The sequence below is a fragment of the Diabrotica virgifera genome, chromosome 6, assembly GCF_917563875.1.
Source record: "Diabrotica virgifera virgifera chromosome 6, PGI_DIABVI_V3a".
Taxonomy (NCBI): Eukaryota; Metazoa; Arthropoda; class Insecta; order Coleoptera; family Chrysomelidae; genus Diabrotica; species Diabrotica virgifera.
In genome coordinates this window covers 209,100,862-209,172,950 of record NC_065448.1, presented here as the reverse complement: position 1 = coordinate 209,172,950, position 72,089 = coordinate 209,100,862, and the positions used below count along the sequence as shown (strand labels likewise).

At 33.1% G+C, this 72,089-nt stretch overlaps 3 protein-coding genes and 1 long non-coding RNA gene across 6 annotated transcripts; 3 read left to right on the top strand and 1 right to left on the bottom strand.

Moving 5' to 3' along the window:
- Positions 1 to 12,517: 12,517 nt before the first annotated feature.
- On the top strand, positions 12,518 to 16,121 carry LOC126887188 (zinc finger MYM-type protein 1-like). Its single transcript, XM_050654579.1, has 2 exons — positions 12,518 to 12,738; positions 13,202 to 16,121. The coding sequence occupies exons 1-2, from the start codon at positions 12,717 to 12,719 to the stop codon at positions 14,728 to 14,730; spliced, it is 1,551 nt and encodes a 516-aa protein (XP_050510536.1). The 5' UTR covers positions 12,518 to 12,716; the 3' UTR covers positions 14,731 to 16,121.
- Positions 16,122 to 18,942: 2,821 nt separating this feature from the next.
- LOC126887187 (uncharacterized) lies at positions 18,943 to 21,129 on the top strand. Its single transcript, XR_007698975.1, has 3 exons — positions 18,943 to 19,662; positions 19,748 to 19,894; positions 20,859 to 21,129. It is a non-coding gene; the product is annotated as an uncharacterized LOC126887187 (long non-coding RNA).
- Positions 21,130 to 23,036: 1,907 nt separating this feature from the next.
- On the top strand, positions 23,037 to 35,110 carry LOC126887186 (trafficking protein particle complex subunit 3). The gene is made up of 3 exons (XM_050654578.1): positions 23,037 to 23,226; positions 23,282 to 23,692; positions 34,845 to 35,110. The coding sequence occupies exons 1-3, from the start codon at positions 23,188 to 23,190 to the stop codon at positions 34,929 to 34,931; spliced, it is 537 nt and encodes a 178-aa protein (XP_050510535.1). The 5' UTR covers positions 23,037 to 23,187; the 3' UTR covers positions 34,932 to 35,110.
- Positions 35,111 to 35,116: 6 nt separating this feature from the next.
- On the bottom strand, positions 35,117 to 64,144 carry LOC126887185 (another transcription unit protein-like). Of its 3 annotated transcripts, none has more exons than XM_050654576.1 (10): positions 64,127 to 64,144; positions 62,966 to 63,753; positions 56,939 to 57,590; positions 55,337 to 55,512; positions 55,101 to 55,282; positions 54,844 to 55,049; positions 49,673 to 49,835; positions 45,207 to 45,422; positions 38,658 to 38,841; positions 35,117 to 35,356 (listed from the first exon to the last, which is right to left on the bottom strand). In XM_050654576.1, the coding sequence occupies exons 2-10, from the start codon at positions 63,732 to 63,734 to the stop codon at positions 35,190 to 35,192; spliced, it is 2,715 nt and encodes a 904-aa protein (XP_050510533.1). In that variant the 5' UTR covers positions 63,735 to 63,753; positions 64,127 to 64,144; the 3' UTR covers positions 35,117 to 35,189. The 3 variants fall into 3 exon arrangements, with proteins under 3 accessions (XP_050510533.1, XP_050510534.1, XP_050510532.1); XM_050654577.1 differs by lacking the exon at positions 64,127 to 64,144 and having other exon boundaries at positions 56,939 to 56,984; positions 57,081 to 57,590; positions 62,966 to 63,838; XM_050654575.1 differs by lacking the exon at positions 64,127 to 64,144 and having other exon boundaries at positions 62,966 to 63,838.
- Positions 64,145 to 72,089: the final 7,945 nt, after the last annotated feature.

Here is a 72,089-nt window from a genome sequence, read left to right as displayed (position 1 = left end):
CTTATTACCAACCATAGACGGATGATACAACCGAGAAGTCTAATCGCCGACCAAACACGGCCTGGACCGACTATCCCAACCACTTTAGAACGCACTCTCTTATTGGGTGACAGAGGTCATGTGACCAGTGCAATGAAGTGCATCATTCTCCTTAACAGCGTTGCCACATTTAGTAGATATCTACTGTTTTGGTATATTTTTGATATTATTTAAAAAATTCTAGTAGGCAATGTTTTTTATTAGATGTTTGGTATATTTCAATATTTTGTTATCACTAAAATAAAATTTGCTTTTTAATAGTATTCACCCCATTTCTAAATTAATTTTCAGACATTTTGTTACAATTTCCCAATGTCATTACCGAAAATAAGATTCAGGACGTAGATGATGATAATAGATGGACAGAGAATAGACAAGGCGGAAACGGCGGGTTCGTTGGGAAAATATTCCCATGAGATATTTTTGCATAATCACATTCGTGAGACATCCCAGAATAAGGTTCAAGAAGTCGCCCACGAGAAAAGTGGGCCAATTTTTTTTTAACAATTTTTTTTAATCAAATTGCAAAAATTAAATACGTTGGCCCGGACTAATTTTTTTTAGATTTTTTGGACCATTCTGGACAAAAAAGGTCTCTTATAATTTTTCTCTTAAGTTGATCTTTTTCGAGTTAGAAGCAAGTTAAAATTTGAAAAACGCGAAAATGGCCATGTTTAAGGCTTAATAAGTCTGTCAAAAATTATTATTTTGAAAGTCAGAAAGTGACTAAATCAAAGTTTAAAGTCACCGTTACATGATCCCGAAGAAATCTGTTTCATTAATTTACTACTAAGCTGTTATTTTTAATTAATAACAATGAGTGGTTGTATCGTATTGACGCTGCTGTAAATGTGAGTGCGAGGACTGCTGGAATAGCTTCTCTCTCGCACTCAACATTTACAGCCCCGCACACGTGAATGGCGCTTATTATTATTACTTAAAAATAACAGCTTAGTAATAAAATAATGACAAAAATTTCTTCAGGATCTTGTAGGGGGGCTTCAAACTTTGATTTAGTCATATATTGACTTTCATAATAATAACTTTTAACCGAGTTATTAAGCCTTGAAAATCGTCATTTTTCGTTTTTTTCAATTTTAAATTGCTTATAAGTCGAAAACGATCAACTTTAGAGAAAAATTATTAGAGACCTTTTTTGTCCAGAATGGTCCAAAAAATTAAAGAAAAAATTGCTCGGGCCAAAAATATTGATTCTTGCAATTTGATTAAAAAAAAATTGTTAAAAAAAATTGGCCCACTTTTCACTTGGGCGACTTCTTGAACCTTATTCTGGGATGTCTCACGAATGTGATTATGCAAAAAAAATTTATGGGAATATTTTTCCCTTCGAACCCGCCGTTTTCGCCTTGTCTAGAAATGAAACTGGTAAATACCAGATCTAAATAAGGAGATCTTCATATAATTGGTTTGGAGAATTTTCAAAATGATTGTAAGTTTCATAATCAGTTTTTTAAATTTTAAGTAAGTTGGTACCTCTACCTTTATCACAATTCATATATGGGTAAATGTCAACTTTAAAGTGAACTTTACTTAATGTTTACTTTAAGTTGATTATGAAATCGGGCGATTTTGACAGGTAACCGTTAACACAGATTTTACTGTATTTACAGGGCCTAAAAAGAATCTACTGATTTCTATTGATTTTTTGAAAGCAAAACTACTATCCGCTGCAAGATAATTCGGATGGAATTCAGACAAAATATGTACAAAAAGTACATATTTTGTCGGAGTTTCAGCCAAATTATCTTGCAACGGATATAGTACTGAAAGAGTAAGAACTGGCCTGGCAACCCTGTCTAGCAAAGCTGATACAAAGATTAGAGCTTATCAAATCTACTGATAAAACAATGGACAATGGAGAAACCAGCTAATAAAAAACAAATAAACAGGTTGTTAAATAAATCGAAAATTTCCAGCAAAATAAAATATAAAATAATAAGAAAAAAGTAAGGTTATAAAGTAAATTATTTTTTTGCTCCTGAAGTTGCCGTAAACGTGTCACATATCTATAGAACTATACGTAAAGGCCCTGTGGTCGTGAGAGACAACTAACTAGTCGGCCAGAAAACCCATGGGCGTAAATTAGTTTAGCATTATAACTTTTTAAGTAGTTGCGATTGTTGAAAAAACTTGACTGTGATATGTAGTTGTCACAATAGTAATAACTTAGTTGCCCATATAACTAAAGATATTACTTAACGTTGTAACATCGTAATGTCAGTCGGGTTAGGGGTCGTTGGCCGAAACAACTGAAAATGCACTCGGGCAACGTTATATACAGTGCATTTGTTTGTACTGACAACCAATGCGTCGAAAAATTGCTACTTGGGCTCGAGTTATGTGTTGGTAACTGTCACGACTTTCTTTTGTTTATATAGATGTAAAATATTTAAATGGCCATTAAAAAATAACGGTTAGCGCTGGAAAAGTGAAAATTTAGGGTTGTATGTATCTTTACGTTCCACATCATATGAAATTAAAAAAAAAAGACTTTCTCTGAAAAAATAGAAATAAATATAAGGGTGGCAAGCCCCCTTAAGACGCACGGGTATGAAATATAGATAACAGCCTACTACCGGTCCGGTCGAGTACACTTGCAAACATTCATAAAAATCGGTCAAGTCGTTTCGGAGGAGTATAGCAACAAACACTGTAAAAAGAGCATTTTATACATATAGCTGTAAAAATTTTGGTGGCTACTAAAATGACAATATAAAACCGTATAAACCTTCCCTGAACTTCCACAAATAATTCAACATCAAAATTAGCCAAATCGGTCCACACATTCTCGAGTTTTAGCGAGACTAACGCACAGCAATAGATTTTTATATATAAGATGCAAAATTTTAGATGGCTATTAAAAAATAACGGTCGAAGATAGAAAAGTGAAGATTTAGGGTTGTATTTACCTTTGCCTTCCACATCACATAAAATTAAGAAAAAACAGTTTGACCAAAAAAATAAAAAAATATTTTAGGGGGGCAGCCCCCGTTACGACGTACGGATATGCAAAATACATAACAACCTATTCTCGGTCCGGTCAAATACACGTGGAAAATTTCATAAAAATCTATTCAGTCGTTCTCGAGTTATGTGTTGGTAACTGTCACGACTTTCTTTTGTTTATATAGATGTAAAATATTTAAATGGCCATTAAAAAATAACGGTTAGTGCTGGAAAAGTGAAAATTTAGGGTTGTATGTATCTTTACGTTCCACATCATATGAAATTAAAAAAAAAAGAGTTTCTCTGAAAAAATAGAAATAAATATAATGGTGGCAAGCCCCCTTAAGACGCACGGGTATGAATTATAGATAACAACCTACTACCGGTCCGGTCGAGTACACTTGCAAACTTTCATAAAAATCGGTCAAGTCGTTTCGGAGGAGTATGGCAACAAACACTGTAAAAAGAGCATTTTATACATATAGCTGTAAAAATTTTGGTGGCTACTAAAATGACAATATAAAATCGTATAAACCTTCCCTGAACTTCCACAAATAATTCAACATCAAAATTAGCCAAATCGGTCCACACATTCTCGAGTTTTAGCGAGACTAACGCACAGCAATAGATTTTTATATATAAGATGCAAAACTTTAGATGGCTATTAAAAAATAACGGTCGAAGATAGAAAAGTGAAAATTTAGGGTTGTATTTACCTTTGCCTTCCACATCACATAAAATTAAGAAAAAACAGTTTGACCAAAAAAATAAAAAAATATTTTAGGGCGGCAGCCCCCGTTACGACGTACGGATATGAAAAATACATAACAACCTATTCTCGGTCCGGTCAAATACACGTGGAAAATTTCATAAAAATCTATTCAGTCGTTCTCGAGTTATGTGTTGGTAACTGTCACGACTTTCTTTTGTTTATATAGATGTAAAATATTTAAATGGCCATTAAAAAATAACGGTTAGTGCTGGAAAAGTGAAAATTTAGGGTAGTATGTATCTTTACGTTCCACATCATATGAAATAAAAAAAAAGAGTTTCTCTGAAAAAATAGAAATAAATATAAGGGTGGCAAGCCCCCTTAAGACGCACGGGTATGAAATATAGATAACAACCTACTACCGGTCCGGTCGAGTACACTTGCAAACTTTCATAAAAATCGGTCAAGTCGTTTCGGAGGAGTATGGCAACAAACACTGTAAAAAGAGCATTTTATACATATAGCTGTAAAAATTTTGGTGACTACTAAAATGACAATATAAAACCGTATAAACCTTCCCTGAACTTCCACAAATAATTCAACATCAAAATTAGCCAAATCGGTCCACACATTCTCGAGTTTTAGCGAGACTAACGCACAGCAATAGATTTTTATATATAAGAAGATGCAAAACATTAGATGGCTATTAAAAAATAACGGTCGAAGATAGAAAAGTGAAAATTTAGGGTTGTATTTACCTTTGCCTTCCACATCACATAAAATTAAGAAAAAACAGTTTGACCAAAAAAATAAAAAAATATTTTAGGGGGGCAGCCCCCGTTACGACGTACGGATATGAAAAATACATAACAACCTATTCTCGGTCCGGTCAAATACACGTGGAACATTTCATAAAAATATATTCAGTCGTTCTCGAGTTATGTGTTGGTAACTGTCACGACTTTCTTTTGTTTATATAGATGTAAAATATTTAAATGGCCATTAAAAAATAACGGTTAGCGCTGGAAAAGTGAAAATTTAGGGTTGTATGTATCTTTACGTTCCACATCATATGAAATTAAAAAAAAAGAGTTTCTCTGAAAAAATAGAAATAAATATAAGGGTGGCAAGCCCCCTTAAGACGCACGGGTATGAAATATAGATAACAACCTACTACCGGTCCGGTCGAGTACACTTGCAAACTTTCATAAAAATCGGTCAAGTCGTTTCGGAGGAGTATGGCAACAAACACTGTAAAAAGAGCATTTTATACATATAGCTGTAAAAATTTTTTTGGCTACTAAAATGACAATATAAAACCGTATAAACCTTCCCTGAACTTCCACAAATAATTCAACATCAAAATTAGCCAAATCGGTCCACACATTCTCGAGTTTTAGCGAGACTAACGCACAGCAATAGATTTTTATATATAAGATGCAAAACTTTAGATGGCTATTAAAAAATAACGGTCGAAGATAGAAAAGTGAAAATTTAGGGTTGTATTTACCTTTGCCTTCCACATCACATAAAATTAAGAAAAAACAGTTTGACCAAAAAAATTAAAAAATATTTTAGGGGGGCAGCCCCCGTTACGACGTACGGATATGAAAAATACACAACAACCTATTCTCGGTCCGGTCAAATATACGTCTGACGTCACAGACCGTAGCCTCGCTGCAGGGTACCGTTTTTCTAGCCTCCAAGAAAATCAACATTATGAACTCATTTATCTTAAAAAATATACATTTTTAAACAGTTTTATGATTGTTACGTTTTTATATACCTTGTAATCTATTGAATTTAACTATATTTAAAAATTAGTGAACATCCCTATTGATGATGATTTTGGGTAGTGAGGTTGACGTTTCTTTAAGGGCTTATCACTAACATATCATCGGCCACTGAAATAGCAAATTTTATTTACAAAACACAATCCTGTTAAAGAAAATTTCTATAAATTGCCCAAAGAATATAAAAAGTATCGAAAACCTCCAATTTTTACCCTCCGTAACTCTGGAACCGTTGATTTTATAACAATTATGTATACGACCTTTTTTATTTTAAATTTCACGTAAAACATTTTTGTATAGAACATTGTTTACGCTAAAGCATGGTTTTAGAAATATTGACGAAAAACGTAAAAATACTACTAATTTACCGAATTTTCCCCCATCTCCCCCTCCCCCAAACCGGACGCTCAAAATGGTGTAACTTTTTACTGAACAATGTGTGGACCATATAGAACAATTTAGTGTTGAAGGAAAACTTTTACTTTGGATGTCTGGGTTAGGCCTTTTTTAGATGAATTATACTATACTACCTCCGTTACTCTTGAAGCGTTCATTTTAGAAGAATTATGCATAGGACCTTTTTTATTTCAAATTTAATGTAGAACATTTTTGTATAGAAGGTTGTTCATGCTAAACCACATAGTTTTAGAAATATTGACGAAAAACGTAAGAAACTACGAATTTACCGATTTCTCCCCCCCTCTCCCCCCCCCCCAAACCCGACGCTCAAAATGGTGTGACTTTTTTCTGAACATTATGTGGACCACATAGAACAATTTGGTGTTGGAGGATAACTTTCACTTTGGATGTCTGGGTTTGGGTCTAGTTATACCATACTATTTATCATACGAAATAATAATCATCTACATTCTCCTTTCAATATTCTTTAACATTTTAAAGCGGTTATTAAATGGAACATCTCGTCATCAATTCATCCCTATCTAAAAATACCCCTTTATCCTTCCATTGTGTCAGTGATGACACAATTTATGTTCATTTGCGTATTATTGGTGCAAATACATATCTGCATATACATACGATGCCTGATATCTAGTGCGGAACGTTTTCTTGAAACTGTGGCGAAGTGCAGACAATAGAAAATACAATTTGAATTCTGTTTGAAAAGAACATGTAATATATTGTTGTGTATGAAATAGAACTAAAATGATAAGGAGTGCATAGGAAAATGCGCCAGTGAGACGGTTTCGTGCTAAATTATGTATGTAGACGTCTCTAACAAATGTAATTATATTGGTATTTTTATTTGTTTGTAAGTATTTCCTATTTTAAAACATTTTTATTTATTATATACTTGGCTTGGTTGTTGTCAGGGTCTCCGCAAATTTTGTAATCCATTTTAAAAATAGTTCTAGGCTACCTAGGTACCTGAAATTTTCAGAATAGCTTAGAACTAGCTAAAAATGTAATATTTAACTGCTATTCCCAAGTAGCAATTTGTCGACGCGACAACGTTGTCTACCGCGTGGCAACGTTTTCTTACAACGTTGTTATTGCCTAAAAGACGACCCTATTCTGCACTGATTTGGTGGACGATTTTTGAGTTGTCTTGACGTTGCCTAGGCAACCTCCTGTTTAAGCAACATCGTTTCGTAACCGTTGCATAAGACAACTGAAGCGACTATAAAAAGCACCTGCGCGTGCAATGGTTGCTCAAGGAGTCAGACTAGTTATGTTTTTTTACCTATATTTTTAACATCTGTATGGTGAATGCGAAAACCAAAAAGTAAACTGTTTTGACATCGTATTGGGTATTTAAATTTATATGATATAAATACATAAAGGACTTATTACTTGATGTGAAATTTATAAACGCATCTCAGATTACTGTCAAATATGGATATTTCACCTTTAAAAAACACACGCGCTGCTTTTTTTATGACATTTTTGACAAAAAATATGCAAATTTAAAAAATCAAATTTTAATATAAAAGTCAAAATTTATGTTAAAGATGTTCTGTATAAATTTAATGTATTGATGGTGCTTTTAAAGTTATCAGAAAATGCCTGTATTTTTTATATTCTGTGTTTTCATTTTCTTTACATCCCAAAAATCTCAAGTAAAACCAAAATGGCGCATTAAACAATATTACCAATATTACTAAAAAATACCTAATTACCAACCTTAGACGGATAAGACAACTTAGAAGTCCAATCGCCAACCAAACCCGACCGCGCCGACTATCAAAACCATTTTAGAACGCACCCTCTTATTGGGTGACAGAGGTCATGTGACCAGTGTCAAAAGTGTGTCATTCTCATTAACAGCGTTGCCACATTTAGTAGATTTCTACTTTTTTGGTGGATTTTTGATATTTTTTAAAAAATTCTAGTAGGCAATATTTTTTAGTAGATTTTTGGTATATTTCAACAGAATTTGATCCATTTTTTTCGAATCATGAGGAAACTATAGTAAGTCTTTTTGAAAAATTTAAACGCAGAATGAAAGACTGCATTATTTAGAAAAACCAAAACGTTTCTTTTGAACGAGATATTTGGAATTAAAAGTCACTAAATTTTTTCTTTTTTTCACCCCTGTAACGTATTAAAATAAACATTATAGAAGTTTTCAGGGACTTTCGGTCCTCGGTAATAACGTAATCTTTCTTTGTGCGTTTAAATTTTTCAAAAATACTTATTAGTTTTAAGGATTCGCAAAAAACGAAAACATTTAAAATACATTGAACATTTTAACAGACGACATTTTGCGCCTATCCCCTCAAGGCCGCGTCTCGCCATCAAATAATTTGATCAAACAGTTTGAGCAAACTCCGGAAGTACGTCAAAGTGACGTCACAATTGAAGTTTTTTTGAAATCCTAAAAATCTGTGCTCTCACTATCAGTCTCAGTGGCGTCTCGTGATTTTTACAATAGGGGAGGCTATACCTAACTCTAAAATATCTAGACAAATTTGCACTAGCAAAAAAATGCGCCAAAAAATGTAATTTAAGGCCCCATCTTTTGACCATTTTTTATTTACATTTCATAATATCATCCTAATTCATAATTTCATGATATCATCATTTTAAAAATAGTTAGTCTAATAGTAAAAGTTTAATACCAAAGTTTGTGTCGTTTATTTGTTAACAATTCCATCTATTTGTAAATAGATACCTATGCATATCAAAATAAATACAGATTTGAAGTTTTGCAGTCCATACATGATGAAGCTTCAAATTTTTTAAGATACTCAACTGAATTTTTTTAATTCTAAACGCGGCCTACTACGAATTCAAAAACACGATAAATTACCGATATTTTGCTTTGAGTTAGAGATATCGGAAAAAGTTATTTGAGCAAGTTGTTCCAAATATTATTATAACCCCACATACCAAATTTCATAACAAAATTCACACTTTTAGATTTTTCATTATTTTTAGTCAGGACCCTAAAATTCGTTGTCCCGAGACGCTCCCAACCACCCAACGGAGCTGAGAAGCTATTCTGCCTCCCTTGGTATATCTCCGGGCAGCGTGTGATGGCGCCGTAGATGCCACTGTTAGGAGACCGGGTCTCCGTAAACGCCTGCTGCGCTGCACGGAGCATTAGCAACGGAGAATGCTGGGCTTATCGGCTCCGTTCGTGCATCTCGGGATAACCCAGGGTCCTGCCTACAATAATATGTAATAAAACTGAGACGCGATCATGCGTTCTAATGCTAATGCTCCGTACGTATGGATAATTAGTGATAATATGGAATTTACACGTTGTATAATAGTGAGAGTAATTGTTGTTTTCGCGATTCATGATAAACAAAACATTATAGAGTGTGTAAAAAATTTATGGGGAGGCTGAGCCTCCCTTGCCTCCTCTGACGAGCCGCCACTGATCAGTCTAGTTTGATCAAATTTTTTGTATTGAATTGTCTAACTTGTTTGTACTTTATTTAAAATTAAAATTTTTCATTATTATCCACAATGAACACTCAGGATGTGACGTCACTAACTGTCACTTTCAGTTTGCTCAAATTATTTGATGGTGGGACGCGGCCTTTAAGTTAGCTGTTGTTTTTATTATAAAAAATCCCAAATATATCCCAAAAATACTTAAGTATATTTTAGTTTTTAATTTAGTAGATTTTAGCTAAAACATGATAATTACCAGTTGGTGGTTTGGAATAATTAGGTTTCCAATTTTGTGGAATTGCTCTTGGGACATTTAGGACGGATGTGCATATCACTGTATTACTGTATATTTACATGGCCTAAAAAGAATCTACTGATTTTGTAAAAACAAAACTACTGAAAGAGTTAAAACTGACCTGGCAACCCTGTCTACCAAAGCAGATACAAAGGTGGTTATCAAATCTCAAATCTACTGATAAAACAATGGAATGGAAACCAGCTATTAAAAAAACAAATAAACCGGTTGTTAAATAAATCGAAAATTTCTATCAAAATAAAATATATAATAATTAGTTTAGCATTATAACATTTTTAAGTCGTTGCCATTGTTGAAAAAAACTGAAGTGTGATATGTAGTTGTCAAAATGGTAATAAATTAGTTGCCCGTATAACTACAGGTTGTAACATCGTAATGTCAGTCGGGGTAGCGGACTTTGACCGAAACAACTGAAAATGCTCTCGGGCAACGTTGTAGACAGTGCATTTGTTTGTACTGACAACCAATCCGTCGAAAAATTGCTACTTGGGTTGTACAGGGTGATTGATTAGTGGGGTAAAGCTCCGTAGATCCGTTATAGTAATAGATAGCGATAAAAGTTAATAACAAAAATTATAGCAAACTTTGAACTTCACACTACGAAATTAGTTAGAATGTTACAGGATGTTCGATAACATTGTGACAGATCAAAGTTATGTTTTTTTGAAATGGAACACCCTGTAGTTTATTTTATATTCAAAATCTTCTTAACTTCGCCATTACAAAAATATAAAAGTTTAGTATGTTGTACAGGGTATTTACAAAGTTATAACCAATTTTATATGAAAATCATAACAAGTTTAACTCCCTGTATAAATAAAAATAAGCACAATGGCAATGGTTTATTAATGCCATTTTTTTTATTTATTGTCAAAATTTTCATAAATAATCGATATTGCTAATTTTCTTTATATTGAATACAGGGTGAGTCAAAACGCAACTACATTATTTTTTCAGTAATTTTAAATGAAACACCCTGTATTTTATCACTATCGAAAAGAACCATTACCGTATTTTAATTTTTATATAACATTCCCTATGTTTAAATTTATTAGTTTTCGAGATATTTTCATTTTTCAGAGCAAATTATTAATTACGGGTCTAAATCTATCCAAATTTTAGGCAAGCCATGACTGAATTGTCTAAAACTGACAATTTATGATTACTGATTATCAATCTTTAATCAAAGTTGGTTACAATTTTTGTTATTAACTTTTATTGCTATCTATTACTACCCAGATAGCATGTAAACTTGTGGCAAGTTTGATTCTTCTTTGATTTTAAATTGCTGCGTCAAATATGACGAGGCAAATTTGTGTCAAGTTTGTTTCAATATTGTTATGACAAAGATGATGATTCAAGTTTGTAGCAACTTTGCTGCAAGCGTACAGTTGCAAAGCCATGTCACGCGTGCCATCTATTACACTTTACGGTCGGTTCGGTTCGGTTTCGTTCGTTACCCTGACTGATGTCACTTCCACGAAAACGAGAGTGTTGCCACCTGTGGTAAATTTCCATTTCTGCGAGAATTTTCAACATAAAAGGGAAAAAGTTAACTTATAAGGGAATCTTTGCTCCAGTCCAAATTGTAAAATATTTATAAAAATCAAAATATTTAAAAATAGTTCAACATATTTTCACAGATTTTTTAAATAGAAGCATAGGAGGGAATTTTATCATAAAAGTGGGAATTTTTAAGGTACGTTGAGGGAAAAAGCTTACTCGACAGCTGGCAACACGGGAAAAGTAACCTGCCATCCTGCCAAACGGTGATAATTTGTATCCTATCCTATGTTGATATTTTTCTTTGATTTGTTTACAACATTTACCGTACAATTAATAGGGCTTTTCATTCACAGTCATTTGTTTCGAGCTTCTGTCATGTGTCATCTAATATTAATATATCTAAGTCATACGTTATTGGTATATACAATCAGTGCCGTATTTCCCATTACGCAAATTACGCCTAGGCGTAAGGCGGCAAAACTGGGGAGGCGGCAAAATTTTAAACAATTATCAGGAAAACTCTTAAACTGAAATTATATACGGGGCCATCACCCAAAATCTATTTTACGTATAATACAGCTAAAAATGAATGAATGTTTGGTAGGTTTCCAATGAAATCTAAAGTCTCCGCCCCGCCGTAACATGGTCGGGCAGAAGTACAATTGTTGGGAATGATTATTTTATCTGACTGTAACAAAAGGATACCGCTTATCTGCCGCGCGATTGCCGCAAAGAAGCCGCTTTAGATAAGAGCCGCGCTACTGATAGTAGTCAAAGGAAGTCGTAAGTGAACGTCTCGATTTTTCTAGTAAACTACTTAACTACTGGAAATTCCTAGAACATTCAGGAAACCCTGCCGGTAGGTATATAAAGCGAACAGTTACAGCTGTGTGCTGTGTGCTATCACCAGACAGTTGAAGATATGAGTGAGAGAGTGACTAGCAGACAGATTGGCTAGACAGAGTGGTTTTAGTAGTGAGATAGTGTTAAGTAAGTGTTATTAGTTATTATTTGTAAAGAAGTAGAAGAGTGAAGAGTATTGAGTATTAGAAATCTGTAAATATTAGTAGGTAAATAGTGCAAGTATTGTTATACTTATAAGTGGACTTGTTGAAATAAAGAAGTAGTTTAAAGTTTTAAAGTGAGTTGTTGGTTTATTGAAGAACGAAGAACCCACGGAAAATACGACGGGTAAAAGTCGTAACAATATTCAATATTGTTCATCCCAGTCAGTTAGTTTAAACTGTTTAAAGTGTCGAGTCCAGTGTCGCAAAATTTTCAACACTATGAGTGACGGCGAAAACGATTAAGTGGAGCGCAATACAAGACGCTTGCTGAGGAAAAGCGGAGAAAACTTCATGCAGTTTTAGACAAAACAAAAAAATTAAACAACTATTTTTTAATTAAACCTACAACTAAGTACAACTTCCAAAGCCTAAAAACACATGATTCGGATTCGGAATCGGAGACTGTTACTGCTGTGTCTGCTGTACCTATACCACCAGATAATGCGGAAGCGATGGACACGGAGCCAAGTGAGAGTGAGTATCGATTATGTCATTATGTGAATAAATGTGTTTTTTAACTACATTGCTACTCTTTGACTCTTTGGGCATCCCTTTGGCTCTTTGGCATATTTTAAATTTTCATTTAAATGGAATGCCCTGATTCTGATTGCCCTGTATATTTTGGGCTGAAATGAAACATCATTTTCTCAATTTTCGACACTTATATGGTATCTTCGTTTCTTCGCAAGTAACTGTTAATAATTGTTAGTCCTATCAAAAAAAATCATTGGGGGTAACTTTAAAACGGTAAACACAAATTTTAAAATTACCATCTCGTTTATGATATGGGGGAAAATAAAAAAATTACAATTTTGAAATGACTTCATAAATCCTTAATTAGTAGAGTTACAAAAAAATGTTTGATGTAAAATTTTATTTACGAAAGTTTTACAATATTTTTAGTTTAGAGGCATATTCGCATATTTTATTGTTCTAGGGTCAGAATCTAAAATAGAAGCATCTGCATGTGCATCAGCTTCAGTAAATCCACAATGTTTACAAGCAGTTATCAGTAACGACCCTGCCGAATGGAAGGCCAACGATGCTACTATCGATTATTTGTTGTCCTTACCAAATGAAATATGCCAAAATACAGATGAGGATTTTTCACTAACAAAAACTGTTATTGGCAATAAGACACGGTATCTTACTAAGAACGTTTTCCGTCGGAAACTTGCCAATGAGGAAGAACAACCTCGTAGATACTTAATATATTCACCATCAAAGAAATCCCTGTTTTGCATTCCATGTCGTCTTTTCGGAGGAACCTCAAAAATGGCCACTGATGGCGTAAATGATTGGAGTAATGTAAATAAAATTTTGAATTTACATGAAAACTCCCACGAACACGCCAAATCCCAAGTAACCTTATTGCGGCGTCAACAAAAGCAAAACCAAATTGATTCATTGCTGTGTCAGCAAATAAGACTCGAAGAAGATTACTGGCGAAAAGTGTTAAAGCGGGTGGTTGCAGTGACTAAAAAATTGGCTTCCAGAGGTTTACCGTTTAGAGGAACAGTTGAAAAATTCGGCAATCCAAACAACGGAAACTTCATGATGTGTCTGGAGCTCATAGCGGAATTTGATCCGTTTTTAGCCACGCATGTATCTCAGCACGGAAATCCGGGAAGTGGTAAAACGTCATACCTCTCATCTACAATATGTGAAGAATTTATCGACTTAATGTCGACTGAGGTTCTGAATCACATTATGTCCGAAATTGGAAAGTCAAAATACTATTCAATTATAATTGACTCAACACCCGACATGGCACATATTGATCAATTATCCGTAATCATCAGATATGTTACAGAAAATGGAAAACCAGTAGAGCGCTTCGTTGGCTTTTTGCCAAATGTGGGACATAAATCTGAAGATATGGAAAATGCTGTAATTTCTAAATTGGAGAAGCACAATTTGGAATTAAAACATTGTCGAGGTCAGTCCTACGACAACGCTAGTAATATGTCCGGCTGTTACAGTGGTTTACAAGCAAGGATTTTGAAACGCAACCCGCTCGCTGATTACCTACCATGTGCCGCCCATTCATTGAATTTGGTTGGCGTCTGCGCTGCCGAATGTGCCGGAGAGGCTGTAAGGTTTTTTGAAACGGTGCAGAGCCTATATACTTTTTTCTCGGCGTCTACTCGTCGTTGGGAAATTCTACTTTCCAATTTAAAACCCGGCGCTAAAGTTCCAAAACGGGTCGACGGAACAAGATGGTCTGCACGCCATGATGCTTTAATGAGCTTACGCGGGAGCTGGAGCAATTATTTAAATGCTTTGACAACAATTGAAGAAGCGGTTTCAGAAAAACCAACGGTTCGAACGGAGGCAGCTGGGATTAAACGTCGCTTAAACCGTTTCGAATGTGCCTTCATGTCGGTTTTTTGGGAAGTGATATTGAGCGTTTCCATAAAACCAACAAAACTCTTCAGGGCGTCGATATCGATACTGGCGACGTAACTAGACTCTTTTTATCATTGATAAATTTTGTCAAATCTTTGCGAAATACTGCCATGTTTGAAACGTACATTGACAAAGCCAAAAATATTATGGATGAAAGATACGATGATGACCATCAAAGAAATCGGAGACGTAAACTTTTCCCAGATGAAAATAGGGATGGTGATACAATTCTGACAGGAAGGGAACAGCTAAAAGTGGACACATATTTTTCTATACTTGATAGGGTTTCAATGGAACTGAACAAAAGATATGAAGCATATGACAGTGTTTTCAAAAAATTTGGATTCTTTTACGTAATAAAAGAAAGTTCGCAAGAACAGTTAATCAAAAGTGCCAGGTACCTACAGGAATGTTATAAGGACGATCTGGAGGATGCGTTTCCAACAGAATGTTTGCATTTCTCGGAACTGTTAAAAGAAACAGACATAAAATACGAAAAATGCACTTTATCAAATATGCTCTCGCACATTCGACAATACAATTTGGAAGCAGTTTTCCCCAACGTTGAAATCGCCCTACGTATATTTGTTGCTATGGCTGTCACAGTTTGTTCGGCGGAGCGCTCATTTTCTACCCTCAAACGATTAAAGACGTATTTAAGATCAACAATGGAACAAGAGCGATTAAATGCATTGACAATTTTGACGATAGAATCTGATTTGACAACAAGCTTAGATTTTGATAATATTATAAACTCGTTTGAGGCTATGAAATCCCGGCGAAAACTAATATAATATTATTATAGTTCATATAGTTGTGAAAATAAATATTTAAATTTAAAATTCTGGTTTTATTGCTGTTTTTACCTAGCTAACCTAAGGGCGGCATTTTTTAACTGGCGTAGGGCGGAAAATTGGTAAATCCGGCACTGTATACAATGATACAAACCAAAGACGTATGACGTAGATATATTAATATTATGTGACACATGACAGAAGCTCGAAACAAATGACAATCGATGAAAAGCCCTATTATCCGAGACTATTACTTGAATTACTAAGCTGAAGCTTGTTTTCTTCAGTTTTTCATAGACCCACCTGCTTGTGGTGATTAGGTAAGTTTTTTTTATGTCTTTAGTAGCTTCTAACTGTATTTACATACATGCTATCCAAAATAAACATATTATAATTATTATTTATAAATAACTTTTAGGTTTTATTGTAAAATTGTTACTTTAACATGTTTGTATCTCTTTTAATAGCATATATTAATTCTGTTCACACATCAAGACTTTATAACAATTTCTTTTATTTGTTTCAGAGCTGAGACAAAACTGAGCATCGGAATCTGAAGCTAGCGGGTTTAATGTAAGTTCCAATAAATAATTTTAGACAATAGATTGTATTTTAGTTGAGTGATTACTGAATAAATAGTTATATAAAATGGTATTGTATTTTTTATTCACATTGTTTTATTCAAATTGTGGCTAGTATGTCAAAACAAACCTTAAGTAAGTTTGTATCAAGTTTGAAAAAACAAACTTCATGCAACAAAACAAAAACAAACCTTCAGCAAGTTTATTATATCAAGTTTGTATTAAGTTTGAAAAAACAAACTTCATGCAAGTTTGTCACACACCAACTAGCAAGTTTGATTTAAACTTGCTGCAAGCTTGCAAAATTGCCATGGCAAACCTGCAGCAAGCTTTCATGTTTGATGTATCAAACTTGTTGCAAGTTTGAAACAAGTTTATATTGCTATCTGGGTATAACGGATCTACGGAGCTTTACCCCACTAATCAATCACCCTGTATGGATAAATCGATTTTTTTTATTTCAAACTATTTTAAAAATGTGACTAATGCAATTATATTTTAAAGTACGTTAATAAATCGATATCTACGAATTGATGGTGGGTCAGTGGCATTAGACTGCAGATCGAGAGTTCCCTAGTTCGAACACGGCTGTTGCGTATCATTTTTTAATTTTTTTAATAAATAATTAAAAGTTGAATACTTAAAATTCATATTTTATAAGTTAATTATTATATATATGTACCATTTTAAACAACCGTGGTATTATAAAAAGTACTTTTTTATACTAGTGTAATTTTTGGAATTATAATTTTAACAGTTAATACACCTACTAAAAATTCATATTTTATTTCTTCGAAACATGTTGTGTCCTGTATATAACAAAACCGTGTTATTATAAAAAGTACTTTTTTATTATGGTGTAATTTTTGGAATTTTAAGTATTTTATATCGTCAAATTATTTTATATTCTCTCCTATAATCAAAACGTAAAAACGTTTTATTATAAAAAAAGAATGTGTGTGTACTTTGTACGCACGTAAGAAGATATTCTTCTATTATATAATAGGTAATTTAAACGAAGTAAATATACTTAAAAGGTTATTTCTATTTTATTTAAAAATTAAACTAACTTTCTTATCTACCACTTTCAAAAAATTTTTATTAAAACAACCAAAAATAAAAAAAATATGAATCGCCCAGGAATTGAACCCGCGTCATTCCAATCTCAGAGCTAACGCATTACCCACTACTCCAGCGAGGCCCTAGGAATTGACATGTAGGTTTGGGATATAATTACACAACACGGCGACATATAGTGTAAAAATGTTATGCTTACATAATATTTTATTATTTTACTACAGAGAAACACAAATCCAAAAACACAAGAATTATAATAAATAATACATTTCCTAAAAATACTAATATATTCTTCTAATGACTTATTTGCACGGTTACAGATACATACATACCTATCTTGAAAGATTAGCAATGAACTACATACTGTCAGAACTACATACTGTCAGTGTGCGCAGGCGCGCAGATCTATGTACAATTTTACCCTCAATCGATTCGCCGCTAAAGAAGAATATCTTCAAAAAGTTCTTTTTTATAAAAGTGTAATTATTTTAATTGTTTTTAATAACATTAAAATGTTAAATTTATGTTTTTAAAAGTTTATAAATTTTATAAAATCCTTAAAATCAGCTGTAGACGCAGTACTACCAGATTACCATACCAATTGTAACGTGACAGGGTGACAAACAAAATTTCGACCAATCACGTGCCGAATTTCATACAATTTTCGATACAAGAACTTGCATAGTGTCATACAGGGCACAAATGTACGTACAAGAAACGATACAAGAAAATGTATATCAAAAACGATATCAGAAACGATATTAGAAATGATACAAGAAAATGCATAGTGTCATACAGCCTTAACGGCCAGCAGTTACTCATAATATTGTGTGTGCTTTAATTTGGTGGAGCCACTAGTTGCGCCACCAGTTGCGTCACCAGTTACCTAGTCTAATAATGGCCTTAATGTAATCTTAGTTTGTCGCTACAATGTGTTAGAAAGAGATGCCGCAAACCAGTCCATGAGATCTTGTGACATTTTGTCGTCAGGAAGCTCGGAAGGTAGGCTCACTCTATGTTAATATATACCTCTATGGGTTACTAGCGCGCTCATCACTGTATTTCACATACACCAATTTTATCAGAAAAGTATAAGTTTCAAACCGCAAGAGAGCGATACCGTCGAAACTCACAGCTCACGCTACCTAATATAATTTTGTTTAAAAATGCTACAGCTACAACCCTCCTCTGTGGCTCAGTGGTAAGAGCGCCTACCTTTAGATCGAAAGGTTCGAATGGTCGTGAGTTCGAATCTCACCAGGGTCAGAAATTTTTCATTTATTATAAATTAATAAATGAAAATAGTTTCTGGCCTTGTGGGATCGTTACTCACCGGAGGGACCGCAGACGTTCGGATACAATTAGCGTCTCTTTGCAAAGACAATGACGTCGACTTTGCAAAGTAACAAGACACTTACTCAACATACACACTACACATGACACTAGGTACCTAACCTAACTGCAAAAATTCACCGTACCTACTTACCATGCCAGTGGCCATTATTAGTTGTCGAGGCATTAGCTAAATAAAAAAACATGCTCCAAACTAAGATCAAGATCTACAAAATGTTTTAAAACATTAAAAATAAGTGTAGATTTTGACCGTAAAATACTTGATAAGTAGAAATCTATAAGAAATTGTATCAATGATTTGGTTGGAAAATTCGAAAGTCTAAATTAAAATTTGTTCACTAAAGCTAGCTAACTTATAATACGAGCAACTGTATTACATATTGCATAGATTGGATATTTAACGAAACCTTAATTCGCACACTTGATCCAACGTTGCCAAGTCACTAAAATCTCAATCATAGAGTTAAATATTAGCATAGAGAGAGTGCCATTCAGAGCGAAGTGACGACACCATCTTTTTTATTTGGATTAGTGCTGTTTCACTCTTACGCATAGTAAAGCTGCTACAGTTGTCCTCGTCTTCCGTGCCTATATTCACACTGAATGTCATTATAGATTCTCGATACAATCATAGAGTTAAATATTAGCATAGAGAGAGTGTCATTCAGAGCGAAGTGACGACACCATCTTTTTTCTTTGGATTAGTGCTGTTTCACTCTTACGCATAGTAAAGCTGCTACAGTTGTCCTCCTCTTCCGTGTCTATATTGACACTGAATGTCATCGAGATTTTCGATACAATGTGTTAGAAAGAGATGCAGCAAACCAGTCCATGAGATCTTGTCGTCAGGAAGCGCGGAAGGTAGGCTCCCTCTATGTTAATATATACCTCTATGGATACAATGTGTTAGAAGGAGATGCAGCAAGCCAGTCCCTGAGATCTTGTCGTCAGGAAGCGCGGAAGGTAGGCTCCCTCTATGTTAATATATACCTCTATGATCTCAATATTTGACACAAATTTGACAATTGACAGATTATCTTTTAAAAATAAATGTAAATAGTTATCCTGAACAAAACAAAGTCGGGAACAATGAACAATGGATTAATGGATATGTAAAAGCCATAAGGAGAACAGAACTAAAATTAAAATATGAAAGAATATGCAATAAACATTGTATAAAAGTGGTAAGTAATTCAATTAATAAGGTTTTTAAAAAATGTCTACAATAATAAAGATGTACCTAAGTAATAATTCAAACTTAATTATTAGGAAAGCTAGCCACTTTAAAAAGATATTCCAAACTAAAACATGGGTTACCAAAGCAGGCAATAAAAAGAAAAGGTGATCTAAAATGAAAGAGAAGAGCTGATGAAAGCAGTAAATGTAAAAAATAATGAAGAGACTTCTCTAGACCATGTAAGTATAAGATATTAAGATATAGTTTATTACAATATGGTTAGATGCAAAGCTCACCATGTTTTAATGCATATAGCCTAAACTGTCCTTCAATCTTTTTCTAATGGTGCTACAACCCTTTGTGAGTCTTGGTGTGCTTAACAACATTCTGCCCTGCCAGATACTTTTCTGATGTTCATGGTTTTAAGATCCCCCTCTATATCGTCTATCCATCTTTTATGGGCCCTTCCTCTTGTTCTATTTCCTTGGGGCTTCCATCTCTGGATTACTTGTACAGCTCGATTATCTGGCATTCTTTCTGAGTGATCAAGCCAATTTAGTCTTTGAGATTTTACAATTCTAACAATATCTGCGCTCTGCATTAGTATTATCCAGCTCGTGGTTCATTTTAATTCTCCACAAACCATCACTGCAATGTGTAGATTTGTTTTGTAGATTCTAAGGTTAGACTTAGTAACTTACTTTTCGTCAAGTCTTTGTATGCATAAAATCACTTATTGCTGCTAAGAATCCATGCTTTTTTTGACTGGCGTTGTTGTCATTTATTATTGAGTGAAAATGGGAGGCATATTCGTAGGTATGGTTTTCTACCTTCAGATGTTCATGTTGATTTTACTTTGTGCACTCTATATATTTTGTTTTACTTTCATTTATATATAAACTATACATAGTAGCTTCCCATTTCAGGTCTATAGCTTTTTCTTTTAATACCTTTTTGTTGTGGCTTATTATGGCAACTGCCCTTATATAAAACTAACTAAACTAACCTAAACCTTATAGGTATAACTGTCCTAATATTAAAATACAGTTGTCTCTTGATAGTCCGACAGGTATGGGACCAAAAGGTCAGATTACCAAGCATGTCGGAGTATCAAGTGTGTACTGTACTTTTGTGGTACTTTCCACATTTGTATGATTTTTATGGTACACAACGTAAAATTTTTATTTATGTATTTGTTTTTAGGAACAAACACCAGCTATTTTATATATGTAGAAAATGGAAAAACTGCTGAAACTTTACTTTAAAGGCTTTTGACTAGTGAAGATTTGGATAAACAACAGGAGTTACTTTGAGCTATAGCTACATGCAAATTTATTTTCTTGTGGCTTCCTATGTTTATTCTTATTAACTATATCTACACTTTGATATGTTTTTAGTCGCATGAAGATTTTATAGTTTATTATTTTATGTATATTGTTATATTTGTGTTGAATAAACATTATTATTATTATTATTACCTTAATTTCCATTAAATAAATTAACTGTAATCAATAAATCGTTTTTAATGTTGATAAATAAATTATCAATAATGATTCCCAAATATTTTATTTGTTTGACAACTTCTACAAAATAATATTTCGTAGTAATAATCAATGCTTTGGTTTAAGAAATAGACAACTTAGAATAGAAATATGCTTTATTATGGAAAATTGTACAATTTTATAGACAATGCTTACAGAGTCATAAAAAATACAAAACAATAACAAACACAAAAATCAATAACAAGTTTAACTTGAATTGGTGCTCTACACATATTATTACACACACTACATAATAATTATTGAGTGAAAAACACTTTAACCCATTGATAACAAAAACTTTCCATAGAAGGCCACAATTTTTAAATCATATTTTCTTTTAATTGTAAACGGCGATCATATTCTACTGCTTATTATTTTTTTTCTGTTATAACACCCTGTATAGCATATATTCAAGTATTGTTATACTTTGTATTAGAGGTATTTTTTTAAACTGTGTAATTGATTGCACTTGACCAACTTCATGTTTGCAAAATAAATTCGGTAAGACTATATACGTTCGTTTTATTGTAATCCTTAAGCCTTAAGATATTGCTTAGTTTGAAAAACACTATTTTTATATCAACTTTTACTTTTAGAAATTGATATGGCAACAACACATCACTGCCTATTGATTTCAAAGGCGGTGATTTAGAGGCAAACGCTAAATAAACAGCAAATATGTGTCTGAGTAATATATTAAAGGTCGCTGAGTTAGGCTATCTTTAGCTTATTCTTTCCATTTCACTCCTGTAATAAAAGTTAGTACTTGGTTCTGAATTTACCTGGTATTTACATAGCACCCAGTATCTTACCAAATTATTTCCCCACTCGAGCCGACAATTTAAAGTAACCCTCTGTTATGGCCCAACAGAACAGGCCATGTCTGAAGTTACCCCTATGAAGCAATCTTAATTGCCGCTACGAAGCGATCTGTTTGTTTTTTTTTTTTTTCGTAAGCCACTTTCACAAAATTTCTTACAGTTCTTGTACATATATGTATATAGGTCTGGCTCCAGCGTATGAAAAAAAAGTTGATTAAGCAAGCTGAAAATTTGTTAATAGCTTAAGGATGTCTAGTCGGACAAACTTTGATATATAAGAAAAGGGGTTTTAATTGTGGAACAGGTTAAAAATTTGGAACTGTCAGACCACGAAAACGTCACATGTATTTTGTCCGACAGAACTTCCAATTGAATTGTTACCCTTTCATTAAACTCTCATGCAAAAATCAGGTTGCTATTTATCACCAAATGAGAATTATAAATGAGTGGAACACGTAGAATATGTCAAATGACAGGAATTATGGCAGGTGATAAATAGCAGTCTGATTTTTGCATGAAAGTTTAATGAAAGGGTAACAAATCAATTGGAAGTTCTTTTGGACAAAATACATGTGACGTTTTCGTGGTCTGACCGTTCCAAATTTTTAACCTGTTCCACAATTAAAATTTCCAGTGTTCCCATATATCAAAGTTTGTCCGACTAGACACCCTTAACCTATTAACAAATTTTCAGCTTGCTATTAATCAATTTTTTTTCATACGCGGGATCCTGACCTAATAGCTTAAACGCTTGAATAAACTTATTTTAGCTTGAGCTTTATCATGTATGTATATTAGTAAGACATAAATTAAACTTGAAAATATAATATGTATGACGCACGCAGTTACTGACTACCTTTAATGATTAAATTAATATATTACTAATCATTATATTATGATTGTGTCACATTGTGTGCTGGCACAATGCATCGACTTTTTTAAATTTACCGCGCATTGACTGTTACCCGTACAATTGGCAACGTTGGATCAAGTGTGCGAATTAAGGTTTCGTGATATTTAATGCTTGTATTGACAGTAATGACAATGACGTTTAATTTAATAGGTGGTTATGTGTTTATGCTATTTGTACAAATTTTAATTTGTTATAATCTCTACTGGAAAAACGTTTGCTAGTGAATTAACCAACATAAATTTAACCAAAATTGAGCAATGTCTCGCTCAACTACCAGATTCGATGTTAAAAAAGTGGTATGTAATAGATTACATTATTTTGGTCACTCCCCCTGTTTTATGTATTTTTTAGAATTCAGAGTTAGTAACGTTAACTTACGGTGCTCTCGTTGCCCAAATGATCAAAGACTTGGACAATGTCGATGATGTCTCAAAGCAGCTCGAAAGATTAGGTTATAACATGGGCATAAGACTTATTGAAGATTTCCTGGCGAAGACTGGTACTGGAAGATGTTTGGATTTAAAAGATACTGCTGATAAAATTCAGAGTGCTTTTAAAATGTATCTGGGAATACAACCTAACGTAACCAATTGGAGTCCTTCTGGTGATGAATTTTCTTTTATGCTTGATTCAAATCCTCTGACTGAGCTAGTAGAACTACCCGATGATTTAAAATCGTTAAAGTATTGTAATTTGCTTTGTGGAGCTATTAGAGGTGCCCTTGAGATGGTACAGTTAGATGTTCAGAGTTGGATTGTGCAGGTGGGTAACAAAAAAATGAATAGTTTTTAATAGAATAGGCCTACAATTTAAAATGCTCATTTATACAAGCTAGTAACTTAAATGTAATGATAAAAGAAGAATAGCCACAGAACAAAATAATCAACTGATAACAATAAATCAAACACTTTTGTATTAATTAGCTGGAAACTTTTGTATTTTTTCCATAGTTCAATCTAATACAGCACCCCAATTAAAAGAATATGTAATACATGGTACAAGTCTGGTATATTTTGATAAAATAAAAATTGAATTCTTATAAATAAGAATTCAATTTTCAAATATATGAAATTTCAAAATGATTTAAATGTAATAAAGAATTGGATAACATACCACAAATTTACCTTGACGGTATCAGCTTATACTAAATTTACAATCAAGATGCAGTAGAAAATAACAAACCAAGACACGTTAAATGCTACTAGGAACACTCCCAAATAATAACTTACAATGTATAAACCTACATTGTAAATTATGAGTCGGGAGTGCTCCTAGTACCATTTAACATGTCTTGGTTTGTTTATTTCTACTGCATCTTGATTGTAAATTTAGTATAGTTTGTTTTTAGATGAGTTCATGAAGTCTCAAATAAGTTAAATGTATAAAATGCCTGGATATTAATAGTCATGGGAAAACCATCATCATCATTATTATGGCTTGTGAGTCCTAGCCTCATCAAGAATTTTCCTCTAGTCTTCTATTCCCCATGTATTGCCATTCTCTGCCTGATTGGTATATTAAAGAGTGTTTTTATATTGGTTCATTTTGCTCCATCTGCATTACATGCCCTAAATTGCTCAAGACATATTTTAATTTTAATAAGGGCCCAGGCACTGACGGTATACCTCCTTTGTTCTTAAAGTAATGCAGTTTTAACCTTTCCAGGCCATTGCATCACATATTTAATTGCTCCCTTCAAACTGGTGTTTTTCCAGATTACTGGAAAGTTTTCTTAAGCCTATATTTAAAGAAGGGGATAAATCTCTTGTTAATAATTATCTTCCTATTAGCGTCCTTGGTGTGATACCCAAAGTGTTTGAGAGTCTGGTTTGTGACTTTTTAACTCCTTTACTCGAGCCTAAACTTATTGATGAACAATTTGGGTTTAGACCCCATAGATCTACTAAGCTGAACCTATTAGGTAACTTATGTAGATTTTTTGTTTGACTCCCGGGGGTATCAAGTTGATATAATTTACACTGATTTCTCCAAGGCGTTTGACAGGGTGTCTCATGGTATGTTGGTCCATAAGCTCAGAATGATTGGTGTTGATGAACCAATGATTTCTTGGTTTAGCAGCTATTTGTCTAATCGTAGACAGACAGTAAAAATTGGTAATTTTCTTTCCAAATTAATTCTTGTTCGTTCAGGGGTTCCTCAAGGCTCACATCATGGACCTCTTCTGTTTAACATTTTTATAAATGATATTCACGAATGTTTTTCTTCTTTTGCTGTTTGCTGATGACTTAAAATTGAGCTGTCTGATTAAATCTCCCAATGACTGTGATAAACTTCAATATGAGCTAATCAACTTGTTGGATTGGTGTACAAGAAATAGGATGAGTCTGAATGCATCTAAATGCAAAGCCATTACGTTTTCTCGATCTAGATCCCCAATCAATTTTGAATACAAGATTGGCCAGCATTGCCTTGATACTATACCTTTCATTAAGGATCTTGGTGTTACTTTGGATGCAACTCTACAACTTTCTGATCACTTAAATAATGTAGTCAACAAGGCATTTCAGATGCTTGCCTTTATCAGAAGAAGCACACAGGATTTGACTGGGATTACTGCCTTAAAAACTCTTTATTGCTCTCTTGTCCGTCCCCATCTTGACTATGAGTCCTGTGTATGGTCACCTTTTTGTGGTGTGGGTGTGCATATTGAGACCTTGTGTCATGATCATAAATTTCTAAAACATATTGCTTTCAAGTTAAACATCTTGGACAACTACAATGATGCAGATTTACTTGCTACATTAAATATGCAACCCATTTCTATGCGTCATAAGAAGAGAGATCTTATTACTGTTTTCAATATTCTGCATAGTACAGCTGCTGCTTCTTCTTTGCTCAATAAAACTAATATACATGTTCCATCGAGACTTACCAGATCTGTAGCTAGTTTCCATTACCCTATACATCGCACTAACTATGGATTTAACAACTTCATATAAAGAACTGTCAGACTAGCCAATCAATATGATAATGCAGATTTCTTTGCAACCTTCGACTTATTCTTGCATCAGGTTTTGTGTACTCTTGGCTTGAGTAATAGATATAGATAACTTTTGTATTGTATAATAATACAGATTAACTTTTTGTATTATAACCATAGATATAGTTACTGTTATGAATTTATAGTTTAACATTAATTGTAATTGGGCTTGCCCTTTAATAAAAAAAATTGTTCGAAGATATCAGGTTCCTTGTATATTCTGTACAGTTCGAAGTTGTATCATCTTCTCCACACACCATCGTCATTCACTACCCCATAAATTATCCACAGTACCTTCCTCTAAAAAGATCCTAAACTGTTTTCATTGCTTTTTGTTAGAGTCCAAGACTCTAAACAGTCAAATGTGGAAAAGACAAATGAAAAACAGTGATAAATTGTACAGATCTATGATCATAATATGGATAATGAGCTATTCGCGGTGTGCAAGTACATGGAGGCGATACGAGAAACGATCGTGCGAGAATAGCGGAGAAATATTGTAACTTTCTTAAATTGTCAATTGAAATTGTCAAATTGACGTATATTTCATATCTACTGTCAATGAAGAAGAAAAATTATATATTGCTCCACAATATTGATATGATATGCAATTATTATATAAAGGTAAATGTAATTAACAAAATGTCGAAACCCAAAAGACTCCATTTTCAAACAAATAAATGTTTAAAAATAATAAAATCTTTGGATTTCTTAGTTCGGAAACAGATTCTCTCTTATACCTATTCCCATCCTTCTAAAAATTGCAAGGAAAAGGGTGATGAATGTATAGACATGGGGAGTCTACATAGTTGCACTCCACAACATATCAATTCACTGAGGTAAAGATCAACAAATCTGCTTCCTAGTACTCGATACGTGAGTAAAACCGTGGGTAGATAAAAGGCATTATATTTAATTTCGATTCAGAGATCATTACCATCTTTCTATGGACCATTTCGAACTCTTTTGTTCTCATGACGAAAGCAACTGTAATGATGCTCTAATTACAGTTGCTAATTAATTGTATTTTGCTTGCATTACTGCATTTTAATAACTAATTTTATTTACTACATACAATTATTTACGTTTTAGTAACATAACCTGAATCTTATTTTTTCTTCTTATTATTTTTTTGGACTATGGCCTTGACAATTATCCAGCAACCAGGACCATATGATTGGCCAATATAATTAAAAGTGCGAATAAAAGTACAGGGCGAAGAAACCAGGTGTCGCTTTTCCAAACTTGCACGGTCCCAATAGGTAGATAATGAAGTACTCAATGAGATGAACTACAGGTTCACAAGATATAGATCCTTCAGAAGAGTATGTTTTTAAAGTATTTCACTACCAACCACTTTTCCAGAATCACAAAAATGTAAACCATTACAACATTTTTAACTTAATTTTAATGTGTTTGTGTATTTTAACTGATTGAGTCTAATTGATTCTTTCTCCTTCCTGTTGGTCAGTTTGTTTCCTGTAATTGCTGATGATGGCTCCTGTTGGGTCAAAACACTTCCAATATTTTAACCTTTATAGCTCCCAGAGCGAACCATGGCCAACTGGCCGCTGTGAGAGAAATCCTCTCTGTGTAAAGTTTAGGTGGGTGTACGACCGACAACAGCATTTGTGATCAGCCATGGTTCGCTCTATGAGCTGTACTTAAGTGTTTTAATAAAATTATTGTGGTTTATCTTAGAGTTGTTCTGAAGCTATTTCCTTGTGGCATTTTTATGATTAATTATTTATATGGGAAATAAGCCACAATTAAAATGAAAAAAATAATTTTATTAACGTTTCGACGCCCAAATCGGGTGCCGTTGTCAAATATTTTGTATTTTGACAACGGCACCCGATTTGGGCGTCGAAACGTTAATAAAATTATTTTTTTCATTTTAATTGTGGCTTATTTCCCATATAAATAGTTTATCTTAGAGTTGAGTACCTCATTACCTCTAGACCACATTTGAAAATAATGGAGACTTCCTTTCCTTTTCCAGATTTTGACAAGTACTCCGGGCTAATTAGCAAAATACAAGGAAAAGTTATTTACCAGCCATTTTATTGCTGGAATCGAATCTTATGATTCTATATATTAATAATATAGGTATGCAAAGTCCGCAGATAGTGTACTACTTTTTTTATAAACAAAATGGCGCCCGAAAATCGTGTTTTTTTAAATTTTTGCTCTATAACTCCAAAGATTTTAACTTTACACCAAAAACACTCGAATAAAAATTCACCATAATTAAATTCTGCATACTTCCACGACAATTTTTTTCGGAAAATGCGGGTTTTTCCAACAAAGTCTTTAATTTTCAACTAAAATTTTAGATAAGTAATTGTTTATCAATGATTAAATAACTTGGTAGCATAAATGCTCTTTTCGTATAGATTATAATTCCAGAAGCCGATGGAAATTGAATGAACAGTTTAGCAACAATTGAATTGTTAAGTAAAAATTTACGGTCGCTATAATATCCACAATAATTATGATACATAAGAATAACTATGATTTTTGTATAAAAAGACACTGTACATATCTAATGTACTTTACAGAATTGAAATTGGACTATTTAAGCGGCCTCAGGAATATTTTAAAATTATAAACAATTTTTTGGCTTATAAATAAATAGAATATCTCGGGAAATATTAAATTAAATGAAATCATGAAAACAGTATTGGAAAAAAAGCGGCAGGATGCTTCTTTTAAAAGAAAAAACGTTTAATTATCGTGAGTGGTTCCTGAGATACAATCGTTTAAAGTTGAGCGGCATTTACGCAAAGATATAAACAATAAGATCATAATTTTCGAACCATCACATTTTTAGTTTTATCCTCTTTCTTCACACCAATTTTCATATCTTTAAAATAATCATAACACATATTATTATAATAAAAACTATTGATATTACGAGTGAAAAGTGCCAAAAATAGCAAAATTCCAATCAAAAATCAGGTTGGACAAAATGTAATCTCAAAGTTCAAAATCGGTATACGTTAAAAAAATGCATTTGCTGGGCTTCCCATGGAGCAATTTTCTTCATTCTTTTTTTGTTCCCAAGTAACTCGAGTAGAGCCATCTAACTAACGCATTACTAAATGTCAAACTTGCTTTTGTTTTGTTATAATAGATTGGGAATCGTTTGTATTCTGTAAGACTTAGTAGTCATCGTTGACCTAAGATGGTTGATTGGGAGTACTAAGACTTAGTAGTCATCGTTGACCTAAGATGGTTGATTGGGTCCTCGGGTAGAGTTTCACCATGTTCCCAGAGGTTTAATCCCTGAACATCGGCGTTTAGCCTTTTTAATTTTAATTTAACATAATGTAGATTTATTTATAATCACAACCATTGTTTGGTTCTGGGTCTATTTTGCAAGTATCCAAATTCACTGATGATGGACCGATAGGTTTGAAAACGTTCTGATGAACACATTTTATTGAATCCATTGGGATTTTTAAAATTTTTAGTAAATATACCTTTTACATAGAAGTGGTTTTTACTTCATGTTCCAGTTTGTTTGATATATTGACGTTGGATGTTTTTAAATTAAAGTCAATTGACGCGTGTAAAAAGCATTTATATGACATTGTAAACTAATTTTAGCATGTTTTATTCTTTTATCATATCGCATGTTTTCTATATTAGTTATGTATATTTTATAGTTTATATGTATAATGGGGTATTTTTCCCGTAAATAAAAATTATTAAAAACAATATTATAATATTACGTATGTACCTACAATATCTACAAATAGTTTCGATTTCAAACAAATCACACCTACTAAAATGATCCCGCCTTGAAAAGGATCCGGAAATCCTACAGCAGGGCATTATGTTAACATAAAATATTTAAGTAAAATGCTAAATATTATTAAGTCAATACACGTACAAATTTTTTTTATTAAAATGATTTAGTCGTTATTGTTCACACTGTCATCGCCATCGCTGTCGTCACCGTTAATTGTTATTATGATTGGGCTTATTTCGTTTATTTTATTTTCACGAATCCACCAATCTACCAATTAATTTTTCGCACTTGTATATACAGTTCCGCCATATTTCTGGAGTTGCAATTGAAAGTGCTTCTCGCCAAGTTTCCCAAACCGCTTCGTCTGTATACCCATTAGGCCCAATATGGTTGTCGTAATATTGTTTTGCTGTTCCCCATATATATTCGATAGGATTAAACTGGCAGTGGTATGGTGGAAGACGTAAAACTTGATGCCCGTAACTTTCAATAACCTGATTCATCACAAAGATTTTTGGTTTTGCATGTTCTTTTGCCAAACGTAACAATTCAGACTTTAATATATGCTGTGGAATAGATATGCGTTCATTTGTTAGCCATTCTTTAATCTTATCTACATTCCACGAATTTGTTGGACTTTTGTTTAGTATTTCTGAATGGTAAGGCGCATTGTCTAAAATAATTACGCGGGGCTCACTTAATCCGGGAAGAAGTTTTTCACGCAACCATTTCACAAACATTTTCGTGTTCATATTGTCATGATAGTCACTTTTTTTTATGTACAGTAATCCCTCATTATCCGCGGACTCATCAACCGCGGTTTCACTTATCCGCGGTTGCGATATCTGTTGAATTTTTAATGAGAATGTTTTATTATTTTTATATATTTTTTATAATTTGACCAGTCACGTTAAATTACTCATGATACACCACTGGCGCTTGTTCTTAGTAGTAATACTACGGCAATTACTTTATAGTTCAGAAGGTTTAAAATACCCGCGAATGTAGACGCTGATCTCAGCGTCTTTATTTTTGTTGATATGATAATACATATTTCACAGATACGCAATTTCATCATATTTATTTCTATGTACGTATCCAAATTGGGATTATGTCATATTCTTCTTTGGATCGTGGATCCCTCGCCAACCACGGTTTCACCAACCGCACCTTTCTCTTCGGAACGTAACCCCCGCGGTTGAAGAGGGATTACTGTAGACGAAAATATTAAATCAGCACCTTCTATAAAGCCTGTCTTCCCTCCCGCGTGCAGAATTATATGTCGCTTCCCTTCTCCACTAGTATGCTTGATCGATTTTATGTTGTCATCTTGCCATATTCCCCTTAGAAAATATCCATGTTTCGTCTAAATATACAAAAGTTGACCCTTCTTCTTTAAATTTGTTATATTTTCGAAGATACTCAATTCTCTTGTGTACAACAGAACTTCTTTCACAAAGCGCTTTTCTATTATCCTCTTTTTTAAATTTGAATCCTATGTTATGTAGGACTTGTCATAAACTTGTTCTGCCGATGTCACCAAATTTCCTCTCTTTTAACTTAAGTAAAATTGTATCTAAAGTCACATGTTTCTTATATTTGCACGCATTTGATGTATGATATTACGAATTTGAAATTTTCGTCCTTCGAACATACCGTTCGTTTTTAATGACAGGCGAGTATGGTGGTGATCGTTTTCCGGCACTTCACTATAGGGCTTTTCATCGATTGTCGTTTGTTTCGAGCGTCTGTCATGTGTCACATAATATTAATATATCTACGTCATACGTCTTTGGTTTGTATCATTGGCAATACCAATAACGTAGATATGTATATTAATATTATGTTACACATGATAGAAGCTCGAAACAAATGACTGTGAATGAAAAGCCCTATTCTCGTTTTTAATTGTAGATCTTAATTTTGATTCGCTAATTCCTAAAGCATTGCACACGCGTTGTTGTACAGACGTTAGCGATTTTAAACGACCACCATTGTTTTTTTTTTTTTTTTCGCAATAAAGTACTTATGTAGGTTACAAATTAGAGTATCTACAAATCTACATATAAAACACGTCTTGGCATTTTCGGTTAAACAGCACGAACAGATTCTCACAAAATTAACAATATAATATGACGTTACCAATTTGACAGAATAAATTCAACTGGAAGATAACAAATGTCCTTATAGTTTCTTATAGTATTCCTGCTTTGTTTGTCGACCCATTTAGTTAAATTACCTATTAAAATTACATTAGTTTGTCATACTTTATCTAATTTGGTTTTGCACCTATTTGGGTAATTAAGTACTTTCACTTGAATAAGTACAATGCCAACACAGTTACCGTAATTAAAATAGGTTAAAAAATTAGCTTTATGATACTATACAGTATGGTGCAAATGAAAGGATTAAATTCGTTATTTCGTAAACCGGCGACTTTAAGGAAAAATCCTGAAACAGATCGATTTTTATTTTTAAATTATGATATTTTGCCATAAATGTCATACTAGTAACTTGATCTATATGGGCGTGATGAAGTAATCAATGATTTTTTACATGAGAATAGGGGTCGTGTGCTAGCTCATTTGAAAGATCATTCTATTTACTAATATAAACTGTATACTGTATATACTCGTATAACTCGTATACTGTATATACGAGTAGATGCAAAATTTACTGAATGCATTAACATTATTTAGTGGTGGCCGCATATCGAAATAACTACTCTGTGATAGACCACATAACGAATTAGTTACTCTGCGGTAGACCGCATATTGGATGGTAGACCGCATATCGAATCGGCACTAATCTATATATTTTTTCGTATTTAAAATATTACTTGCGGGTAAATCCTAATTGTTCTTTTAGTCAAGGAAGTCTCTTCGCCTCTGCTCGGGAAAATGTTCTAGTCAGGTGTTTTGCATATTCTTGCTCCTAAGTTAGTATTAAGTTTTTGCTAAGAAAGTTATTTCTAACAAGAGTGCATTCATTGTATTTTATTATTTATCTTATTATTTTTCCTTAAATTATCCTGCTTCTTAAATTTTAATCAAAAAATTACTAAAAATTCAATAATTAAATAGATATTGGCCCTCTACGCACCCGAGGTCTACGCTTATGTTACTGGTATACCTAAAATATTACAATCGACCTGCTAATTTAGACCAGGGCCCATCTGTAAAAATATTAGTACATTTGGACGTTGAGAGGTGACTCAAATTTTTTTGCAGAAATTGCTTGAAAATAAATCAAATAATAATATTTGAGTTATCCTCCCTCTCAAAACGGTCCGGAACATTGTTTAAATAATCAAAATGTCAAAAAATTAAGGAAAAATTCGATTTTTTTCTTGGTTTTTTGATTATAACTTTAAAAGTATTCATTTCCGAGAAAAGTTGTACTAACATAAAAGTTGCGTAATTAAATTTCCTACAATATAGAATTGGTTAAAAATTTAAAAAATAGTCACCCTTGTTGCAAAATAGCAATAATTGTGAAAAAAACATACAAAAACAAGTATTTGTATTTAACGTTTTTCAACCATTTATGCTACACTTAGGACCTTCATATTTCATCCTGAAAAACTTTATGATACAGTAAAACAATACTGTAAATTTCATTAAGATCAGTTCAATAGATTTTGCAAAATAAATTTTGCAATCCGGCTTTCGTAAAAAAAATTCATTTTTTCAAAATGTTACAGGACTGAAAATAAAGCAGATAACAAGTTGAAAATTTTTTTGCATATAGAAGTGTACTGTACCTTTCATTTGCAATTTTGAAAAATTAAAATCGATTAACACCACGGCGTCAGGAATTTTTTTAAATAAACATTAATTATTGGTGCTACGCGCAGGACAGCGGATAGTTTGCTCTGATTGGGCATTCCAATGACCTTTGATAATGATTGATACATTTTAATTTTTATTACATTTCGATATAAATAAATAAATGTGTTTATTGCAAAATAAAAACACCTACTCTATCCTTTGAAATAACACTTTTATTAGCAAAAACTTTCTTTGTTCATATATTTTAACTTAAATAATAAAAGTTTATTATTTTTAAACATATGCAATTGTTTAAACAATATTTCACAAACAATAATAAAATTAGTTTGATTTTTGTGGAATTAAAATATTAAAATACAACAAAATATAGAATAAGAAAATAATATATTATATAAAGATTGGAAGAAATTTTGGTGGAAATCAACTTGTGTGAATCGAACACCGCTGTCCTGCGCGTAGCACCAAGAATTATATTTTATTTCAAAAATTTTCTGACGCCGTGATAATTAATCGATTTTAATTTTGAAAATTGCAAATGAAAGGTACAGTAAACTTCTATAAGCAAAAAAAATTCAACTTGCTATCTGCTTTATTTTCAGTCCTGTAACATTTTGAAAAAATGAATTTTTTTTGCGAAAGCTGGATTGCAAAATTTATTTTGCAAAATCTATTAAACCGATCTTAAAGAAATTTACAGTATTGTTTTACTGTATCATAAAGTTTTTCTGGGTGAAATATGAAGGTCTTAAGTGTAGCATAAATGGTTGAAAAACGTAAAATGCGAATACTTGTTTTTGTATGTTTTTTTCGCAAATATTGCTATTTTGCAACTAGGGTGACTATTTTTTAAATTTTTTAACCAATTCTATATTGTAGGAAATTTAATTACGCAACTGTTATGTTAGTACAACTTTTCTCGGAAATGAATACTTTTAAAGTTATAATCAAAAAACGAAGAAAAAAATCGAATTTTTCCTTCAATTTTTGACATTTTGATTATTTAAACAATGTTCCGGACCTTTTTGAGAGGGAGGATAACTCAAATATTATTATTTGATTTATTTTCAAGCAATTTCTGCAAAAAAATTTGAGTCACCTCTCAACGTCCATCTCAAAACAGATGCGCCCTGGACTAATTGGTTTGTTTCTTTATTAATCCGTGACCGGTGTATCCCTAACGAATAACTTTAATTTTCTCCGTTGGGATCGAAAAAGGAGTGACAGAAAAATTGAAGCCTTTAGACAGAGCTTTGGTAACGTTTATAGCGTTACTACTATTTTTTAGAGTCTCAGCAGTTTAATATTGAGATTTCAATACCTTATTAAATGTGCAAGAATGTATTTTGATTAAACATTCTGTTTTAGGATCAGTTGAAAGGTGACCAAAATACAGAAATAAGAGTAAAATTCATCAGAAGATTAGAGGATGCTATGCCAGCTGGGGAAGATTGATTGCTATACAATCGTTTATTTATTAAATGTATATATCGGTATATATTTAATAAACAAAATTTGATATTGTAAGATATACAATTTGTATAATTCCATTTTTATATTATTTTAAGAAGTATTTATAAATTTAGTTTATATTGTTTAAAATGGATATGTTTATTAGAAAGTAAATAACAAAACTAAGGTATTTTATTAAAATTATATTAGGTATATTATACCATAATGAACATAATACATACACAAAAACTAAATAAATTTCTATTCATCGTCACTTCCACTATCGTGCTCTTCATCTTCTTCATTATCGTTATCATCATTGTCTTCTTCGTCAGAGTCTTTGAGAGCTTTGCCCGATGTACCCTTTTTCTTAGTTCTACTGTTTTCAAAATCTGATCCGTCTTCATCTGATGAATAAATAGCCCCACCTAAAAATCAAAACATGCATTACTAAGAATGTAATAGTTAGTTTTTGTTTTAACTCATTATAACTCCCACTATGAGTATTTCACTTACGCTTAATATAAATGTTTCATATAATTGAAGCAGAATAAGTGGGTTCAGTTTTTTGTCTAGTTGATCCCGCAGTTTTAGTTTACACGAGGCAAATTATCTTCATCAGTCTTTAATTATTATCGCTAAAAGAACTAAACCAAGTAGGTACTAGATACAGGGATACCCTCACACTGTGAGTTCTGGTTTTCCTTTTTTTACTACTGTAGTTGAAACTGAGCAAAAAAAAAGTTAAAAACAAGTCACTCCATTATTCTATACTTTAAAAATGAAATTTATTAACAAAGCATGTTAACCCCTCTATTGCATCACGTGTCATAAATGGCACAAACCAAGGCAACTTAGTTCAGACAGCGGGAAAGCCAGATGTGCACAGTCAAAATGTACCGGGTGTCCCAATAAGAATGGCTCTCGACCATATCTCAGTAACCGTTTATAGTACAGCTTTGAGAAAAAAATATTTATAACAAAATTTGCCTCGGGAACAGCCTGGAAATTATTTTCATAATTGCAGGTTCACCGCTAGAGGGCGTAATTGAATAATCCGATAATTGTATTCTTCATAAAATTCTGCGCATATTTGATTTCACAAGTTTAAGTCTACCTTTGCAAATAAGAGGTGGGGTGAGTGGGAACCTTGTTATGAAAAAATGGCTGTAAGTCCGGTTCTGCTAAATCGAATTTTGCAAACTTGGTCTTGATGAAAACAGCTTTTTTTCGACAATGTAAGAGTTATAATTTCGAAACAGCCTATTAAGTAATATGCCAGCTAGGAGACGTTATGTAATTATTTTCAGAAATCTAGTTTTCTTTTAAAAAAAATATTAAATACAAGTATGCAATTAAAATCTTGTATTGCAAAATTAGGTCAAATTAGCAACTGAATAGCGAAAACCGCATACCGATACCTTTTTCTATCCCGAGATATCTTAACAAACGTGTAAATTTTAAACATAACTGTTACTGTCACCGGTAAACGAAGTTAAGGAAAGGTAGTGTCTGAGGAAAAAACAAAGAAACATTTTTTAGGTGTTAACGTGTATTAATTAAAACAACAATATGACAAACAGCACTATAAAATATAACAAAGAAATAAAAACAACTACTTAGTGACGACTTAAATGTTCAAATTATGCCCATAATTTTCGATGCAAGTATTTACTCTTTAAGACTATATTGAACAGCAGTCTCAATTTCTGCTCTCGCAATGCTTTGCATGGCGTTTCCTACTCTCTGGATCATGTTTTCTCGTGTAGTGGGCCTAGCGGCAAAAACAAGGTCTTTAATCCGCCCTCATAAATAAAAGTCTAACAGTTAAATCTGGTGATCTGGCTAGCCAAAAAATAGGTTTCCACGTCCTATCCATCTATTAGCGAATGACTCATCTAAAGATCTCTTACTACTCTGGAAAAATGCGCGGGACAACCATCGTGCTGAAACAACATGGACCTACGAACTGCTAGCGGTACATCTTCTAGAAGAAGAGGCAATTCATTCCTTAAAAAAATTAGATAGCGTTCAGTAATAATAGCATTACCCAAAAGAAAGGGTCCAGTTATCTGACTATCACCAGATTTAACTGTTTGGTGTGAAGACGGTTTGGTATTTCACATTTATTTAGGTATGGGGACGGATTCAAGACATTGTTTTTGCAGCTAGGCCTACTCGAGAAAAAATGATCTAGAGTTTAGAGAATACGAAACCCCATTCAAAGTATTTCGAGAGCAGAAATTAATATCAATTCAATCTACTCTTGAAAGAGTAAATACACTTGAATCAAAAATGATGGGCAATAATTTGAACATGTAAGTCTATGTAGTTGTTTTTATTACTTTGTTATATTTGTTATAAATGTTTCGTTGTTTTTTCCACAGCACACTACCTTTCCGTTTACCGGTGACAGTAACGTTTTCGTTTAAAATTTACACGTCTCTTAAGATATCTCGAGACAGAAAAAAGATATCGACATGCGGTTTTCGCTATTCTGTTGCTAATTTGATCTAATTTTGTAATACAGGATTAAAAATGCATACTTGTATTTAATATTTTCCGAAGAAAACTAGATTTCTGAAAATAAATGCATAACGCCTCCTAGCTGGCATATTACTTAATAAGCTGTTTCGAAATTATAACTCTTACATTGACGAAAAAGAGCTATTTTCAACAAGACCAAGTTTGCAAAATTCGATTTAGCAGAACCGAACTTACAGCCATTTTTTCATAACAAGGTTCCCACTCACCCCACCTCTTATTTGCAAAGGTAGACTTAAACTTGTGAAATCAAATATGCGCAGAATTTTATGAAGAATACAATGATTTCCAGTGCCCTTTCATTAGGCAAATTTTGTAAAATTTTGATATTTTAATTTTTGATATTCAATTACGCCCTCTAGCGGTGAACCTACAATTATGAAAACAATTTCCAGGCTTTTCCCAATGCAACCTTTGTTATAAATATTTTTTTTCTCAAAGCTGCACTATAAACGGTTAATGAGATATGGCCGAGAGCCATTCTTATTGGGACACCCGGTACATTCTGTAAAAAATTCTGAACCACGCAAAAAGTGTTTGAATATTTAAGGTTGTTTTTCATGCTAAAAACATTTACAAAGAGAAACATTGAAATTCATTGTGTTGTAATATTATATGCCTTCTCGGGTGAGTACTAAAAATTACGAATGTTGAAAGACATCTTTAAGAGCAACATCCCGATAGCTATGAAATGGAAGACATTTGACCAATGCGTTCTTCCTATTATGACATACGGAGCAGAAACTCTCACGCTCACAAAAACAACAGCACTAAAAATGCGAGTGGCACAAAGGCGCATGGAAAGATCGATTCTCGGCGTGACAAAAAAAGACAAAATACGGAACCAAGATCTAAGGAAAAGAACAGGTACCACTGATATCGTCGAATGTATAGCCAAGCTGAAATGGATTTGGGCAGGTCACGTAACGAGACTAAAATACTCAAGATGGACCAGAAAAGTAATTGACTGGCGCCCAAAAGACAACAAACGCAGCAGAAGACGACCACCAACACGCTGGATGGACGACATTAAACGAATATCCAAGAAATGACAACAAGACGCACAGACCCGTGGAGACTGGCGAAAAATTGGAGAGACCTATGTCCAGCAGTGGACAGAAGAGGTTGCATGATGATGATGATGAAACGTAGCACCTAAAACAATAATTCAAAGTATAAACTTACCTTTTGGTGCAGTACTTCCGCCTTTATATTTACTTTTAATTGCAGCAAGAGAAATTGCTCCGTCGTCATCACTACCTTCTTCCTCCCTAACAAAAGTATTTTCAAGTGCCCTAGAGGCTTTGTCGGACTTCTTTCTAGTAGTTTTTGGTTTGGATGCCGATTGCCTAAGTTTTTCTTCTTCTTTCTATAATAATAAATAATTGATTAATATGGCTTCCTACAGTTGACAATAAAGGTTTTATTAATGCTAAATTTCCAAAAGAATAACAGTTTATATAAATTATGTGTTATTCAAGATGAAGCTAGGTTTTGTTTATACTCTCGAGAGTTTGGAGAGGACCTGCTCGACAAGAGACACTCTGGCATGTACATGTTGTTCGACCAAGTAGTGTTCTGCAAGTTATGATATGGGCTGAAATCTTTCATCATCGAACTGTTTCCGTTTTTGTGGAAGGCACTTTGAATCAATATCAATATATTATTATGATAGTATGTATCTTAGAACCTGCTATCCTTCCATTTGCTACTGCTGCAGGTTTCAGAATAATGCAGGCCACATACTGCAGCAACAGTAAAGGCCGCGTCTCACCATCAAATAATTTGAGCAAACTCCGGAAGTACGTCAAAGTGACGTCACAATTGCAGTTTTTTTGAAATTCTAAAAATCTGTGCTCTCACTATCAGTCTAGTTTGATCAAATTTTTTGTATTGAGTTGTCTAACTTGTTTGTACTTTATTTAAAATTAAAATTTTTCATTATTATCCACAATGAACACTCAGGATGTGACGTCACTAACTGTCACTTTCAGTTTGCTCAAACCAGTTTGATCAAATTATTTGATGGTGGGACGCGGCCTTAAGAGATTGGTTTCATAATAACGATATTATACTTGTACTGTGGCCAGCACAATCGTCAGATCTTAAACGCATCGATCTTGTATGGGACATGCTTCAGAAACGGATTGCTTGTCATCTACACATGTTCATACTAGACAAGGTCTTTAAGATCTTACACAGGAATGGATTCTATTACCTCAAAACAAAATTGATAATTTAATTTTAAACTTGCCAATTCGATGTCAAGCTGTAATTAATGCTGTTGGGTGAAATAGATTACTAAACACATTTGTTTGTTTAAACACATTTGATTTTTATGTTTTATATGTGGCCTATCTTTTTTAGTTTTGCATATAGCCGCTTAAAAAGCACCACCAATAAAACCTTCCGACACATACAAACAACTTCAATCTTTTGTTGACATAAATCGAGAGTTTAATTGCGATACAACAAGTCGTGTAGATACAGTGAATTTTTGAAATTAGCAAATCGGTCGAAAAATGGATCTTAGCCGAGAAAAGTTTCGAGCAATATTTTTTACACTTTTCGGAGAGGATTATCGCAACAGCAATGTCTCGTTGAAATGGTTTTTGTGTTTGGGACTGAAGCATTACACCAGTCAACTATTTCCCGCTGGTATTGTGAATTTCAACGTGGTCGCTCCAGTCTCAACGACGAATCCAGGCCAGGTCCACCCAAAACATTAGTCACACAGCAAAACATTGATGCGGTTCGGCAGCTAATTAAGAATGACCGCCGAGTAACATACCAGGAGATAGAGGCATCTTTGGGCATTTCAAATACCTCGATCCAAAAGATCCTACATGAAGAACTGGGTGTTAGGAAGTTGGTTTGCCGTTGGATCCCGCATATGCTTACAGAAGAGCAAAAAGCGATTCGCATCATAGAACAGACATCGCATCAGCAATTCATTGCTGACTAAAAATCAGGCATTATAACGGTAGGATATTTTTTAAATCTAATCAAAATTCATGCATATATGATAAAAAAAGACATTTTTGTAAAAAGTACAAGAAAGGATTGCGGTTACTGATCTCATAATGTATTTATTTATTTACGGATATACCATCTTTACAAAATAATAATAATAAATAATAAAAAAACACCATCCTCGAAATGCAATAGAAAGAAGGACAGTACCACGGAATTTACGAGGAAGAGGACTTATGGATATAGGTAAGCAATTAGATAAACAAATTGCTAATTTAAGTAGGTACTTATTTTCAGATGCAGGCTAAGACATCTACTTTACATCGCGTTATCTGCGCAGTAGATGACACAACACCGATTGAACTGGGGGAACCAGAACAGAAAAGCGCATAAACCACCTTACAAAGAATGAAAAAATGCGCACCTGGATGAGTAAACCTCTGCACGGGCGACATCCCAATGAGGTCAGCCAAGACTATGTCGACAATATAGCGTCGAACTATTGGTTGACATTAGGAAAGATGTTCCCCGAAACAGAAGATTCATTACTGGCCATTCAGGACCAGGTTATACCAACCAAAAATTACCTGAAATATATCGTCAAAGACCCTCAGGTCAAAAACGAGAAATGCTGATATGGATGCCAAGCCCAAGAAACCATCCAACAGCTTATCGGGGGCTGCCAGACATTTTATGCAACTGAATACAAGGAACGGTATGACTCAGTAGGAAGGATCCTTCATCGTGAAATAGCTATCAAACTGGGACTTATCCAAACGGATCATCTCCCATATTATCAATACATTCCTGAGCCTGGGCGTATACTTGAGAATGACAACTACAAACGATACTGGGACCGCACTGTACTGACAGACCAAACAGTGGCACACAATAGACCAGATCTCGTATTAGTTAATAAATTAACGAGACAAACAACACTCATTCGGCTGTCCCAAGTAGAAACACTGTAAGCGCCAATTCGAAAAATGTTCACCAGAGTAGAAAACGTAAAGGACTTAACTTTTCAAATTTCTCTTTTGTTTGAAATAAAAGTAAACACACATTAATTTAGCAAAAAATACTCTTGTTGCATTTTGTTGTTTTATGTTTTCATTTTATTTCCTGACTAGGTTTTGAACACATACAGTGTTTTTATTTGGGAAACCTGAAAATATAGCATAAAATATCCCACTTTTTAAAGACATTAAGTACTACAAATGATACTTTATTCAAGTTCCTTTAACAAATATATAACAAATTGCAACAATTTAGGTAATGGTCAATGTCTGGGTCATGTAATTGCTGCCATCCAGTGTTATGAAAAAGCTTGTCTACTTGTGTCTCAGAGACTGACCAAGTACGCCAAAACGATCTTTGCCACCTTTTTCAGGCATCAAAGAAATAAGTTTCTCTATTATTTCTGTATACATATACAAATTATATTAAACTCTCTATATAAACAAAATATATTTTGCACTTTTTAATAAAAAATTTCCGTTTATTGTAATAACTTTAACATAATCTATAATATAACATTAAATACTTATTATATAAGTATTTAGATTAAGGTTTAGTTTTACAGCTTGTAGTTTTTTTATTAATTTGGGCTAGTATAATTTTATTTTACTCAAAATGCAGCCGAGTTACAAGTGAAAAATCGACTAAAATTCTGTAATTTTGCAATGTTTTTGCACTAATTTTGCAGCATTTTTCATCTAATTATTGGTCAAGGTTTACCAAACATCATTTTGTAGATTTTTTAAAAGAACAAAATGCACTTTATAGGTATGATCTATATTTTTTTGATTACGAATTATAATAACTTAGCAATTAAATTGCTTATAATAAATTCTCGTCACTTCCGACGCAAATACAAGTTTGAAATTCGAATTCAGCAGGTCAAATTATATAAGGGTACACGTACATATTATATAAACGTGTAGTTTGATTCGCCACGAAACAGTCATGGTCCTGATAAAGTTCTTTATTATCTGTAAACAATCTTTTACCTTTGAGTATGGATGATTCTCACGAGTCATTATTGTTCTCATTTCACATGTCTATTATTAACTGAATTATTCGATTTTTATTCATATTTGATAATTAATAGGTAACACCCAGTTGAATTTTATAAATATATTTTAAATAATTAATGCAATAAACTTAAATAATGTATACACGACTAATTTCTACTGAACTTATCACAATAACCGTCAATAACTAACAAGCAACCAAAAATTGCTTTCAGGATATCAATGGTTTTGGCGAATGTAAAATGTAAATCCTGTGATTCCCACGGTAAATCACTGTAAATCCCAAAAACCAAATAAAAACACTGTATATCCCGTATTTACAGTGTTTATACTTGGGGATGTGGATATAATGTGTTTTAAATTGGTGAAGTGAATATAGAATGCGATATGTGTTTCATAGCAATGTTAAATTGTGGTTCTACTCATTTTTTATTTATTTCTTCCTTGGTAAATGGTAGATAACAACACCCTAAATCCAAAAATGTAATAAAAGCGATTTTGAAAAATTGGATATACAGTGTTTCTACTTGGGGCAGCCGCATTGATATGGCGGTTCCTGACAACAATAACCTTCATGCTAAACACAGTGAAAAGATCGCCAAGTACAGAGATCTGGAAATTCAAATACGAAGACAATGGAGAATGCAAAGTACTCAGATAATACCTATTGTTCACTGGAGTAATTCCAAAGAACCTCATAGAAAACATCAAAAAGCTGTGCTACTCTCGACCTCCAGATGTGTACGAAAATTTTTGGGAGATACACCAGCGTATCAAGTCACCTAGGTCTAGATAACACGGAAAGAGTCCCACTACAGCTCAATCTTTTGATGCCCTAGGTATCTGAGATGAGTGAATTTTCCTCTTAGAGGGAGTGAGAGCCGTATGGCCAAATCTGGATAATAATAACAGCGACACTTAAATCAAAGTGGTCAAGAAATATAACCAGGCTCCATGATATGAGATGCAAGCTATTGTAATGGGAACCAATAACTCATAAACTCAGTAAAGGACAACTAATCGGCGGGCTGAAAAGTTCGTAGGCTGAAACATAGATGACTCTACTGGTATTAAATCCATATGATTTTTAGTCAGCCCTAACCTTCAAAAAATGCGTTTATAAATTTGACAGCTGTCGAACTATTAGTTTATGAGATATAGCATTTTAAGTGAAGCCACTTATGTTAGTTTAAAAAAAATGAATAAAAAGGAATTTCGTACCTTAATATTTGATTGCTTTTTGGCGAAAATAAATACTGTTGAAGCCAAATCTTGGCTTGATAAACAATATTCCGACTCTGCACAAGGAAAATCAACCATTGATGAATGGTTTCCTAAGTTTAAACGAGGCGAAATGAGCACCGAGGATGATGCATGCAGTGGACGCCCCAAAGAGGCTGTTACCGATGAAAACATCAAAAAAGTCCACAAAATAATTTTGGATGACCATAAAGTGAAGTTGTTCGAGAAAGCTGAGACTGTAAAGACATGAAAGGAACGTGTTGGATATAATATACATGAATATTTGGGTATGAGAAAACTCTGTGCAAAGTGGGTGCCGCGAGAGCTCACAATCGATCAAAAACAACAACGAATTGGTGTTTCTGAGTAGTATTTGAAGCTATTCAATCGTAATAAAACCGAATTTTTGCGTCGATATATTACAACGGATGACTCATGGCTCCATCATTTCACACCGGAGTCTAATCGACAGTCTGCCGGGTCGACTGCACGTGATGAACCGACTCCAAAGCGTGGAAAGACGCAACAGTCGGCTGGCACGGTTATGGCATCAGTATTTTGGGATGAGCATGGTATAATATTCATCGAGTATCTTGAAAAGGAAAAAAATATTAACAGCGACTATTAAGTTGCGCTATTGGGGCGTTTGAACGACGAAATCGTGTAAAAATGCACCCATTTGAAGAAAAATAAAGTGCTGTTTCATCGAGATAACGCACCGTGTAACAAATTAATGAAAATGATGGCAAAATTTCATGAATTGGGATTCGAATTGCCTCCGCAGCCACCGTATTCACCAGATATTGCTCCCGGCGACTACTACCTGTTACTAGCTGACTACTACTACTAACTGACCTCAATAGAATGCTCGCTGGAAAGAAATTTAGCACCCATGAAGAGTTAATCGCCGAAACTAAGGCTTATTTTGAGGCTAAAGACAAATTGTATTATAAAAATGATATTGAAAAGTTTTATGACCGCCATAATCGTTGTGGAGCCCTCGAAGGAAACTATTTTGAATAATAAAATCAAATTTTATCAAAAAAAAATCTTTCTATGTTAGCCTACGAACTTTTCAGCCTGCCTGTTACTACGCGCTGATGACATTAAAAGAACTGCTAACCAGTGGTTAAGAAAGAGAAGAATAGGGAATAATGCGAGATGCACGTACAAACTTTTAAAGAATTTAGAAGCAGAATTAGAAAAATGCAGAACTATTCACCATTTTTGTTTTAAAAGAAGTTTGCTTTGAGAATTCGCTCAAGCAGATCATTTTAGATCTATAATATAGTACCAAAAACTGAACTAGCACCATAACGTCTTAGACTGATGTGAACAAGTTCATAACATTCTAAGAGCACGAAGATACTTCTTCGTTTTTTTGATAATAAATAAAGTTTAAGTATCTGAAAAAAACAAAGAAATCAATAAGAAATATAAATACGATTAATATTCTGTAAAAATGTTTGCATTTAAAATTACATACCTTTATTCTTGTTGCTTTGTCTAAATCAGGATCCACACCAACTTGCGACATGATTTTAATACCACTTGTTTTGGTAGATCTGTCAGCCAAAGAAAGAGTCATCTTTCTGTGAGTGAAACTTTCAGTTGAGTGCGGCCTAAAGCTCAACTTTGTTCGGAATACTGCTTGACCTTGTAAACCTGTACCTTGACGAATAAACAAGTGGTTGTGGTCTCCCTAAAGAAGATTTTAAAGATCATTTTGTAGTCTTATGCATACATGATAAGAGTTTAACACATTCGCTGTCTGAGAACCCTATTTAGTTTCCCGGGCATTGATTAATAAATACATAGATACCTCACCTTAAGGTAAAACCGAATTCAGTGTTAAACTCCGCCCACTTACACCTCTTTGCCCCTCAAGTCTAAGTACTACCTGACTGGACGGTGGCGACATTTATTGAAATTTTTGCCAAGATTGAAAAATAAATTTGAGTTGCTTGGCTGGCGTAATAGACAACGATATAAGGGTAGTATTCAGCATTTTCACAAATAATTTTAACGAGCTTGTAATCTCTATTTTGGAATTCCTATTTTACTTCAGATAAAATGCTAAATATTGATTAATAAAAATAGTGAAGAGGTTTCCTAAAATGATTTAATTATTAATACACTACAAAAAAACAACAAAATAGAAAATACATAATAAAATTAGCAGTGATAATTCACATGTAAATTATTTTTTGCAATTTGTAAAACAAATTAATTTTCAGAACTAATGCGAAATAAAATATTTGAAGTTGATATACAGAATTTCTTTCCAGATCTAACCCATTCACTCAAGGTAAAATATTGCAAAACCTTCGAATTTTAAAGAATCCATTTTATTGGCATAACATTTGGTATACACATAGCTAAAATATCAAAGAAAAAAGTGATATTGTGCCACTGTGTGCTTTTGTACTGGGGTTAAGTATCACTCCTTCTCGGGAGTGAAAAAATATACGTTCAAGATAAGTTCAGAATTGGATAAACTGATTAATACTAACAACTTTTGGTCCATAGAGTTTTTTCAGTAAGTCAATACTTTTCGAGTTATTTTCGGGTAAATATGATTTTCGCAAATTACTCAATAAGTAAGTATTTAATCGAAAAAAAAGGTATATGTAGCAGAAATACCTATAGTTTTTAAAAAAGTAAAAAAGTGGTATACGTATGAAGTCTGTAGATCCAGCAGAAACAGAGTAGTAGGTATTGAAAAGTGGGTCCTTATTCGTCAAATTCCAAATCGAATATTTCAACGTGAAATAACCAAAAAATGAAGAACTTTTCGGGAAAAACTACAACTTTTTTTAGTGTTTAAAAAAAAGTTTATCTTTATTTTTGTTTAAGTTTCTAGCATCGAAGTAAGCAAGATATGGTCAAAATAAATTTGGCCCCTATTTTTATTTTTGGTACAAAAGTCGTGAAAATCACCCCCTAATTAGCATCCGAAATTAAATGAATCGAAACGGCCTTACAATTTACTTAGCTTGTTTATTTTTTATATTGTCTGTAAGTTCCATCTAATCAAAGCGCCTATTTTTGAAAAAATTGGTTTTAAAGTAAAAAACAATTTGAGCATCATTGCATATGCTTTCCTGACGAGAACAAAAGAGTTCGAAATGGTCCATAGAAAGATGGTAGTGATCTCTGAATCGGAATTAAATATAATGCCTTTTATCTACCCACGGTTTTACTCACGTATCGAGTACTAGGAAGCATATTTGTTGATCTTTACCTCGGTGAATTGATATGTTGTGGAGTGCAACTATGTAGACTCCCCGTGTCTCTACATCCATCACCCTTTTCCTTGCAATTTTTAGAAGGATGGGGAATAGGTATAAGAGACAATCTGCTTCCGAACCAAGAAATCCAAAGATTTTATTATTTTTAAACATTTATTTGTTTAAAGATGGAGTCTTTTGGGTTTCGACAGTTTGTTAAAAAACAATTTTTTGAAATTCTGAAAAAAGCATTTTTTAGACTATAAAGGGGGTTTTGCTTTTCTGAATACTTTATATTTTTTGTTTTTTTTTAAGACAAAAATAGGTTAAAATATGGCGGTTAAAAATTTTCCAAAACTTACAGATCATAGAAACGCTACATACGTAAAGTAATTTATCAAGCGGTGACGATTAATTTAATTCTAGACGCTAATTAGGGGGTGATTTTTACGATATTTTTTTGCAAAAAAAAAGGAATAATTTTATTCTGAGCGTAACTTACTTACTTTTGATGCTAGTAACTTAAAAAAGAAACAAAAATAAAGCTTTTTTTAACATTTTAAAAAAGATATTGACTTTTCTCCAAAAGTGCTTAATTTTTTAATTATTCCACGTTTAAATAGTCGATTTGGAATTTGACGAATTAGAACCCACTCTTCCTGAACTACAACTCTGTTTCTACTGGGTCTACAAACTTCATACGTTTATTATATATAACTTCATACCATTCTGCACTTTTTTTATAAGATAGATATATTTTTGTTAACAATATTTAATTTTTCGATCAAATACTTACCTACATTTTGAGTTATTTGCGAAAAACCGTGTAAAAAGGTGTTTTTTTTTGTTGAAAAATGAATATGTTCACTTGCAAATTATTCGAAAATTCTTGACTTAGTGGAAAAAACTCTATAGAACAAAAGTTGCTTAGCATTACTCATTTTAATACCGGACTTATTTTGAACATATATAAATTAGGGGCAAAACCCGTGAGTAAATGGAATAATTACTCCTACATATTTTGTGATGGCTCGAAATGTCACATAAAGTAACGTCATCGTTCAGAAAAAGTTCAGTTATGTTATAAAACTAAACAATAATAATAGAATATGTACTAGGTATATTAGAGGTACTCAAATACCTGCATTTTTAATTTACCGGAAATAAAAATTAGCTACATATTTTTTTCTGAGAGTACCTAACATTGTATTACAAAAAATTGACAATTTGCCTAGAAATAGTAAAATAGAAGTCAATTATATTCTGTACAAAATAAGAAATACTATAGAAGTGAAATGAAATCGATAGGATCTACTGTTCGATCGCATACTTTTTACATTTAACAGAACAGAGCTACTAGGTCTGGATGCCGCGTATGAAAAAAAAGTTGATTAATAGCAAGCTGAAAATTTGGTAATAGCTTAAGGGCGTCTAGTCGGTAAACTTTGATATATGGGAACACTGGAACAGGGGCAGTTTTTATTGTGGAACAGGTTAAAAATTTGGAACGGTCAGACAACGAAAACGGCACATTTATTTTGTCCGACAGAACAGACTTAAACTCTCCGATCAATTACTTCAAAGAGGTTATTAAAAGCAGATAGTGATGTGTACCAAATACAATGGATTATATTTTTCTTTGACAAAACACCACAAGTTGTCAACGTTTAAATGAATAATATTGATAAAATGTCAGGGAGTTTCCAAAATATAAATAGCCGAGGACATCTAATTCTTTCATTTTGAGTTTTAAAATATGCAGGTTTTTATCAAGAATGCATTTTTTACCTAAATTTTATAAAAAAAGTTTTCAATAATCGCTCACCCGGAAGAAAAGTAACACAACTCAAAAAATGCATAATTCAGATCTTGTTAAATTGACTATTTATTGTATTATATTCATGTTTGTTTAACTTTACTTTTATCGAAAATAAGTAATTTTCTGTTTTTTGTTTGCTTTCATTAATGTTATACCACTGACAAGTTTTTAAAAGTTTGATTTTCACCAAGAATTTTATATTTTTTCTTTTATGGTCTTTACAGTTTTCAAGCCAATTTTTAGTTAATAAAATATGCTTAGCCAAATAGGTTTCAATATTGTCAAAAATTGCATTACCTACTTTAAATGAATTAAAGGCCCCGTGAAACTTTTTCTAACATTATTGTAGTAATAATAACAAACAAATCTGATTATCTCTGAAGAATCTTTATTCATGTGCACCATATTCTCTAAGAAGTAAAATTAATTCGTATTTCTGTAATAGAGTTTTAGTGTCTTGCAAATCTTCATGGCCTTTAATCCAATTCAAATTCTTTATAATCTTATAGTAAATATAACCAGTAACATGCACATGTAACAGCACACGTTTCTAAATTTTTGGTTGTTGTCTTAAATTCCGCTTTAACTTATCACAGCACAATACGCAGCTAATAGAAGGTAATACACCTATAGGGTAAGTTCGGCTCTGACGCCACTGTTAACTACTCGCAAGTCAGACAGCGACTGAGAAATCTCGATACGGTTTTCGAGTAGCGCCATCTAGTTGCCGATACGTCTTTCGGTTACCAGGAGGTGAGCTATCTATGGGTAAGTTTATAATCAATGTCCCGGGTTATGGACGCCAAAAGGCATTGGTGGCACCTGACTCAGGCACGCAAAACGCCTTTTGGCGTAAGGTGGCAGCGAGTGTGTTAATTCACATGAATATCTCTAATAAATTACCTGTAATGGTTGTTTATATACGTCAAAGATTTCAGAGCCTAAATGTAGACTGTAAGACCCATCAGACCATCTTACTATTCTAGCATTTGATTCTTTTTTCATATTTCCTTCATCGTCCATTGATTCTTTCCATCTAATGGTATTTTCTACTTTTAGTTTCAACCTGCAAAGTGTAATAAAGTTTAAAAAGGTACTATACAAACAGTGGATTTGTGGAATATCACACAGTTACGGATTATTCCAGTTACGGAATTTTCCAAAATAACTATTAAATATCAAATACTGTGGTATAGTCTTGTTTTCAGTGAAATGTCCTTGTTCTTTTTTATTAGCCTTCGTGGGTCAACTCTTGTCTTTTGTTCACTTTTTTCCTCCTTTTATCTGTGTATTACCCAGTGTAGAAAAGTTCAATTTTTTTAAAAACTTTCTGAACAAAAAGTAGACTATTTAGAAGTTGGCTAATTTTTTTACATAATATAAAGAGGCGCTCTACCTATCTCATACACTTTACACAATTAAAATCGGATTATTTAAGGAGCGTCAGCAATGTTTTAAAATGATAAACAATTTTTTGGCTTATCAACAAATAGCTTTGTTTAAAAATAAAAAATAAATAATTTTTAGCAATGCAAACAATCAAAACCGGTATAATTTGACTTAAACTTTCAAAGGCTGTCAGCAGAATTGCTTTTTTATTTTTTAATCAAAAGTTATTCGGGTTCAAAAATTGCAATTTTTCGATTTTTTTAAAAGTTCAACCGCGTTTGTCTCGAAAACTATGCATCCTACGAAAAAACTTGTAAGAACATTTTTTGCTTAGAATTACCCAAGAAATACAAAAAAAATGTTTTATTTTGGGAAAAATCGCTGTTACGTAATTCCTCGAGTTCTTTATTTATAACGATCTTATCGACATCTGGATCAACTGCTACCCAAAAAATTCGTGTTCTACGGATCAAAATACATAAAAAAGACTTGGGTAAGTCCATCTAAATACAGGAGGCCGTTGCATCCCCTCCTGGCGACATCACTAATTTGTTATTAAGCCAAAAAATTGTTTATCACTTTAAAACATTACTGAGGCTGCCTAAGTAATCCGATTTTAATTCTGTAAGGTGTATTAGATAGGTAGAGCGCCTGTTTATATGTAAAAAAATTAGCCAACTTTTAAATGGTCTACTTTTTGTTCAGCAAGTTTTTAAAAAATTTGAACTTTTTTAAAAACATTTAGATTGCAAAATATTATGCAAAATCTATTAGGTGGATTTTAAAGAAAAAAGGTGGATGGTTTAAGTAAGTTATAAGAATTATTTAAGCGAAGTGCCAAGGTTCTAAGTGCAACCAAAGGTTGAAAGACATTGAACAAAAATAGGCTTATTTTGCCCCCTTATTTTGTATTTAATGCTATTTTTCAGAAAAGGTAATAATTTAAGACATTTTTAACCAGTCGTATATCATACAAAATTTAATTATCTTTATTTTATTTCGGTACGACTTTGTTCCAAAATGAATCGTTTTAAAGTTATAAGCAAAGAAAATAGAAAAAATTCGATGTTTATCGAAATTGTTAAATATTTTAATTGTTTTATTAATGTTCCGGGCATATTTGAGAGGGAGCATAAGTCAATATTATTATTATTGAAGTTGTCACCTAACTTTATCTGCAAAAATCCGAATGCCACCTCTCACATCCACCTCAAAACAGATCCGTCCTGGTCTAGTCTAGCAGTGTACAACGTTCAGGTGTAAAAAGTAGCAGATAACTACTACCGCGTCTATATTTCCCTAGAGAGTTTCATCCTATCGCTGGTAGCGTTACCTATGAGTATAAGTCACGTGGACGTGGTACACTCTGTCGACGCGGGGGACGATCTTATGTTTATGCTTTATGTGTGATTTAAAAAAACAAGAGATTATTTAAAATTCTACTATTAATTTTGTGCTAATGTATCAATACATTATTACAAATTTGCTATAAATACTCTATATGGTAGAAAATATCTGATATAATACTTTATAAAGTACCTATATTACCTATTAGGCTATTGATTATGTACTATAGAAAGGAACTACAACGTTAACGGGGTTTTATTATTTCATATGGTCAATGAATCTCTATACATGAAAAAACCGCAGAGTGCTACCATTTAAAGGGGTGCGTTTTTGAGTAATGGGTGAATTAGTCCCTGGGCACACGTTACATTAGGGTGAGTTCTATGCACTTTTGTTACAAACACGTCTACATTGAAATTGTTCCTGGTTAAATTTCCTATCTAAATATAACTTTTTAAAGTATCAAAAGAAAAAGCACAAAGAAACCCAAAAGAAAGGAATTTTGTTTTTTGTCCCATAACTTTTGTCCACGGGGATATAGGTATAGACATTGCTTCACAGAAAAAAAACTTACATATTTTGTCATTAAAATGGTGTTTGGTAGCGGTCATTGTGATTTAAAGTTTTCGAAATATGATTTTTCAGTTCGCCACTCACAGCAATTTTGGGCAATTTTCCTTGTTATTTCGCAAATATTGTTCTGTAACTTTTTTCTACGTAACTTTAGGCATATGCAATGGTACATGTAAGAGGAAGAGAAATCAATTACCTTTAAAATATTCTACTGTATAATGTTGTACGACTTCATTTAAAGAGGTTATCTTTTTCAAGACTTTATACTTTTAACGAGTTTTTATATTTTTTACGATTATTTTTAAACTCCCCATTATAACTTTTTTATGTGATTGTGTGTTATGATTGAAGCTTATTTTTTATAGGTACATAATACTTTGGATCCACTTGACTCCGCCGGGCAAACTTCAAAATATGGATTAATTCCAATATTTACTGTCAAAGCTCCTGCACCACAAGCTTTGCTTGAAAAAATAGCATGTAAATGTACCAAATGATGTACAAAAAACTGCGGTTGTAGGAAGATAGGAATTAGTTGTTCAATATTCTGCAAAGGGTGCATGTGCATGGGTACTAATTGTGGGAACTAAGATAACTGAGGTGTCGGAGGAAGTTATTGAAGCTAATAATAACGAAGAGATGGACTTTGATTTTGAAAATTTTTTAAATGTCAACGTTTAAATAATTTTAAGTAAAGTGATGTTTTCTAAGACTAATGTTTATGTAATTTTAGTAAAAGAAATAATATTAAATAATACAGGTAAAAAATATCAAAGAATCACTCGCGTTTCCATTACATATTTAAATATAGATGATACACCATTTTAAAGAACAGAAAGTAAGCCCTCTTTATTGAGCAATATATAGTATATTCATGTACAAGAAAAAAAAGTTATGACAAATTTCAAAAATAATCGTAAAAAATGTGAAAATAATATTTTTTTGTATTAGGTATTATATAATATATAATATATATTATATAATAATATTATTTTATTTTTATATTATATATTATATATTATATAATATATAATATATAATATATTATATATAATATATTATATATAATATATTATATATAATATATTATATAATAATATTATTTTATTTTTATATTATATTATAAAAAATCGTTAAAAGTATAAAAACCTTGAAAAACCATAATCTCTTTAAAAAAAAGTCGTACAACGATATATAGTAGACCATTTTAAAGGTAATTGATTTCTATTCCTATTACGTGTACCATTGCATATACCTAAAGTTACATAGAAAATAGTTACAGAACAATATTTGCGAAATAACAAGGAAAATGGCACAAAATTGCTGTGAGTGGCGAAATTTGAAAAATCATATTTCGAAAACTATAAATCCTAATTACCTCTACTAAACAGAATTTTAAAGAAGAAATATGTAGGTTTTTTTCTGTAAAGCAATATCTATACCTATATCCTCGTGGACAAAAGTTATGGGACAAAAAACAAAATTTCTTTCTTTTGGGTTCCTCTGTGCTTTTTCTTTTGAATATATTTTTGTAAAAAAGTATCATTGACTTTATAAAGTGATATTTAGATAGGAAATTTAACCGGGAACAATTTTTATGTAGATATGTTTGTACCAAAAGTGCATAGAACTCACCCTAATGTAACCTGTGCCCAGGGACTAATTCACCCATTTCTCAAAAACGCACCCCTTTAAATGGTAGCACTCCGCGGTTTTTTCATATATAGATGTCCGCTGACCATATGAAATAAGAAAACCCCGTTAACGTTGTAGTTCCTTTTAGCTATCTTATTTTGAATATAATCAATAGCCTATATAAAAATACGAAGAGATTTTAAGGCCGAAGTGTGACGTCACGACTGTCATATTGTTATTATCACTTTGTAAACAAAAGTTGAAAAACCAGGATTTTTCCAATCTCAAGCCTTTTTAATTCCTATAAAATTGAAATTTTGGTTCCTCTCCTGCTTTTTGCTTAAGTATTGTGTTTTAAGATAATACTACCACAATTCGGTCTTAAATTTCTATGAAATATAGTTTTTTAGTGACACTGCCCAAGCAAAGGTTAGGAACTTTTGTGAACCATTGTATTTTGTATAATAAAAATGGTAATGTGCTTTGCCCCGGATTGTAAACACTATAGTGAAAGAGGGATATGTATATTCTTTGTGTTTCCAAAGGATCTGGTTGAAAAGAAAAGGTGGATTTCATTACTAAGTTAAGAAAATATTGTGAAGAAAAAGAACTGAATTTATCGCCCGCCCCCCAAGGCTTACAAATTATGCCTCCATGACAAGCACTGTTGACATGTCTTATCCCCTCCATGTCAACCCTCCCAGAAGATACGAAGAGAACAAAACATGTGTGGTCCACACTCAGCGCTATCTTTGTTCAGTAACTTTGCTTTCAAGGTGTAACAAATAAGGCACCTTGCAGAAAGGGTATGACCATAACAAATTCAAAGCTAAACCTGCGGACAAACAAGTAATAGCAACTTAAGACATTCAGAAATTGATACAAAATTGTGAAAAACTGCAAATAATTGAAAAAGATGCTGAATCACAAAAGTGTATTCTAAATACATACATTAGAAACATATTATTTTAAATCAGCTGAATGAAATGTACTTTTCAGGTACAGGCAACCTAAGTATAAAAGATGTTATAATTGTCCGTTTGCCATGTTTAAAAATGCAATCATCCACAGCTGTTCTACATATTATTCAGAATAGACCAAGTACAAAATATTATACTTTGATACTTTACCTAGCTCTACCTTCTTCATCCAACGTTTCTTCTTCATCAATTTCATCTTCATAGGTTTCAGGATCAAAAGGACGTGTTTCTACAGATAAAAAGTTAGGCAGTTTAACAAAATGTATATCTCTACCTAAATCACAGGTTATTTTTGGAACTTCGACATCAATTCTAGTCTCTGGTATTGGTTCAGGCTCATTTTCCTTATCTTCGTCCTAAAAAGAACTTGTTGAGAAAAATATATGCGGTCTAAAAATTATTCTTACATCAGCAATAGTTGGTCTTTGATCCGCTTCATCTCCTGATCTGGATCTTCTTCCATCATCAGATCTAGATCTCCTTCCATCTCTGTCATCTTCCCTATCTGAATCCATTCTTTCATCTCTCTTTTCATCCTCACTACTAAGACTGATATCATCGGCATCACCAAAAATGTCGGCAGCATCAACTAAAACCAATTGGTAGCTTTAATATAATACGAAACATAAGTTGTAAATTTTACCTTTTTCTGTTTCGCCCTTGCCACCTCCCTCATCTTCGCTGTCTGAAACAACCGCTTTCCGTTTTTTAGTTACTACTCTCTCTTCTGAACTATCTCTCTCGCGTTTTTCACCACCCTCACCTTCATCAATTAATAAGTTTGGACTATTTGAGCCACTTCGAACTTTTGATTTTGATCTACAAAATATACAAATTGTACTAAATGACTTATATTTATTCTGATTAATAAAATTATGGAAGTTGGACAAATGCCAGACGAATGGAGAAGCAGTATACTAGTACCTGTCTACAAAAACAAGGGAGATATACAACAATGTACAAACTACAGCGCTATAAGACTGCTTAGCCACGCCATGAAAATATGGGAAAAAGTAATTGATAAACGGATACGTGAAGAGACCGAAATATCGGAGAATCAATTTGGCTTTATGCAGGGCAGATCAACAACAAATGCAATTTTTATTATAAGGCAGTTGATGGAAAAATGCAGGAGTAAAGAAACAAACGTTCATATGGTATTCATTGATATTGAGAAAGCATATTATGATAGAGTTCCTCGAGAGATTCTGTGGTGGGCACTCAATAAGAAAGGAGTCCCTGGTGAATATGTAAAGACTGTGAGGGATATGTATGAGGGAGTAACGACTAGTGTTAGGACAGGTGTGGGAGAGACTGATAAATTTCATGTGAAAGTAGGATTGCACCAAGGCTCGGTGCTTAGTCCGTATTTATTCTCATTAATTTTGGACCAGATAACAGCGAAACTACAGGGTAACATTCCATGGTGCTTAATGTACAGGTGTTGATGATGTCGTGTTAGTAGGAAATAGTGAAAGAGACTTAGAACAAAAACTGGAACAGTGGACACAAGCTCTGGAGGAAAACGGTTTAGAACTTATTAGGATAAAGACAGGGTATTTGTAATGTTCATTTAAAGATGGAGTTTCTTTGGATCTTTGGATGGTGAACTGATTGTAAAAAGCAATAGTTTTAAGTACCTGGGATCAGTATTACACAGTAATGGAGAAATAGATGGAGATGCAGGCAGTAGAATTAGGGCTGGATGGATGAAGTGGAAGGAAGCGAATCGTGTGCTGTGTGACAGGAAAATTCCAATGAAATTGAAGGGAAAATGATATAAAAGAGCCATAAGACCGGCTATGATGTACGGAACTGAATGTTGGGCAGTGAAAAAGAAAAAGGAACAACAAATACATGTGGCAGAAATGAGAATGCTTAGATGGATGAGTGGAGTGACAAAAACGGATAAAATTAAAAATGAGTATATTAGGGGAAGTCTAGGTGGGCACCAATTGATGCCAAAATGAGAAAGCATAGGTTGAGATGGTTTGGTCATGTTCAACGTCGAGACGTTAATCACCCAATACGAAGAATTGCTGAAGTGCATATTCCTGGAAGGAGTAGTACAGAAAACCCAAAGAAGATGTGGGGTGAGACGATTAGGCAGGACATGTTGGTAAAGGATTAATATGGATATGACCCAAGATAGAATTGTGTGGAGAAATGCAATTAAGGAAGCCGACCCCGCATAGGGATAAGGCAAAGAGAATGATGATGAACTTATATTCTGATTAAAACTTACCTGGATCTAGATCTTGATTTATCAGATTTTTTTGATCCTGCAGAACCTGATCTAGATCTTGATTTGTGGCTCTTTTTAGATGCTGCTGATCCCGATCTTGATCTTCTAGAAATGGCATCGGATTTTTTTGATCCTGCAGAACCTGATCTAGATCTTGATTTATGGCTCTTTTTAGATGCTGCTGATCCCGATCTTGATCTTCTAGAAATGGCATCGGATTTTTTCGATCCTGCAGAACCTGACCTAGATCTTGATTTATGGCTCTTTTTGGATGCTGCTGATCCCGATCGTGATCTTCTAGAAATAGATTCAGACATTTTCGATCCTGCAGAACCAGACCTAGATCTTTTAGATACTGCTGAGCCAGATCTTGATCTTTTAGAAACGGCAGACCCAGATCTAGACCTTTTGGATGCTGCTGAACCAGACCTTGATCTCTTAGAAGCAGCAGAGCCTGATCTAGATCTTTTAGATGCTGCTGAACCAGATCTTGACCTCTTAGAGCCGACAGAACCTGATCTGGATCTTTTAGAAGCTGCTGAACCTGAACGTGATCTTGAAACATGAGATCCAGATTTATTTGAAGCGGCAGAACCAGACCTTCTTGAAGCAGGGGAGCCTGATCTTGATCTAGATTTTTTAGAAGCTAAACCTAAAATGTTAAAATTTATACATTTTTATTTTTGAATAACAAATAAGATATTCGCAAAACACAGTATCTACACAAGATATGTAAAGGAGAAAAATTAGGTTCACTTTGCAAAGCTGTCCTGATTTTAAAAGTTATCCATCTGTGAAGGTTTTTTTTTATTAGTAAGTTTGAATTTATAGAAAACTTAGTTTTTGGTAAATATACAAAATATTTCATATTTATCAATAAAAAAAGGTAGATGCTGCGTTAGTGATAACAATTTGAGACTTCTTTGTGTGGTTTGCTTAGAAAAAATGCGGCAAGTTATATAAAAAGTGGTTTTAAAGGTGGGATACAATTGTCTCCAATAATAAAACAAACATCAAAATTGCATTTATAATCAGATTAACCTTTTCGCGGCAGGAAACGACTGTAGTCGCTAGGTGCCCCGTAGATGACGGGAAAAGACTCTACTCAAATACAAAGAGGACTTGATTCATTCAGTAAATGATTAGTTGACTATTAAAATTACTTTCTAAAGCAAATCGGTGATAATATTACAGTCTTATCTACTTTGTCAACGATATCGCATTACATGTAGGTCTGGATCCGGCATATGAAAAAAAAGTTGATTAATAGCAAGCTGAAAATTTGTTAATAGCTTAAGGGTGTCTAGTCGGACAAACTTTGATATATAGGAACACTGGAACAGGGGAAGTTTTAATTGTGGAACAGGTTAAAAATTTGGAACGGCCAGACCACGAAAACGTCACATGTATTTTGTCTGACAGAACTTCCAATTGATTTGTTACCCTTTCATTAAACTCTCATGCAAAAATCAGGCTGTTATTTATCACCAAATGGGAATTATAATGAGTGGAACACGTAGAATATGTCAAATGACAGGTGATAAATAGCAGTCTGATTTTTGCATGAGAGTTTAATGAAAGGGTAACAAATCAATTGGAAGTTCTGTCAGACAAAATAAATGTAACGTTTTCGTGGTCTGACCGTTCCAAATTTTTAACCTGTTCCACAATTAAAACTTCCCCTATTCCAGTGTTCCCATATATCAAAATTTGTCCGACTAGACACCCTTAAGCTATTAACAAATTTTCAGCTTGCTATTAATCAACTTTTTTTTCATATGCGGGATACAGACCTAATGTGAGTTAATCACTCTTTTATGTACAATATATTTTAGTGTTGATTAGTTTATAAGGAAGCGCTGCCACACCCGTCCAGCCGGTCACATTCTAGTAAACCAGTCCCGTACCGAAAAGGTTAAGCAAATGAATTATGTTTGAGTTTAGTTTATGTGCAAACTAGAGAATGCAATTTATCTGTAATAATAAAAATTAAAAGTAGGTAGTGATATAATAATATGTAGTCAGCTTACCAAAAAATGATGTTGAAGGTTTTGAATCATTAGTAGTTGTACCATTACTACTAACGGGTTCATTTAGAGCCATTACAATAATTTCTTTTGTTTTTTGCCTTAACATTTTTTTTGTTGCTTAATAATTTATTTTTACAGTCTTTAAAACACTCAACAAAAACTAACTACAAACACTCACCGGGGAGACGGACAACTATTAACACGTTAAGCACCAGACACTATATTGAAAAAATGCCCCACAAGCAGGGTTGTTTCGTTTTAAACATTTTGTTTTGAACAACTGTTTTAAACATGTTTTAAACATTTGTTTATGTTTAAAACAGTTTTTGTTTAAAACACTTAAATTAATCAAGCGTTTTCTCTTTCATTTTCTTTATTAAAATAATAAATAAATATGAAAAAAATTCTCAAATACATTATACAAACTTTTTAACATACATATTATTTATTTATTAATAACCGGAACGTAACAAAAATTGGAAAGCTTAAAACATTTTGCATAGAGGAGTTAATAAATTTCTCAAAACTATTCCAGTGTCATAGTAATATTGTAATCTAAAATTATCGATCTGATATCTGATCAGTCACATCATCACTGATGACATTGTCTAACCGATTACGTAGTTTGGAATGGTAAAGCATATGTTGAGGAGAAGAGTCTTTCCTATGTTGGCTGACGATGCACTAGCTGTGTGGAGCTGTTAAGCAAGTTCCAATCCTGTAGTATTTATATTTTGCATATAACGCCACCATGTCTATAGTATTACATAAATGTTTAGAAAACATAATATATGGTTTAAAGGGTACACATTTTGCCTGGTAATTAATAATAATTGGCAATGCTTCTGGATGATAATTTATTGTCTGAAAATTTCTGTTTCTTTATTGAAATGGTCAAAGCCATTTCCATACATTCCTTGAAGCTCCTTCATATCACATACAAAAATTCGCCATTTGCATGTTTAAAAAAACACTAAACACCACAAAATAACTTACAGTAGGCGTTATTGCAATAGTCAACTTGCAATGCGAATTTATAAATAGTAAATAGACTGGGTCCCCCAGGCAATAGCTCCTAATTGCAATTGGGTTTCTTATCTATTACGTTAAAGAAAAGTTAAAATCAAAGTTATTAATATTATGTTTAAGAAAATATGATTTAAACAATGATTTATCTGTTCAAAACATAAAATTTAGAATAAAAAATGCATGTTTAAAACAAAAAAATGTTTAAAATAAAAAAAAACATGTGTTTTAAACATGTTTTATTGTTTAAAACGTAAAATTTAAAAACAAAATAAAACATGTTTAAAACAAGAAAAAAACGTTTAAAACAAAGAAAAACATGTGTTTTGTATACAGGGTGGTTCATCTTATTCGCCTCGGTCTCTGTACAGAAAACCACTTGATATTTTAAAAAAATTTCTTCACAGAAATATACAAGGCCTTTAATACTACAACCCAAAAATAATGTGAATTATACAGGGTGTTCCAAAAAAGAGTGGTATATCAAAGTTATATTTTTTCTTATGGAATGCCCTATATCTGATGACATTATTGAATTGACCTTAAAAAATAAGCTATACTTTCATAAGGGTTCCCTATACCTAAATACAGGGTGTTTTGATTTATTTCGATTTTTATAAAAATGTAAGGTTTTAGAAAAAAATAAATATCTACGAATCTAAGAAGCAGTAACAAATTCTTTCTTGGATCTTAATAATAGACTATTTAGCATACTTAAACAGATGCTTATTGCAACAAACTTTCTTACAGGGTGGTCAAAATATGAGATTGTTCTATTAACAAATTCAAGCTGTAATAACTTACTTATTTTAAATGGAACACCCTGTATCTTACTAGTCTATCGCATAGAAAATTTGCTTAGCTTTCAATTTGTATTAGGGTTTCCTATACCTATCTTTTTACAGGGTGGTCAAAATATTAGATTGTTCTATTAACAAATTCAAGCTGTAATAACTTACTTATTTTAAATGGAACACCCTGTAGCTTACTAGTCTATCGAGTAGAAAGTTTACTTAGCTTTCAATTCTTATTAGGGTTTCCTATGCCTATCTCCCTTCATTTTTTAAATATTTAAAGATTTCCTAATTTGTAAGCTTTAAAAATTTGAATTACATAAGTACCTATGTCGTGTTTATGTACAACACATCACCAACACCGGCAATATACTTAGACAAGATACTGTCATTAATAATAAAATTTTCATTGTTATCATGTAATCACACAGAGTGTTGTATTATTTTAGTTGATTTTGGCCTACATGTGAAATTGAATATGTTTATTTTAAACTGCATACCCTATATTAGATGCTGTATTCTGGAAGATATTTAAATTATATTTCATTCCGTATAAGTATTTTCCATATCTTAACCCAACGGTTATTAATTAAATTTAAGAACGCCACTTTTTGTTTGAATCTTTAAATCGCAATTACAAACAATTAAATGCAATGGCTACTTTGACGAAAACGAGCCTATTGTACAAAAATATGTAAAAAAGGGTATTTACAGAATCACATGGGAATTTATATTTACAGAATAACATGTGTATTGAGAATGTTTTGAGAGATTTTGAGAGATTGAGAGATTTTAAATATCTTCCATTATAAAGAATAGAATATCGAGTATGTCATTTAAAATAAGAACACTCTGTGTGATTAAATGATAAAAATGTGAATTTTATTAATGAAATTATCTTGACTAAGATATTTAAGTATATTGCCGGTGTTGGTGATGTGTTGTACATAACCACGACATATGTACTTAATTCTAATTTTTAAAGCTTACAAATTAGGAAATCTTTACATATTTAAAAAATGAAGCTAAATAGGTATAGGAAACCCTAATAAGAATTGAAAGCTAAGTCAATTTTCTACTCGATAGACTAGTAAGATACAGGGTGTTCCATTTAAAATAAGTAAGTTATTACAGCTTGAATTTGTTAATAGAACAATCTAATATTTTGACCACCCTGTAAAAAGATAGGTATAGTATACAAATTGAAAGCTAAGTAAATTTTCTACGCGATAGACTAGTAAGATACAGGGTGTTCCATTTAAAATAAGTAAGTTATTACAGCTTGAATTTGTTAATAGAACAATCTCATATTTTCACCACCCTGTAAGAAATTTTGTTGCAATAAGCATCTGTTTAAGTATGCTAAATAGTCTATTATTAAGATCCAAGAAAGAATTTGCTACTGCTTCTTAGATTCGTAGATATTTATTTTTTTCTAAAACCTTACATTTTTATAAAAATCGAAATAAATCAAAACACCCTGTATTTAGGTATAGGGAACCCTTATGAAAGTATAGCTTATTTTTTAAGGTCAATTCAATAATGTCATCAGATATAGGGCATTCCATAAGAAAAAATATAACTTTGATATACCACTCTTTTTTGGAAAACCCTGTATAATTCACATTATTTTTAGGTTGTAGTATTAAAGGCCCTGTATATTTCTGTCAAGAAATTTTTTTAAAATATCAAGTGGTTTTCCGTACAGAGACAGAGGCGAATAAGATGAACCACCCTGTATAATAAAAAAACCTGTTTTTTTGCAACCCTGCCCACAAGCCAAGGCATTTCTTCATAACAGTTTGGTCAATACACAGCGGTCCCTAGGAACCTCCGTGGTGTATGGGGAACTTCCTACATCAGTCCCTAGGGACCGCCATGGTGCTTAATGTGTTAAATTATTTTAATCCTTTCATGTTAAACGTCATGTCCCCGCAGTGAAAAGGTAAAGATAATATCTGCTATGTAAGAATTGCTGCAGATACTGTGTTTACACAAATATTTTAATAACAGCTGCAGATACTGCATTTTTACAAAGGTATATAAAAAGAGCAAGTTTTCCTGAATTCAGTGATATAAATAAGTCTATACGTGTAATTTTTGTACATACTGCATTTTTGCTTACGAGGGCAAATGTGTTGATAGACAACTAAGTATATTGAACTATGTTTACTAACCTTCAGATTTATTTGAAGCTACAGATCCTGATCTCTTAGAAGTAGGAGATGCTGAACCAGACCTCTTAGAACCACTAGAACCTGATCTTTTTGAATGGGCTGAACCTGATCTTTTTGAATGGGCCGAACCTGATCTTTTTGAATGGGCCGAATCTGATCTTTTTGAATGGGCCGAACCTGATCTCTTTGAATGGGCCGAACCTGATCTATTGGAAGCTACTGATTTGTTTGAGCCAGCTGATCCGGATCTATGAGAAACAGCCGATCCAGCCCTATTTGATGCAGGTGATTCATTTCTGTTAGAGACAGCTGATCCTTCCCTATTGGATGCTTGTGAAGCTGATCTTCTAGAGCCAGGAGAACCTGATCTTCTAGAAACATGGGATCCTGAGCGTTTTGAGGTATGGGAAACTTGTGATCCTGATCTTTGCGATACCTGTGATCCTGATCTGTGAGATGCTTGAGAACCGGATCTATTAGATGCCTGTGATCCAGATCTATTGGAAGCTTGTGAACCTGACCTTCTAGATGCTTGCGAACCTGATCTGTGGGAGTCTCCAGAACCCGATCTTTGTGATTTTGGGGAGCCACTAGGGTGAGACCCAGGAGTTCCTGATCGAGATCTACTTGATCGTATGTCATTGGATTTTCCAAATGCTGGAGAATTTGAGGCTGATCTCTCTAAACCATGACCAGGCGTTGGGGCCGGGCCTCTCACAGGACTTAAACTTCTATTTGATTCATTATCGGATGCAGAATCCGAAGACATACCGGACTTTGTTGGTCAACTAAACAAATAAGCAAACTGCAAGCAAAACTCCAAAACTCAAACCTAACCTAACCTTACACTTCACCGTGTTTATAATGTCAAATTGTCAATGCCAAATTGTCAATGTCAATGTCAAATTGAAAAATTAGTTTGACAAACAGATATCTTATGGAATGTATGACACAGAGTCGGTATCAGATCTTATTTGCATAGAATATTTTTTAAATTGGATCTTAATTTGATATTTTCCTTTCTTTTTATAGCCACATTTTCAATAACATACATCTCTCCATATTTACGTACTTGAATGGTTTCAAAATTGCCAATATATTTATGTATAATTTGTTTTATAATTTTAAATACTTGACTTACTAATTATATATACTACTTACCTACTTATAATCTTAAATACATACTTTTACATTGTACGTTTTTATTAAGGAATGTTGTGAATTGCTAGGCTTACCATACGTCCCGGTTTGACTGGGACGGTCCCGGTTTGAGATACCTGTCTCGGCGTCCCGGCTGGTTTACATTCGCTGTGTCTAGGTACACGCTAACGTGTACGCAAATAAAAAAAGTTAGGTACACGCGAATTAAACTTCATCAAGCCAATGACGTCATTATTTAGCGTGCACAGTGTCTGTATACTTTGGTACACGCTATTTTGATATGTTTAGTGTTTGATAGAAAAATATTTGTTATTAAGTGAAGGGAAGCAGAACTATTCAGATGTTTCAAACTTTATTGTAATAAATCAATGTATATATAAAAGTATATATTCAGGTTAGCAAAATAAATATGTATTTAGTTGACATCACATTATGTACAAAATGTTGTTAATATAAATTTTATACGTAAGTTAATTATTATAATCAACTATTCTAAATGGGAAATAAGCCACAATTTAACTAAAAAAATGATTTTATTAACGTTTCGACGTCCAAATCGGATGTCGTTGTCAAAATACAAAAATTAGTCAGATTAAATAACTTATTAGAATAAATTTTTTACTAAGCCACAACATTTTTGTTTAATTTATTAATATTTTGTATTTTGAAAACGACATCCGATTTGGCCGTCAAAATGTTAATAAAATCATTTTGTTAGTTAAATTGTGGTTTATTTCCCATTTAGAATGGTTGATTACAAAAATGCCACAAGGAAATAGCTTCAGAACAAGTTAATTATTATAAATGTGAAAGTTTTAGGTCTTCCTTTTATTTTAATTTTGGACGGTACTACTATTTTACTTACAACTAAAAAAATACCTATATATTAATTTATAGTCTCTATCTTTTTCATACTGTTTTAAAATGTTGTTAAACTCATTAAAATATCTAAATAATGGTCCACACTCCATAGTTAATTTAAAAACACTAAACAAATAAAAAATAAGAAATCTCTTTATTAATCAATATTAAAGTGTAAACACAGTTCAACAAATTCTAACACTCTGACTCTCTGGTACTCGCGGTATCTTACCACATCATACACGCGGCTCAATTTGGGTGTAATGCAAAAAACCAGTAACAGTGCACGCTAAATAGTGACGTCACTGACTTGATGACGTTTCACGTGTACCTAACTTTTTTATTTGCGTACACGTTAGCGTGTACCTAGACACAGCGGTTTACATTAGCGTCCTGGTCAAACTTGAACAACACGGACACCCCGGCCATTGATAAAGAGCAAACTAAAGTGCTCGAAACACAAAGCCAGCGCAAGTGCCATTGCAAGCTCATCTACCTTATCATCGTTTTTCAAAGATTTCATACCCGCAGAAAATGAACTTTCTATTGTTGCTAAAAAAGCTACTTTTGCATTCCATACAGCACATTGCTTCAGTGCAGCGAAGTTTTAAAACATCGAATTGCTCCCCAAAATGAATATCGAAGCCAAGAGATGAACTACATAACGAGCTAAAAGAATGCAATTTTTTGAGCATTTCAACAGATACATCAAACATGCATGATGTTAAATTGTTAGATACTTTGTACCTGAGAGAGGTACATCTTACTCGAAACGTCTGAAATATTGGCAAATCACATAATGTCGATAATCAAAAAACACGAAATAGAAAACAAGGTGGCTACTTTCTGTGGTGATAACTGTTGTGATACGAATTTCGGAGGGGTAAACAGGCGAGGCACCAACAACGTCTATTCCAGGCTCAAGGAAGGTCTCGGCGTTAACATAAAAGGTATTGGTTGCAGCATATAGATCGTTCAAAATACAATCCAACATGCAGTTAATGGTCTTCCTGCCGAAATAGAGGCTATCGTAGTAAAAATATACAATTATTTTTGTATATATACCGTACGAGTTACAAACTTTAAAAGAGTTTTGTGGGACAGCTGATATCGAGTACAGAAGATTAGTGAAACATGGAAATACAAGATTTCTGCCTTTATTACTGAAAGCAGCAGCTCTAAAAAGGCCAGAAAACTTATTTTTTGCTCAAGTGAATTGCCCTCGCGCATTGCGACAGTTCTTCACAACATATGCTGGAGCACTTTACTTTTGGTTTGTGCTCGGTCAGTTAAACGTATTCAAGAAAACCATTGTATCTATCGAGGAGACTAACTCAACTGCGATAGATATGGGTATGGATTTGACATATTATGATTTGACGTATTTTGATTATCTTTTGATTAAAACAGGATGAAAAACAAATTTCTTCTACAAGCAGCTAAACAACTCTTAAATAAATTCAAAAATTCCATACATGTCGAAAACTTCATGAGTAACGTACACGCTTTTTACGAGCGCTGCATTTCGCATTTAAAATTGTGGGAACAGAGTTTAGACAAAGCCGAAGATTTTGAGGGAATCTGCTTGAAAAAATGAGTAACTCGAGTGAAATCGAAAAAGCAGCAGAAAATATAAATAAAATGCAAAAACCCCAATCTAAAACTCAAATAATGATTGATGAGATGTTATTGGCAAAAGGCTCCTTCCAAAATTCTAATGAAGCTGGTTACTCCGAGAAATGGGTCTAACTATTCACCTATTTTCACAAGCACCATATTGAGGTGCCAAATTAAAAAAAATGTGGGGTTTCCTATGTATCTACCTGGTACTTCAGCGCCAGTGGAAAATTTTTTTCACAGATGAAAAAAAATGTGGTCTGACGATCGGGGGAGGATGGAAGAATGCCTTGCATACATGCAAATTCAATTTGAACATTTAATGCAATGAATTTTGTGACGACAAAATTATGTGTAGCCCGGCGTATCTATCTACCTACACGGTGTTCTGAACAATATCATAGAGCCTCATCAACAGAAAGGATGCGCTAAGAGTTCCATGGGTTGCAAAGAACAACTTATCATCGACTCAGTCATAATAAATCAGGCATATTCCAAAAAGAGGAACCTTTTTACTGCCTTCATTGATTACAAGAAGGCCTTTGATTCAGTGCCGCATGAATGGCTCATAGATATATTGAGAATATAATATAAAGTCGATGATAATATAGTGACCTTTTTAGAGCATATATAATGACAGAATGGAAGACTAGAATTCACCTTCAAATACCTGGTGAAAATAACATCGAAACTGAAAATATCGTAATCAGCCGGGGCCTGTTTCAAGGAGATTCGTTGAGTCCATTGTGGTTCTGTTTAGCTATAAATCCCACTGACTCAGGTTTTAGCATTAAAAATAACAATACTGTAGCAGCGAAGCTTAATCATCTGTTGTATATGGATGATTTGAAATTAATGGCTTCCACTCGAAACCAACTAATAGATGAGATGCTAAAAACTGTAGAATCCTTTTCTAATGATATTAGTGTGCATTTGGGACTAGACAAGTGCCGTGTTTTAAATATAGTCAGAGGAAAAGAACAGTCCGGAGGATTCGATATGCAAAATGGCCAGAACATCGAGGCCATGGGCGAAAACGATATGTATAAATATCTTGGAGTAAAGCAAGCGCGGAAAATTGACCATAAACAAATGAAAACAGAGTGGACAAAAACGGACATAGAAAATCTTCAGCGAAAAGTAAGAACATACCTCACAAAGGCACAAAAACACCATCCTCGAAGTGCAGTAGAAAGAACGACATTACCACGGAATTTAGGAGGAAGAGGATTTATGGATATAGGTGAGCAATTAGATAAACATTGCTAATTTAAGTAGGTACTTATTTTCAGATGCAGGCTGAGACATCTACTCTACATCGCGCTATATCTGCGCAGTAGATGACACACAACACCGATCAAACTGAGGGAACCAGAAATGCGCACAAACCACCTTATTAAGGACGAAAAAATGCGCACCTGGATGGGTAAACCTCTACACGGGCGACATCCCAATGAGGTCAGCCAAGATTATGTCGACAATATAGCGTCGAACTACTAGTTGAAATCAGGAACAGTAGGAAAGATCCTTCATCAAGAGATAGCTATCAAACTGGGACTTCTCCAAATGGACCATCTCCCATATTATCAATACGTTCCTGAGAGTATGCTTGAGAATGACAACTACAAGCTGGGATCACATTGTACTTACCTCACAGACCAAACAGTGGCACACAATAGACCAGATCTCGTATTAGTTAATAAATTAACGAGACAAACAACACTCATTGATGTGGCGGTTCCTGACAACAATAACCTGCATGCTAAACACAGTGAAAAGATCACCAAGTACAGAGATCTGGAAAATCAAATACAGTCGAACCCGCTTATTGGAATAGCCTTTGTGCAAGGCAAAATTATTCTTATAACCGGGATATTCTAATAACCGATCATTGGTGGCTAGTCGAAATAAGTGTTACCGAATATACGTAATAATATTATTTACATACTATGCCAATGTGTAGTTTTACATACTATGCCAATATGTAGTTTTATTACATACTATGCCAATATGTATATCATAATATATGTACCTACATAATCAGTGTATGTAAATTGTTTTAGGTCTTTTTACGTCAATAATACAGTAGTGTAACTAGTACTTATCTATGTATGTGTTAAATACCAAATTACATTACTTGTATGTGAATGAATACATTAGGTAATTAATATGAAATGTATGCAATATGTAGATATGTAAATATTTTCTTATTAAAATGCATATATAACAAAATTACTTTTTTTTTCTTGAGAAATTATCGGTAATTATAACTTTTTCGTTGTTAATCCGTGTGGTCATCCTTAATCCTTAATCCACTGGTTGAATAGAAGTTATATTGGCGTCAAGAAATGGATTGTTACATTCTTGTTCTTTTCCCTTCTTTTCGAATTTAACAAAGCCATAATTCGCATCTTGCAAACAAGTAGGTACTCTCTGAGTGAATTCTAAATAAACTGCTTCGAACAATTTTATAACAGGCAACAGTGCCTTTGTGTAGACATGCTTTTATGACCCATACATTTGTCGGCCATGCTAAAGATCGAATTGGTATTCGTAACAAAGTAATAAATATTTATTACCCTAATAATATCTAATCCAGCACTACAGGCCGTTGACGACAAACCATAATACCAAACATAATTTAAATTTTTAGTAAATTGTAAAAAAAATATTCTTTTGACCTGCAAAATATGCTAATAAGCGGTATTATCTAGTTAGATCCTATTCCAATAAACAGATAAATTTATTAAGGAGTAAATGGAAATGTTTCGGGAACTTGAATTTATATTCCATAAACCGGGATATTCCTATAACAGGGATTCTAATAAGCGAGTTCGACTGTACGAAGACAATGGAGAATGCAAAGTTCTTATTACCTCTACTAGTATAGTCTCTACTACTGGACTTATTCCGAAGAACATCCTAGAAAACATAAAAAAACTGGGTCTGAAGTCTGAATGAACATCTTTATAAGGCCATGCATAAAGCTGTACCGGTGGCTGTACCTACTATCGACGGCCAGATGTGTACGAACATTTTTGGGAGACCTGTATACCAAGTCACATAGAGCTCGATAACACGGAAAGGGTCCCACGACCAGACCTGGGATGAGTCAATTTTTCCCTTAGAGGGAGTGTGAGCCGTACCTATGGCTAAATCTGGAGTTTAATAATTAATTTATTTTACTATGCAACAACTTGGAGGATGTATGAATAATTTATTAATTTTATTTTAATGAGATCACAGTATGTGATATATATATATATATATATATTTATGCACAGATATCAAAGTGAGGTCCTGACATTACGCGCACTTAGTGAGGACCGGTAGAAAACGTAGACATAATCGTTTCAACTCTTCATAGTGACCTTGACAAGTAAATAGCAATTAAAAAATGACGAGTATACACAAAAAAAATTACGTATATGTGTCCCGTATTGTTCAAGTATATTGCCACCCAAGTGAGGCCATTATACGCAGCTATTAAAGTGAGACTGTATATACTTTTTCGTTATGCGCACAAAGTGAGGACAACTTTACGTGTATATTTCCTTACAGCTCATCAAGTGAGGACCATACAGTGTTGTCGATAAATATGAGATTAATCATTTCTACTGCCTTTTTCTGTATAACACAGTAAGAATTATTATTGTTTCGATGTTTCAGTCACTTGTAGTTATAAGAAGGATGTGGACTCTTTGTTCTTGCTCGTACTGTTTGTTAATTTTATAACATTTTAGTACCTCAGCATTAAATCACGGTAGCCTTATCGGAGACTAGCGTTAATAAAGAAATATTTTATATTTTTTAATAATTTACATTAAAGATGGATAGGAAAGCAAGAATTTTGAAAATAGCGTTAGTTAAGAACAATAATAATCAAAATGGAGGATACAGTGATAGTTCAGTTATGTGAAATTTATATTGAACTTAACATATAAATATAAAAGCCCGACTTTTGATCTAAGGGGAACACAGTTTTTACGGTACATACATATCTGTCATTTTTCAACTCCCTCCCTTCCATTTCCACCACCCCTTATTTTTAAATAGGGAATAGGGGCGTGTGCTAGCTCATTTGAAAGGATATTCAATTCTCTATCCAGCATTATTAACATTGACATAATTATCTATACAGAGTGTATTTTAGTATAGGTACTGTTGCCCCTGTCGATTTTCATTTTGAAACGACAATTTTCCAATCTTAACTTTAGTATACAAGATGATTTACTTAATTTAATTAAACTTAATGTACCTTTTTTACTGACTTAATTTTACAGTTATTCCACTAGATGGCAAATACAGTGAATATGTGCATATGTTTTATTTCGAATAATCATTTTAAAATAGTTTTAGTTTTCTATTTTCTCTGAAAATTGTTGCAAGCTTCTTGTTCTTATAGTTAAAATCATGTCACTACAAATTTATACGAGACTACATATTAAGAGTATAGAAAGTATTATAATATATGACATACATGCTTTTTTCCATTTATTGAAGATATTTCACCTTATCTTGAAACAATGCAATGTGATCAAGTGTCCTCAACTAAAAAAATATATCCCACTATTTTGATATTAAATGTATAGTTTGTACTATAAACCGTATTGAAATAGATTGCAACATGTGTGTGTGGTTGGGATATTGACTGCGAAACCTAAGGCTTCATTCGCCTAATCATATTTACCTTTGATTCTTATAACAATAAATAAAATTGATTAACATTTTATATCAATATTATTAGTGTTTTTAAACAATATCAGTATGATATATCAGTATAATAAAGTCAAGATAAACAATACTATAACAGAAAGCTTTGAGGTCAAACAAGGAGTGCGGCAGGGTGATCCATTATCGTCTATAATGTTTAGCATATTACTAGAAAAGGTTATACAGGAAGCAAACATTAATAGAACAGGTCTGATCTACCACAAAAAACATTAGTGCTTGGCATTCGCAGACGATTTGGTAATCTTGGCTAGGAGCAAAATAGAACTTATAGAAACAGTCATGAAACTCGAGGAGAGGGCAGCAACCAAAGGATTGCATATAAATGAAGCAAAAACAAAGTATATGGAATGAACAAATAAGCAATTCGTTCGGGGGCAATACATAACAATGACAACAGCGAAGGGAACACAGTATAAATTCGAAGAAGTTGAGAGATTTGAGTACTTAGGAACTGTCTTCACAAGAGATCCTAACTGTAAAGAAGAAATACAAAAGAGAATTATGTCGGGCAACCGCGCTATATTTGCTTTTAATGGGTTGTTAAGAAGTAAAAATATATCACGAAGAGCAAAACTAAGAACTTACAAGACCGTAATAAGGCCGATAGTAACGTATGCTTCTGAAACATGGGTCACAACAAAAAAACATCAAGAATTGTTATTAATTTGGGAGAGGAAAATACTGCACAAAATCTTTGGTGGGAAAAACTTAAATGGACAATGGGTAAGAAGAACAAATAAGGAACTAACTG

Coding starts and splice junctions, on each gene's coding strand:
- LOC126887188 (XM_050654579.1), top strand. CDS start 12,717: ATGGACACGGAGCCAAGTGAGA. Junction 12,739..13,201: donor GGACACGGAGCCAAGTGAGA/GTGAGTATCGAT, acceptor TTATTGTTCTAG/GGTCAGAATCTAAAATAGAA.
- LOC126887186 (XM_050654578.1), top strand. CDS start 23,188: ATGTCTCGCTCAACTACCAGATTCGATGTTAAAAAAGTG. Junction 23,227..23,281: donor GATTCGATGTTAAAAAAGTG/GTATGTAATAGA, acceptor TGTATTTTTTAG/AATTCAGAGTTAGTAACGTT. Junction 23,693..34,844: donor TTCAGAGTTGGATTGTGCAG/GTGGGTAACAAA, acceptor ATTCTGTTTTAG/GATCAGTTGAAAGGTGACCA.
- LOC126887185 (XM_050654576.1), bottom strand. CDS start 63,734: ATGTCTTCGGATTCTGCATCCGATAATGAATCAAATAGAAGTTTAAGT. Junction 55,283..55,336: donor CAAGGGCGAAACAGAAAAAG/GTAAAATTTACA, acceptor AATTGGTTTTAG/TTGATGCTGCCGACATTTTT. Junction 38,842..45,206: donor ACAAAGCAACAAGAATAAAG/GTATGTAATTTT, acceptor TTATTATTATAG/AAAGAAGAAGAAAAACTTAG.